This window comes from Quercus suber, unplaced genomic scaffold (genome assembly GCF_002906115.3).
Source record: "Quercus suber isolate HL8 unplaced genomic scaffold, Cork oak 2.0 scaffold_172, whole genome shotgun sequence".
NCBI classification, from domain to species: Eukaryota; Viridiplantae; Streptophyta; class Magnoliopsida; order Fagales; family Fagaceae; genus Quercus; species Quercus suber.
Window position 1 is genome coordinate 253 of NW_027069632.1, and position 69,606 is coordinate 69,858.

The window sequence follows — 69,606 nt, forward strand, 5'->3', positions numbered from 1 at the left end:
GCTGGTAATCAGGGGCTCTTCAGCAAGGATACCCAAATTCCTCCCTAGGTACTCGCCCGAGCTCGAACTAGGGACCACAAATCTAATTCACGAATCCCAACCACCAGGCCACCCCTCTCGGGGCGTACCGTTCGAGAAATGTATGTCAATATTTATTTTGCTTTCATTATCGGATAAGTTGGTAGCTTTAATAATACGGTTAGACAGCATTCGAGCTACTACTATAATTAAATGTGTTACATCAAGCTACAATCCTTCCAATCACCTTACATTTGAGTTTGTACAACATTCAAGCTACTACTGTAATTAAATGTGTTACATCAAGCTATGATCCTTCCAATCACCTTACATTTGAGTTTGTATAGTTAGAGACATTGAGGCTGTTAGTATTTATGTTGCTTTCATTAACTTTGGGAAACCAATCACTCTTTAACAGTAATTGGCTAACCCATACAGATATTGGACTTAAATCCAAGCCATCCCCATTCCTAAAAAATTGTGCTCAAAAGGACAGTTAACTATTACATTCTCTTGCCTACTAATAAAAATAGCAAAAACTCAGTAAATAGCATAAGAATCTAAAAACTTTTTCAAAATAGTATAATGGAAAATTTTAATATATGCTCTTAGAATAATGATTAGTAATCCATTTAAAGAAAGTTTTTATGGAAAAATGAAGAAAAAAAATTGACAGTTTTTTCCATTTCCCATAAAAATGATATCAAAACTTTCTTAAAATGGATTGTTAATAATCGCCCTAAGAGCACCCGTTAACATGACATTACTTTAATTTATTAACAAATGTTCTAAGGTGACATTCATTTATTTATTTAAATTTTACGGTACCCTTTTTTTTTTTTCCTACTTTTTGTTTCTGTTGGAATAGTTTGAATAGTCAAACTTAGTAGCTTGACATTAGCCTACAAACCGTTAAATGGCTTGCATGCCCATGTTAGGAAGATGCATGATATTCAAAAAGTTTCATGTGTAAAGAAATGCAAGAGCTTGCATTAAATGCTCTTCATGAATTATCAAAGAAGATAGCCAGGAACAACACCTAACTTGCAAACCAAATTCATGCTTCTTTTCTTTTGGCCGAAATGGATGACACTTTGGCCATAAATACTTGCCATTTTCTTTGACTTGACAAGTTTCATGTCGGTGTAACTATTGATATTAGTTTCTCTTTTAATATATTCAATATCAAAATAAAAAAAACACTTAAAATAGTCTGTCATCTAGCAAAACTCTGTTTGGATACAAGATATTGAACATCTTTATGTAAAACTTCTTTAGCACTTTTTTCGACCAACCGAAGACTGGAAGTCAATTGAACGAATGTGCTACTTTTTTCTTTTCCTCCCCCCTTTTTTTTTAAATATTATTTTTCTTTTAGCTTTTCCATTTTTTACTTTGTATGAATACCAACGTGATTATCATGAAGCATCGTCTTTTTGAACCCTATTGAAGTGCAGAAATTTACATGAATCTTCTGGCATGATTTTGATGTCGCGGAAGCCTGAAGAGAAACACACACGATGCTCTCTTTGATGGACAGAAACTAAACTGTTAGTTTCTGGGTAGTAAACCTCGAATCCACAAGGGGTTCCTTGAATCTACAAGGTGATAGGTCTGGAATCCACCACAGAACACAATAAACACAAGTCTGAATTTTTATTAATAATAAACTATGAAAAACGTTTACAGACTTAAGGGCCTATTTAAGGGCTCCTTAAAACTTGACTGACAAGAAAATATAATCTAAAATAACTCCTAATTGATACCTAACCATAACAGGAATCAAATTTGACCTAAAAAACACTAAATGCACCTAAAAACAAGGAAATAAATTCACCTAAACCTAAAATAACGTTTTTTACATAAAAATACCAAAAATATTAAATTACAATAATTAAATAATAAATTGTGTCCTACATCAGACCCCTCCACTTGAAACAAACTCGTCCTCGAGTTCATCTTTGAAATCTGAAATCTCTCATGCCAAGAGAACAAATACCTTGAATACTTCATCTTTTTTGTCTTCTTGCCAAACTTGAAAGTCATTAATCGGGCAACTTGAACTTCTTCTCTCTTGATCTTCATGTAATTGACAATATTCACCAAATAAGAGTGAATGATCAAAATAATATTTGGCTCTTCAAAATAATTCAAGTATGAACTTCTTGGCCAATAATAATCTTGTATTGTATGCGATAAGATTTCTTCACAATCTAAAGGATAAAATTTGATAGCAAGCATCTTTTTCATCCTTGGCCATGATCGAATTTTGTCTTTACCTTGTCGGATTCTATCAAATTGTACTCGTTCCCACCAACATAAGGCATACTTACTAAGTTTATACAAAGCAAGTCCAACTTTTCTCTCATAACAAATATTCTCATAGTCAAATAAATCCTCTTGATCAAGTAACCAATCAAGAAAATCTTCTTTTAAAAAATAACCATTAAAACTTGCAATTCTCTTGTAAGGTCTATATGAAATTTGCTTACCAATAGGTTGCCCGTGAGTTATGTCTCCGCTGCAGTTATCCCTATTATTTCCATTCTTCAACGGCGCCATCCTAGCATAGATATTTGTGAGTGCTTGTTGTACGTCACGTAATACTCGCTAAGCTATTTGTCGTTGTTGTGGTGGTGGTTACCGTCTCGCCGGTTAGCCATTAGACCAGGGCAAGTCAAGGCTCTGATACCAACTGATGTCGCGGAAGCCTGAAGAGAAAACACACACGATGCTCTCTTTGATGGACAGAAACTAAACTGTTAGTTTCTGGGTAGTAAACCTCGAATCCATGAGGGGTTCCTTGAATCCACAAGGTGATAGGTCTGGAATCCACCAGAGAACACAATAGACACAAGTTTGAATTTTTATTAATAATAAACTATGAAAAACGTTTACAGACTTAAGGGTCTATTTAAGGGCTCCTTAAAACTTGACTGACAAGAAAATATAATCTAAAATTACTCCTAATTGATACCTAACCATAACAGGAATCAAATTTGACCTAAAAAACACTAAATGCACCTAAAAACAAGGAAATAAATTCACCTAAACCTAAAATAACGTTTTTTACATAAAAATACCAAAAATATTAAATTACAATAATTAAATAGTAAATTGTGTCCTACATCAGATTTCCACGAAATCATCGTGGAAATTTCCTTTTGAATAGAAACTCATAATGCAATTGCGCCCCTGTTAGATTACTGATGGTGGAATTGCTGCGAAGTTTGCAATTTTTTATTCTTTTTTTGAAGAATCTGAATAGTGTAATCAGCAAATGGTTTAGTAGCCACGATTTATTTCTTACACTAAAATAGATTAGCATTGCCCACTCCGAAAATGGTTTCTAGGCATGGAATAAAGGCTCCTTAGGAAACTTTATCTAGTTTGATTTCAATGTACACCTTTGGTTTTCTTCTCTAAGGATTTTTCCTACAAATTACTGTTTACCGATTGAGTGAGTCTATATGGGAGCTGTAGGTGATAATATTTGTCCCTGCATTCCCATGAGTATTTCAAACTTGCCAGGAAACACACACACGAAAGAGGGGGCTGGAGAAGACTTAACTCAACATCATGAGGCACGGGTCTTCGTAGTCCAGTCATTTTTCTCTGCTAAAGTACTACACCGACATTTTTGAATCATAAAGACCAAGACTATCTTCCTCTCAAGAGAATGAGTATCAAAGACTAGAAATGGCTTGATTTAATTTCAGGCTGACTAAGAAATCCTGATTGGTTTTGCTTGCAATCGTGATTCACAAGGACCGAAACTTAAGCATTGATTAAGTCTATTCTCTCAATTTCATACTGCATATGTTAAACAGTGGGGCGCCACATTCAGGCCAGGGTGGTCGTAGGACCACCCTGACCTGAAAAAAAAAAAAAAAAAAAAGTTTATATATAATAATTTAAAATTTTTTATTTATCTATCCTTAAAAAAAATTAGGAATACTCTAAGAAAATTAGAAACACCCTCAAACTTGTCAGCACAGCATGTCATTACCTATGTCGAATGCCTAAAAAACAAATCCAACCATCGCAGAGGTCGCCCCTTCTTCTCCTTTGCTTCGTCTCAGACACTGCTAGTCTGCCTCTTCTTTCGTTTTTTACTCTAGTTTTTGCTTTCAAGTTTTTTCTTTAGTTTGCCTTTTAGGCTCTTATAGTTTGCTGACCCCACCCACTTGACAAAGCTTTGGAAATAACAAAACTCAAAATGGTGACAAAAGAGTTTGATTTTAAAATTTATTTATTGAGTCTTGCCTCTTGTGTGATCGGAATATGTATACTCTGTGAGAAATTATAGAGTGCTCTGGTGAACGACGTTATTTATCTATCATTTCACTAAAAACTTTCATTTGTTTAAAATTGTTGAATTAATAATTAATTTTTGTTTAAAAAAAAATTATAACTAACAATTTTAAACAAGTTAAAGTTTTTTAGTGAAATAGTGGACCACATCACTTGTCTACTATGTGGATATTATAATTTCTCCTAATTGTACTATTTTTGGTTGTTGTTTTTTATGTTTTAATATTCTAAAACAGTAATTGTTATGTAATAATTAAATTATTGGGGTTTCTAAAAAAAAAAAAAAACTAAGGGCTCGTTTGGTAACGTTATTTGTATTGTTTAGAAATACATGTGGATAAAAAAATATATAAAAATATGTGTAATACTGTTTAAAAACTAAAAACATGTGTTTAAACACATGTACCAAATAGGCCCTAAATGATTTGTTTTATTTGAGATTTACTTATTTGGATCAATAATTTTATATTGTATAAGAAAATATAAATATATATTATTTTTAATTTTTTTTAGAAATCCCGAAACACCCTAAAACGGTATGCCGAAATAGATTGGTACCAAAATATTTTGTTTTACTAAACAAACCGAAACAAGGTCTGAAATGATATTCATGACATTGCTTTCAGGCAAAAAGAAAAAGCTAAAAAAAAAAAAATTGTAACAGAGCAAGCCCACCCAGGAACACTCTGAGAAACAATCCTGGAGCCGTCACTGATGTTAAAACCACTAATGTCAAGCCACTAAGTTTGACTATTCAAGCCATTCCAACATGAAAAAAAAAATGTACTTGACTGTAACAGCTATAAAGAGGTACTCGATTTTACTTATATCGAGTACAACATTATATTTTTTAATTACACAAGTTTCAGGTCAGCAATGTCATGCTAGCGGCTCACTAGAAACTCGAGTTCACTAAACTCGAGTACTATTTAGAACTTGATTTTGTGGAATTCGAGTACTAAAAAAGTGGTAAATTGCTAAATATTTTCGAAACAGTGCTAGTTTGTCACAAATTTTGCCAAAACGTGATATTTGGCTACTTTCACCTTAAAATTACAACTCATTACAATACTCCACCCAAAATTCTATTGCCATAACTAATTCTATACTGATTTTCACAACTATTAGAGCTAACTGTGAGTGAGTGGTTAAAAAAGAAAAAGTGATGGGTGTATTGGGCAAGTATGTTTGTTACCAAGTGTTACCTCCCTCATTTTTTTCAAATGGTTTTTTCATCAGGACAATTTCGATTGATCCGTATGAACCTCACCCCTCCCAGTCTCTTGCCCACTGGATCTGTATTCAACTTCCCTGGGGCAATAATTCAAGCTCTCATAGATTGGGAAACATCACAGTGAAACTTGAAAAATCTTATTAGAACCCAAAAATTAGTATGCCGTGAATTTATCAATTTGTTACCAATTAACCAACTTATGCGATCACAATTTGGATGGTTTACACCAAAAAATCAAAAAGTCACCAAAATCTATAAAGCAATAATAAAAAGTAGTATACAAAGAGGATTCCATTCAGAGGCCTATATTATATCAGCTAGTCCTCAACAAAGAGGATTCGCTCTACCCTCCTTTGTGTACGATTGGTCACATTCTCTCCCTTCAATCACACTAATAAAGTTCCATGTATCCACACACAAAAGACTCCAACATTGAACACCAAAAATAAAAAAATAAAAAATAATTTAACAATATACGTTATCATTCATACAACCCATGAATGAGTAAAGAACAAAGATCTCAAAATGAATACAGGGACACTATCAGAAATAGCTATGGGGCGAAATTGATAACTTTTATCGAACAAAATATACATATTACAAGGCTGAAACAATCAACTACATACAAGGACAGTATGGAGTATGAACTCTTATGGTATATCAGTCTTGGTATTGATGTCAAGAATTAAAGAGGCATGGCAGGCTAATGAGCACTCACAAGGAACGGATGCTGGCAAACACTGCACTCGATAGTCTCAGAACCAGTGCTCGGAACCTGAACCTGAAGAAAGAATCCACATAATGGAACCACTTCAAGATTATTGTCCAAATAGAGGTGAAAACCTCGCCACACTAACTATTAAAATATTTAAAAGTAAAACAACCATTTGATGAAAGCTGTTTGACTTTCATCGAGGAAGAAGGGGAAAAAATGAAAAGAAAAGAAAAACTATTAAAGGGCAAAGGTACATGATAATAATCGGCAATAAGAAAGTGGCAAGGACAGTGAACCTTCAAATGGACAGTGCATATTGGACAGGCAACCTCGCTCATTTGCATCCCAGGTCCATCAGGCTCCAAACCTGTAAAAGTTCATATACTTTAGTGGGCAAATGAAAGATACTCCGAAAGACATAGAACTAATGATTGCATTAAGCCTGATGACCAACAAATTATGCCTCACACAACCATCTGGAATAACAATCTTTCACCAAGTAGATCTTAGGCCAAACTAGTATAGATCAGAGAGTAAAGAAATCTAGAAAACTATCAATATATCTCGTAGGCCTTGGACCATGAACCCTGCCTTGTGCCACCAACAGAGGAGTGGGGGTGCATTTTCCTAAGGTTTTGTTTGGTTGGGAAGATTGAAGTGAGAAAATAGAAAATGTAGGAATAATAGAAGAGTGAAAGGATATAAACCATTTCAGTTTTCCCTTGTGTGGTTGGGGTAATGGAAAAGTGAGCGGATAAAAAATGTAGGAATGATAAAAAGTGTAAGGATAGAAAATGTTTCGAATTTTCCCTCATATAGAGAGCATCAAAAAGTAAAATGATAGAAAATAAGATTTGAATAAATTTACAATTATACCTTATTACATCAAGAGAGGAAAGAAAAGATTGTGGTTTAAAGGGGCAAAATAGTAAAGTCCATGTAATGAACATTTTCTCCCCAACTTTTCCGAGTAATGCTAGGGACATAACTTCCACCACAACTTGCTCACGCGGCAAGTTGTGTATGGTAGAGTTATGAACCCACCACTTTTTCTCCATCACTCACAACTTGCCATGTGAGCAAGTTGTGGTGGAAGTTGTGTCCTGAGCATTATTCCACTTTTCCTCCCAAATTAGGAGGAAGGTTTCTTGGTGGGCCTAGTTGGAAAACTCCACCCGCCCCCTTTTCCATCCTCTCATTTTCACCACACCAAACAAGGGAAAACTCCCATTTTCCATCCTCTTTTACTTCATTCCCCTCCCCCACCCCCTCCTCCTTTTCTGTTTAAGTAGAACAAAGAGAAGATTGCTACCCACATTGCTACTTCTTATGAAAAAAATTTCAACAATGATGACTACCTGATTTCTTGCAATTTCTTCCCATCTCCACCTGTTACAGATCACAAACCACATGGAAAACGAGTATGCATTAGTAATCATGAATATTCAAAAGTAATGTCCCACACATTCAAAATTTGGTAATGTGACTTCTCTGCTGACATCACTTTCTCTATGCTACATAACAAATATGAGTTATCGAAGTTGATTCCTAATTTTAAAGCATAATTGATGTCAGTTGAATACAAAAATGCTAATGTGAAGACAAAGGTACATCAAGTATCTATTCAGCCCAAATCATGGTTTCATGAAAGCTTTACTCCTTGATGATTTCTGAATCACATTACATCAGCCTCATAAATTTCCACTGATTTAGCAGGCATTGCTTAGTGATCTATTAATACTGATGCACTTCCTATCATCCTCATAATTTAAGGATTATAAACAGAAACAGCCAATTTAATTATAAAACACTACTGCATTTATGGCAAGAAGACAAAAGTTTAGTTCCTACTGGCTAGAACTTATAATCCAAGTGTAAGACATGACTACTACACAATTATTATTTCTTTCTTAAAAGCAACCATTGCTTTGAAACCCAAAAGTCACCTCTACCTAGCTCTAGAGGAAACTTTGGAAGTCAACCATGCAGTTGTAAGAAAAACATCTGTAGAGAGTTGCGCAAGGCAACTTATAAAGAACCTTAAAATAAGAAGAAAACCCAACTGCTCCTAGTCTTCATGTTAAGGTTAAAAAAAAAATGCAAAATCAAAAAGGAAGCAAAGATATAGCAGCAATAATGCAATCTCATATCACCTGAAGCTTCTTTGCAAGATCTTCATGACTATGCATTTTAGCATTTCCTTCAGATGTTTCCCTCCCATAACTCAGCCTTTGAGTAACTTCAGCCTGTAAAAGAAAACCAAAAAATACAATAATTTGAAATGAGTTGAACGTGCCAATTGAGATGGAATTCATGAAATGAATTGCAGCATGAAGGGTGCATTTTTGTGATGAAGCTGGTTAGATTCAGGATTTAGGTTTAGTCCATGAGAAGCAAACAGCAATGGTTGCACCACTATTGCATGATATAACTTAAAATGGTTTTACAAGGCTGTTAGGTTCACAATTGCCACAATAATATACATAAAAGTTCAGAAAAGCAAACCTAACCCCAAAATCTGTGAGATTTGAAGGGCAGAAAATAGAACAAAAGGGTCAAACAAGATTAATATATTGTTTTTAATCTTACTACATATTTATTAAGTTTTGATACACAGTTGTTGTTATACATCCATTAATTTCTAAAATACTTCATTTGCATCTTGAGCTATGTTTATAATTTTTTCATACTGCCATATATAACATAATATGTAGAGCATAACATAATATACTATCAGCAAATTCTTAGAATTTTTTTTTTAACATCATTTTGATTTATTAAACCAACTGTTTCTCAATAAAATGATTAGGAAAATTAGATAAAACTCTATGAAAGGGAGAACCAATAATATGAGAAATTCATACCATGCATTGGTCACACACTCGAACAGGTGGAGCTTGGTCATCTGCAGTGAGAGCAATTCTTCCTTGGGTACACATATCACAAAAAATATCCCCACAATTCCTGCAGTGATGCTAAAGATGGGAAAAGGTTCTATAAGTATCATGTATAAAAAGCATGAGTACTAATCCAAGAAAATCCTGCCACTGGCAGTAAACAAATTGGTAATGACTAAAACCTTTCGCACAAAAGCTCCAAAACTTAAGCTGCATGCTGAGCACTTGTTGACTGCATCATCTGGAACCTGTTGAGAAAAGAAGGAAAAACAGAGATAATGAATTAAAATATCCACTGAGGTTGATTATTCATGCAAAATCAGAAACTATATTCAGACATGCACATTAATAGAAAAAGAAAATCATATGTAAAGAAATTCATTAAAAAGCACAAAAATGGGTACAACCTCGGTAAACAGGATATAATGACCTCAAATTTACGCGTAATAGAGAAAAAAAAATAACATACAAGCACAACAACAACAAAACACAACAAGATTTTTCCAATAATAACAAACAACAGAATAATACATCATACTCAAGCCACTTCCTGTAAATGCACTTTGATTGACAAGATAGATTTATTTTATAATAAATAAAAAATGGAGCTTAAATGTATAAATAACTTCAAACCATGTGAAAGATTCCAAATGAGTATACAAATAATATTTGTATGAGAATGTAATAGACTGGCCTCAGCATGCATACAGATTGTAAGACCATGAGTATCCTGAGCAAATTCATAAAATGTTGAAAGCAGGAGTAAATTTTTACCCAATGATCTTTCTCCTCATTCCCTGGTATTACTAAGTTCATCCAATCACCAAAGCCTTTCTTCTTCTCCAACAACTGGTCAGACGCCTTAAAAGAGTTTGAAGGTTTGTTGTTTCCACCCATCTCATTGAGCTGCTTTACAGTAAAGAGAGTGAATTTAAGCTTACATGAGTAAATCATTGCATCTCTCTCTCTCTCTTTCTTTGGTCTTATACAAACAATCACCTTGTATTTATGCCCATGTCAAACACAATGTTAAATGGTTAAAAAAAAAAAAATTACTGTCAGATCCCCTAACCTGAGCCACTGCTGCCGTCACCATGTCCAGAATGGCATTTGTAGTGTAGCTGTTTGAATACAGCCTAATACATCTTGGTTCCAAGTCAATAGAACTTTTGGCCCAAAACGCAAAGACTGATGCATCAAGAACCTATATGAGAAGGCAATTAAGTCCCAAAGAAATTCTTCAAGATATAATTTTGAAGTTAGTTAATGCCCATTGGCGCAAAAATCTCTAAAGAAACCAACTTACTTCCCATGTCGTCACCGTCTCAAGTGAGTATATTCTCAATGTCCGACTGGTGGCAGGATCAAGCATTCGGATTCCATCCAATCCAATCTATAATGGAGTCATCAAAAAAATTCAGAAGTGTAACGTGATAATCCGATTTTTAAATTGACAGTAAATGGATAAACAGAGGTTCACACAAATCCTTGCATATAATATACCAATCAAAATCCAAAATCCAACACTACGATTAGTCAATTCGAGAAATTTCTCAAGTTATAAACTTTTTGCTCAAACATTTTCCACATATAAACGCATAAATTCAAAATTTCCACACAGCTTATAAACAAACACATATTAGAGAGATTAAAATTAAATTCAAATAAAGCTGGAATTGCATTTTGATCATCACAAACCTGGCAAAGCACATCCATATCGCTCTGACCACCATTTTCAGCCAACACCTGCACGCGAAACTTCCGAACACCGCTCTTCACATCCTCCTCCTCCTCCATCTCCGTCTTCGGGATTGCTTTGATAACCTTACCCGAATGTCCCTGACCAACCCGGTCTTCCGGACCCGACATATTTATCGGCCTTCCATAATCGTCGAAAGCTAACCTACCAGAGTCCCCGGACCCGGCACTATTACCACCATCATAAGCATAAACTCCACCACCACCACCCAAAACCTCATCATAATTCGGCGTCGATGGTGCAAAATTGCTTGCGTATGGAGCCGAATACGAATTATCCGAAAACGATGGATTGGGATCAAAATTGTGGATATAGCTCGAAGGATCATAGCTTTGTGGATTTAGGGGATATGGAGGGAATGCAGAGGAAAAATCGGCATCGGAATATGGAATAGGAGGAGCAGAGGCATACGTATAAGGCATTGGATTGAGATCGTGATCAAAGCTAGGGTTAGGGTTAGGGTTTTGGAAATGGGAGTGAGGAGGTTGATAGTATTGGTAATTTGAAGCGTTGATATCGCTCTGTTGCATCTTTGAAATTCTAATCAAATCAAATCAAAGAAAAAGTAAATGAATTTTGCAAGTACAATGAGTTTTTGCGTTTTTGGTTATATTGGAGGAAAAAAAAAGGAGAGGGATTTCAAAGTTTTTGAGTTTCTGAAATTAGATTAATGGAGAGTTGAGGTTGAAGCTTCAGGGGAAGAGAAGAGAGAGAGAGACTCGGAATTGTTTTTTCTTTTTCTTTTTTTTTTTGATGGAGAGAGAGAGACACGGAATTTTTTTTTTTTTGTTAGAAAGAGAGACACGGATTTGATCGTTTATTAAATTATAAGTTAGAGATAACCGACTCATTATCCAAAAAAAAGTTATAACCGACTCGCGCCAATTTCCGTTGACTGTCCAGTCCGGGTCCACTCTGAGCTATTAGAGATTGAAGACGTGGCGATAGTCTATTGGTTTTTAGAACAATACTCTGTTTCCTTGAAATGGATACTAGAGCTAGTACTCATCCAATGGTATTGAAATTTGGTAGAGAGCAAGTGAATGGCATCTCGCTCTAAGCCCCGTGGTCTATCTAGAGAAGAGGAAGTAGAACTCGCCAGGAGCAATAAGAAGGTCAAGGATGGTCACCACGCCGGCTTCAACGACGGATTCAGTGAGAGTGGCCCCTCTCAGGACCAGCAGACTGCGTGGGTTTCCTCAAGGAAATCTTTTAGAGACAAGCTGGTAGGAGTAATACCAGGTGCCTACGCCAAAGCTTTCGACTTTACAGACTTTATGGAAGCAGAGGATGAAGCGGAGTCAGATGAAGAGGTGGAGGACCTTCGAGAAGGCCTTGCTGCCGTGACTCTGACCAGAGAAACCAAACGCCGTATCAGGGGTCCCTGGTCAAAAGCACTGATTATTAAGCTTTATGGGAAATCCATGGGTCTTCAATACCTTCATGACAAGCTAAATTTTCTCTGGAAGCCTTCTGGGAGAATAGTCTGCGTGGATTTGGGAAATGGATTTTACTCAGTCCGTTTTTCACTAAAAGAAGACATGGATGCTGTTCTAGAGAAAGGACCATGGTTCATCGGTGGGCATTTTCTGTCCATTAGGCCATGGGAGCCATTCTTTAAACCATCCACAGCGAATGTTTCATTGATAGCGGTATGGGTCAGACTCCATGAACTTCCTATGGAGCTTTATGAAACTGAGGTTCTTAAACATATTGGTACATCCATAGGCAAGGTGCTCCGGATTGACACTCACACTGCCATGGAAGCTAGAGGGAGATACGCTAGATTATGCATTCAAGTTGATATTAACAAACCACTTATCAACACCATTCTCATTGGCAAGTTTGAGCAGCCCGTTATGTATGAAGGAATACATGAGTTTTGTTTTTCCTGTGGTAGAATAGGCCACAAAAGAGACTCATGTCCGTACACCGTTAAAAACCCAGAAACACCATTGGCAGACCCTCAGGCAAGTGAAGGTGGAGCCGCTAGTAGGAAGCAGGCCACAAGCCCACACATGTTGCATGACACAGCCAGCACCACTCCTGGCAGTGGTACGAAAAAGGACAAAGGAGCAGATTTGGAGGATGATAGGTACGGCCCGTGGATGATTGTGACACGTAGAAGGCCTGGGCAGAGGAGGTACAAGAATTCCGTTAGTTCAGAGGTCCCCACGAGACAGGTGTCAGGCATGGAGTCTAAAGATAATAGACACGGTCTTACCAACAATTTTACCAAGTTGGGCCGTAATGAGGAATTGGGCACTGAACCAAAAGAGAAATTCTTATATAATGGGCCAACGAAAGTGGGTCTTGCGCTTAAAATTAATTCTGATGAGAAAACCCAAGTGGAGCACCTTACTCGGTCAAGCCCGTCTGTCAAGGGCAAAAAGGAAATTGCGAGGAGCAGGGCATCCAAGACTATCACTGGATCAGCCGCAGGGAGAGTTGAAAAACATCACCCAACCTCCTCTGTAACTGAGTCCTTGCTGATTAACAATAGTACCAGAGTTGGCTTGGATGGGTCTTTCCAATTTACTGCCTCAACCAGCGCAGATGTGGGAGACCAAGTGCAAAGAAATACTCTTGGTGCACCAGACGAAGAAGTGCGAGGAAATCGGTGCAAAGATTATGGTCGTAATGGGTTGCTTTGGAAGGAAAAGAAGGGTGATTGTGTCAATGGAGATGGGGGTTTATTGGAAGAAGGTACCTCATCTCTTAATGAGCCCACAATTGAGCGAGATCAGCATATTCTTTATGGTGAGGGGGATGATCGCCAGAGAAATGAAGCAAACCCGATCCTTATGGCTGGAGACAGGGCAGGAAAAGGGATTAATGGAGAAGAACGGATGGAAGTGGAGGAAGAAAACGGCCCCACCATCCCTGCATGATGAGTCTTCTTACTTTCTCTATCTTTTTATTTATGAATATTATTATTTGGAATAGTAGGGGTGTTTTGAAACCCAATTTTCAAACTTATGTTAGGGAGCTTACTCAGAATCATAATCCTGCTTTGTTGGTGATTACGGAAACCCGATTAGGGGGTGACAGAGCTAAAGAGATAACTGATCGTCTTCCTTTTGAGGGAGCCATCCACTCTGAGACGATTGGCCACTCTGGAGGTATCTGGTTACTGTGGAATTCTAATATGGTTGAGGTTGTGCAACTTGCTAGTACGGAGCAAGAAATTCATGTGGAAGTAAAGGTACTTTGCTCTAGTTTATCCTGGATTTTCTCCGCTATATATGCTAGCCCTAGGAATGCAGAGAGATGTGTCCTTTGGGAAAATTTAGCTAGAGTTGCGGAGTTGCATAATAAACCTTGGGTGATAGCCGGGGACTTCAATGAGCCACTCTCAGAGGGTGACAAGTTTGGGGGTAGGCCAGTGAGTTTTTCTCGATCCCTCCTATTTAAGGAGTGCCTGGACAAATGTAACATGGTGGATATGGGTTTCAATGGGCCGAAATATACCTGGTCTAACAGAAGAGATGTCACTAATCTGATTCAAGAAAGAATAGATAGGTTTTTTATGAACCCAAGTTGGTGTTTGCTATATCCAGATGCCAAAGTGTCTCACCTTACTAGATGTCATTCTGACCATTGTCCAGTTCTTTTGGAAACCAGCCCTAGGAGAGCCGTTCACTTGAGCAGACCCTTTAGGTTCCAAAGTTTCTGGCTCTCTGACCCCTCATTCCCAAATGTGGTGAATCAGGCTTGGAGACAACCAAGAAAGCTCCCAGAGGCTATTGAAAAATTCTCCAAAGAAGCTAGCTCATGGAACAAAAACCACTTCGGGAACATTTTTGGCAAGAAGAGAAGAATTATGACTCGACTTAAGGGTGTCCAATCGGCATTGGCTTCCAATCCCTCTTCCTCCCTTATTGATCTCGAAAATCACTTACTGAGAGAATTGGATGTTGTGCTTGATCAAGAAGCTGAATTATGGGCTCTTAAATCCAGGATCAACTGGATGGTGCTGGGTGATAGAAACACCTCCTTCTACCATGTTTCTGCTCTTGCTAGAAGAAAGAGAAATCTCATTTCATCAGTTAAGAATGAGGTAGGAGATTGGCTGCTAGAGGAGCGAGAGGTCATGAATCATTTTAGAGAGGGATTTATGAATCTGTACTCCACTTCTCAAGAGTTTGCTGGTTGGGGAATTGATTATCACTCGCAATGGCAACCAAAGCTCACAGACGAAGAGAAGGACAGCATTAATCATATGGTGACAGATGAGGAAATCACTACAGCCCTTTGGTCCATGAAGGCATACAAGGCCCCTGGACCGGATGGTCTCCATGCCGGCTTCTTTCAGAGGTTTTGGCTCATTGTAGGGGATTCGGTTAAGGAGGAGATAAAGCTAATTTTTGAGAATAGGAAAATCCCGGAGTACCTCAACAGAACTAACATTGTGCTTATCCCGAAGGTGCAAGGGCCAGAATCCATTAATAACTATCGCCCCATAAGCCTGTGCAACTCAGTCTACAAGATCATTACTAAAGTCATTGTCAATAGAATAAGACCTTTCTTGGATAGGCTTATCTCTCCCTGCCAATGTGCTTTCGTCCCAGGTAGAAGGGGAGTGGACAACGCGATTATCGTGCAGGAGATTATTCACACTATTGGCAAAACAAAAGGGAGAGTGGGATACATGGCTGTGAAGATTGATTTGGAAAAGGCCTATGACAGGCTCGAATGGAGTTTTATAAGGGGAATGTTAAGAAGATACAATCTGCCCAGTAATCTTATTGAGCTAATTATGAGTTGTATTTCAACAATCTCAACTTCTATTCTCTTTAATGGGGGTAATTTAGACTCCTTCTGCCCATCTAGAGGTATAAGACAAGGTGATCCTATCTCTCCTTATATCTTTATCCTCTGTATGGACTTCCTTGGTCAGCTGATCCAAGAAAAATGCGAGGCTAAGAAATGGTGTCCAGTGAAAGCTTCAAGGAGCGGCCCTTCCTTCTCTCACCTATTCTTCGCCGACGATCTTGTTCTTTTTGCCAAGGCCAACTCCGACAACTGTTTAGCCATCAGGGAGGTCCTAGATACGTTCTGCAATCTTTCAGGACAATCCTTGAGTGTAACTAAATCTAGAGTATTCTTCTCCCCAAATGTCAGCCAAGATAACAGAGAGGTCTTAAGCGACATACTCGGATTCCAACAGACATCTTGTTTAGGGAGGTACCTTGGATTTCCCATTAAGCACCAAGGAAGGGCGAACCAGGATTTCAGTTTTGTCTTGGATAGGGTGAAGAGGAAGCTTGCGGGTTGGAAGGCAAATCTGCTGTCCATGGCGGGTAGAGCAGTCCTTATTCAAGCATCATCCTCAACCATCCCCGCCTACGTCATGCAAAGCAATTTACTACCTGAGAAGGTTCTGGAAGGAATTGATAGAGTTAACAGAAACTTTTTGTGGGGATCTACGGAGAATAGCAAAAAGATGCATTGGGTAGGATGGAAGAAGGTAACCAGACCGAAGGAGGATGGTGGACTGGGGCTTCAAACAGCAAAAGGGAGGAACACAGCACTCCTTGCTAAATTAAATTGGAGATTCCACACAGAAAGTAATGCTTCTTGGGCAAAGGTCTTGAAACTGAAATATTGCAACCGCCAACGTCTCAATGCCAGGAATGAGAACATGCTGCCTAGCTCCAGAACTTGGAAAAGCTTAAAAAAGGGAGAAGTCATCTTTAAGAAAGGGGTTAAATGGACTCCGGGTTATGAAAGCAATCTTGATTTCTGGAATGATAACTGGTCCAATTTTGGTCCATTGAGGAATGTCATTCAAGGCCCCCTAACCTGTAGTTCCTCCAAGTTAAAAGTTAAGGATGTGAGAGTCTCAGGAAGCTGGAATTGGCCAATCATTCAAATGGACCTCCCTGTTGATATCATAAGGGAGCTTCAAGCCACTCCGATTCCCATTACTGCCAGGATAGAGGATAGACTAGCCTGGAAATTTTCTACCAAAGGAGATTTTGATCTTAAAAGTGCCTACCATTTATCCTTAGAGCCCACAGTGGAAGTGCCCTTCAAGGGGAAGTGGGTTTGGAAGCTGAAGACCTTGCCGAGAATCCAAGCCTTTGTGTGGAGATGTATGCACCAAAGTATTGGGGTCAATCTGTGTCTCTTGGCAAGAGGAATTCTAACTGATCCCAGGTGTCCCTGCTGCCAAGGTGAACCTGAGACTATCTTACATGCCCTCCGTGACTGTCCAATAAGTAAGAGTGCCTGGGTCAAGCTGGGAAAGCAGTCTACAGACTCTTCCTTCTTCTCTGCTAATCTACATGATTGGCTTATAACTAATGCCAACTCTCAAGCTATGCATCACCAAGGCCCAGGTCAGTGCCCGTGGTATCAAGTTTTCCTTTTTGCAATCTGGCTTATTTGGAAAAGTAGAAATCAATGCTTGTTCAATAACAAAAACCCAAATCCCAATATTGTCAATGAGATTTTAGACCGTGCCTTTGAATTCACTCATTGTGCTTGTACTACTCTGGAAAAGAAAAGGAGGATTATGATGAGCATCCGATGGGAGAAACCATGTAGTGGATGGGTTAAACTTAATACAGATGGTTCGTCTTTAGGAAACCCAGGCTTAGCTGGTGGAGGGGGCCTGATTAGAGATGAAAATGGTGATTGGGTAGTTGGTTTTGCTAGGAGAATTGGGGTTGCTAGCAGCTTTATGGCTGAACTGTGGGCCCTTCGTGATGGTCTTCTCCTATGTATTCAATCCCATGCCCAAGCTGTCATAGTTGAGATGGATTCCAAAGATATTGTTGATAATCTCACTACTCATGCTGCAGCTAGCACTATCATGTCTGCTATTATGGAAGATTGCAAGCAGCTAGTTGCTCAAATCCCCCAAGTAAGGTTCAACCATGTCTACAGAGAAGGGAATAAGTGTGCAGATTTTCTTGCTAAACTAGGTGCCTCCCTTGAGGTTGATTTTAATGTGTTTTCAAGTCCACCTGTGGACCTTTTGAGCTTGTGGGAGGCAGATGCCCGTGGTCTGTATTGTAACAGACTCTGCCCTGCCCCTGCTTTTGCTGTTTAGTTTCTTGTGTTTTAATTCCTTTCTAACAAAAAAAAAAAAAAAAAAAAAAAAAGATACTAGAGCTCACTGAACTTGAACGTTGTGGATTATTCCTCATCTTGCTTACGCCGTAAGCATTTCAATTCGTCAATGCCAAGAATTAAAAAATATATATATGTATGCATATAATTATTTTACACCACTTAATATTATTTAATTAAATATAAATTTTAACAAATTTATCGTTAGATTATATTATTTTCGTATATTTTTTATACTTACAAAATTTAAAAATGATCAAAAATCAATGACAATATCATCTATCAATTGTTTAAATTCGAGTTTTTGTAATTTAAATAATGCATAAAATATGAGTTTATGAATCAAATGGTAAATTACATCCGATTGGCATGAAAATTGACATGTATGCTAAAAACATATAAAACATGCAATTCAACAGTGAGATTCTCAACATATGAATTCTATAACAAGTTATTAATTGATGTAACATTATTAAGAATTACACTAAGTATAACTTGATCCAACTCATTTTTAATATATATATATATATATATATGTATAATATAATATGATAGTATATAATACGAGTTTTGTAACTTAATTCTATTATCTTGTCTCTTTTAAGATCCTTTTGTATTTTTTGAAACAATAAAACATTTAAAAAGAAATTAGAACAAACATATTTTAAACCCTATAGTTTAGTGCTGTTTTAAATTAAACCATGAACCTCAAAAGTTTTTATCTAGCATCTATTTTGTCTTAACAAAAAATAAATAGAATAGGAAAAATAATTTTTAATACACTAGCTATAAGTCTATAACTTAATTATCTATCAGGATGTAACCCGATCGACTTATTTTTAAACTCTGAAAATCACCTAAGATTTACTCCATACTAGATATTACAATTATTTCTCTTGATTTTAAAATCAGAGGTTGCCACAAGTTCTCTTAAATAAGCAAAATTGTATTGTCATGCAAGAGTCCAAATCTTCTGTCCCACTTTTCCTGCTCCACTCTATACTCTACCAATAAATACTTGCTACGTGTTCACCTAATTAATTAAATATTATCATTATTGACTTATTAATACTACAGTTATTAATTAATAGTAGTATTTAATTAATTAGGTGAATACGTGGTAAGTATTTATTGATGGAGTATAGAGTGGAGTTAGAAAAGTTGGACAGAAGATTTGGACTCATCATGCAATGATGTTGAAGGACCCGTAGGCCTTTTTGTTGTGTCCATACTGTTTAGACGTATGTGTAACTGATGTGGAGCTCTTGGTTTAGGTGATTTTCTTTTCCTTTCCCCATAATTTGTTTAGTTTCTTTCTTTCTTTGTGATACTTGATTTCAGTCACTCCAAACACTAAATGGGAAAAATATTTTTCAAAAATCTATTTACGTTATGTTTGTTTCAATGGAAAACCTTGCGTAAAAATAGATTTTCATGTTCTCCAGTATTTGGTAACATTAGAAAAAATGAGTTAAAAGAAAATTATCTTTAGTCAACATAAAAAGTATGGCTTATTTTTAAAAAAAATTTTCATCTTTTTTTTTTTAAAAAAAATAACTGTATCTCACAGCAAGCTAAATAAGGAAAGGAAATTGTTTTTTTTTTAACTCATTTAAAGTTACTACTAAAAATAGAAAAATGAGATAGTTTTATAAAAATAAAATTTTAAAAAAGACTAATTTTCTAGAAAACCTTATTGCCGAAACAAACAATTTTATTAATTTTCTAGAAACCATTATTGCTTAAACAAACAGTTTTAATAAAACAAATGCAGTTTTATTAATTGTCTTCTTTCTTGTATAAAAAATAAATATTATCTCGGTACAAAATCCCTTTCATCAGTAATTTAACACTAATAAATCCCATTAGATTGCTGTGATCATCCGACCTTGAATGTTTCTTATAAAAAATAAAAGGAAAAAAAGATTATGAAAAATTATAAATTTCACTTCTCTTTTGGGCCGCAACTCTTCACCATTACTTTATTCTTATTCTTTTTATATATAGTCATTGCTCAGCATGCAATTTAGACCTATTTCTTTTTTCTTTTTTTTATACAACCTGTTCATTTATTAATTGTAATTGAAACACAACACATTTTAGTGATGAATTTTTCAGCTAGGAAGGTTTTATGGAATTAAACTTGGAAATTTTATTTGCCGATTCTATGCAAAGTGCAAACTTATTCTTGGCTTAAAGGTCAATAAAAGCCAACCCCGTTTGTTATTAATTGCAAGTACTAGAAATGGCTAGTCTGAAATGGTCGTCAAAATCAGAGAACATGCATGGGAACTTTCTTGTTGTTTTCCTTGGTAATCCTAATAATCATTATCTTATCTAATGAAAAGATTCAAAAGACGTGGCAACAATCCATTATGGCTACTGCTACTAGAAAATTCCAGCTGGTAATAAAATGAAGTTTTTTATTTTTTTAATGGGAGAGAGCAAGAGTGATAATAAGCCAAAACTTCTGGGGAGATGATAACGTGTAAGTTTCGGAGTCGCCCACGTGCACGAATGATAAACACACGTGTGTCTCCATGAAGATTTATACACGTACACAAATATTAGAATTGCCGCATTGTCTCATGTGGTTTATTTATGGGATATACAAACCTCACTCACTTTCCTAAAAACTCATTTGAAGTCCTCTCTGTTGGAATCATCTTTGAATCACTTTGAACCCTTTAGGCGTTATTTTTTTTTTCTTTTGACAGTAACCCTTTTGGCGTTTTAAGCTGTCTCAGTGATGGGTTTTCTGGATTATGTCTCCGAACTCTGTGACTGTGACTGGCACCTGTGGTACAGTAGCAAAAAGCTCAAAAAACACAAGCAACTTCAGGTATATACATACACCTATAAACACCATTCCAATATTTGCTTCATCTTCACCATATATTTCTTGTTTTCAGTACTTTTAGCTTGTTAATTTGGATACTATAACTAATCTTATTCTTTAAAAAAAAAAAAAAACCACCTGCTTTAGTGTTAAGGATAGAACAAAGTAACTAACACAGTTTCTTTCACAATGGCTAAGGTAATCCACCATTAATAGTGGACACTGACACTAACAAACCTATCATTTATTCTTTATATAACTCTAACATTAGTAATTGTAAAATTTATTGTAAAAAAAACTATATTATTAGCATGATTATAATGATATTAATACAATCATAAACTTATAATTACTAATCTCTCCGTCTTTTTTTTTTTTTTAATTTTAAATGTCTCAAAATATTATCTTATTTTTAAAAATAAAAATTATTAATTTATTAATATTTTATTATATTTTTATTAATTTAATTTTTTAATAAATTTGTTTGAAAACTTATACATTTTTAAAAAGATAAATAAAATAATAAAGGATATTTCTTTAAAAAATTTGATTTTTCGGATAAAAAAATTGAAAGGGAGGGAACCCTCACACTCGACTATTTCAGCAAATTTCAGCAAGTGTAAAGTGAAATCTGTTGTATAACATGATTGTAATGATAGTAGTGCAAAACCTTTTGTTGATGATTTTAGACGGTGGAGATAAAGGTGAAAATGGACTGCGAAGGTTGCGAAAGGAGTGTGAAAAAATCAGTGAAAGGTATGAAAGGTGTTACACAGGTGGAAGTGGATCGGAAGATGAGCAAGCTGACGGTGATTGGGTACGTAAACCCCAAGAAGGTGTTGGAACGTGTCAGATATCGAACGGGGAAGAAGGCTGAGTTCTGGCCCTACGTGCCTTACGATGTTGTCCCGCACCCCTATGCGCCAGGTGCGTATGATAGGAAGGCCCCACCTGGGTACGTGCGGAATGTGCTGGATGATCCACAGTATTCCTCTCTCGCACGTGCCAGTTCTTTGGAGGTCAAGTACACGACGGCGTTTAGCGATGAAAACCCCGATGCCTGTGTAGTCATGTGAAACATTTAGAGATTTTTATCGTTGTTTATATATTGTAGAAATATGGCTGGGTTAAAAAGTATTGTGAAAATGATTGTATAAACACTCCTACTAAACTCCTCCTTTGTTGCTGTGTACCTGTGTATATGTGTACTATTTATCAAAGGAGGTGCTTGTAATTTTTTTTTTTTTTGGGGATTATGGATATGGATGTATATAGATTGCCATGGACGCTGGGACTATGAAATTTTATGAAAGTCTCATGTTTGATTATTATCAATGGAAATGCTTGCGAAACTAATTAAGAAAGGTCCTTTGAATTGAAATTGTATTTTACTATAAGTGATGTTATCGCATGCTGGCATGTTTATTAAGTATTATTTTGGTTTTGAATCACAAATGTATTTGTGATTTTGAGAAAGAAACAAGAAAAAGCTATGAAGCATGGGTGCGTTTTGGGACTCGGGTGCGGGTGCGAGTGCGGGACTCGGCAATTTTTAAAAAAAGTGGGTGCGGGTGCGGCAGGACTCGGTGATTAAAAAATTATTAAAAATATTTTTATTTATATTTTTAATATATTGCTAAGCCAAGTTCGCAGATTCACTTACAAATCACATATTCACAAATTACTAAAAGTTAAAACTATTAACTAAATAAAAGTATAAAACTATAGCAGTGGCACTGATTTATGTCTAGATGTTTGCTTGATATTGGACCATGGACCAGATGGTAGGTGGGAAGTTAAGTGGTCTAAGTCTAGGAAGTGGGCCAAAATGTTAAGCCCACAGAAGATTATTTTAAGTCTATAACCCTATTCAACCCAGTCAAAGCCAAACAAGTCCACACTTTTAAACCCAAGCCCATCTTTGTCTGGTGGCCCAAAACAACAGCTCACTTCCTCCTCTTCTTTTCCAGCACACGAAACCAAAATCCCAGGGATATCTTTGGCATCAGTCAGTCGATGCTTCCTGAAGCTGTTCTCGGTTGCTGTCCGACACTAGCCCACTTGACAAAGGTCGCCGATGAAGCCGATAATGAGATTATCGGCTCCGATGAGACCAGGAATGCATCGGCAAAGACCTCCGATGGTGAAGAGAATTTGCAACGAGACATCCAATTGATTCTTCAGCGCGAATCGGCACGAGTCCTCGCCGCGTCGGCGCGAGTCGGCGAAAAAAAAAAAAACCACGTGGCAGACGCGGCCCGACACGGGGTCAGCGGCGTCCCTCGCGCGTCGCCGCGTCGCACCGCGTCTGACGCGGGTGCGGCGCCTCTGGCGCCGCGTCCGTGCTTCCTAGAGAAAAAGTAGTCTTTTGATCTACTGCAGAATAAAGTTTGTCATGGCTAAGATCATCTCTTGAAGACTTACATATCTTAGAAAAACAGAACATATAATTAATTACATAACTGCATGTTGTCTACTCTATATATATATATATATATGTGTGTGTGTGTGCGCCTTTGCTCTTGCCTCCTGATTGCTTTTTTTGCCTTCTCTTTATTCTGGCGGTTGAACCTCCAAAGAGAAGGAGAGAAGGCCAAGAAAGAAAAGAAGAAAGAGAAACAGTGGGAGAAGAAAGAAAAGGAGAAGGCCTGGAAAAATGGACAAATTGATAATAAGAAGCATAGACATAAAAAAAGGCAAAAGGAGAAAAGGAGCCAGGAAAGTCAGAAAGGAGGAGACCAACAAAAGGGAGGAGAAAATGAAGCATAAACTCTTGAGAAGATTAGCCTTACAGAAGAAGAACATGGCAATCTTGTTGATTCCAAGAATGAAAGCTCAGTCCCTAATGGCAGAGCATATATAATTCTGATGATTACATGCTTCTTCCTTATTAGTTAGAGAGGCTTTTTAATACTTCCTTATTAGTTAGAGAGGCTTTTTAATACTTGGGTTTGTTAACTTGCACGGCAGTGATAGTCTTTCTTCAAATTTTTAAAAGAGTATTCTTAAGAGAACATTCTTGTTCTTCCCGAAATATGGGTTGAATTATTCTCGGTGCTAAAAGTGTGAAAAGGTTTGTTACAAGAATTTTGGCCATTCCCTTGCTTTCATGCTTTTGGGGCAACTCTTGCTTCACTTGGTGGAGTTTAATTTTGTTCCAGAGATTACTTTACAAAGAAGAATTTTCTTTATGTTGGAGGATAATAATGTATTAATATTGTACCACAGATTCAATTCTCTCCCTCTCGACTAAAAGATTAGAAATCTATTAATGAAATTGAATATTTGTTACATCAGCCAATAGAATGGCATTATAAGTTTATAACACGAGTGTATTTTTTTCATTTGCTCAATAGAAATTTAAATAATTCACATATCTTGTTAAGAATGTAATTGAAGTAATTCTTTGTGTATCACTTGAAAGTGGTTATTCTTAACTTAATAATGGTCACTTTATATAATTTATTGAAAATCTAATTCGGTAAATTCTTTGTCATTATTTATGATTTAACAATTAACATTTGACAATATATCTTTACATTTGAGAAAAATGAAAAAGGAAATAGGCCACATAGAGTTCCACTTAGAGTAATCATAAATTTGCTTTTACCTATGACACAATTAGCAATCATATTCACTAGGATTTATAATGAGAATACCACTTAAACCTTATCTCTGTCTTCTCTCAATTTCCATTTCTAAGTGATTAAAGTATTGAACTCCACAAATGTTCATCTTAATGTTTAAATTCAAGACCTCATTTTTAAAAAACGGATAGAGTCAATCTTATGGTAGAGATTTAAACTTTCATGAATTTACACATTGTGTCATGCTATTTAAAGAATGTGACACTATCTATATCATTAGAGTCATGATGAAAAGATACTCCATTTAAGCAAATGGAAAGGATCTTAATATCATTAAAAGAAAACAATTAGTACATAAATTACTTTTTTAAAAACAATTATTTATCATTGAGTATATGACCAAAAAAATAGGAACTTCACATCTCTTTTTTTTTTTTTTAAATGAAAAAATAATTATTAATATCTCTTTCCCCCTGTTATATGGATAATAAGCTCTATTTGTTTGTGTAAAAAATATTTATTTAATTTGATGAAAAAATTTAATTAATAGATAATCTTTTATTTGTTTGAATTAAATGGAAAATAATCCAAAAGATACTAAAATGATTTTATAATTTTGAGAAGTTGAAACATTTTCCATATATTCTTTTATTTCTTTTTTTTTTTGACATTGCAATCACTATTTGCAACAATGCTATTTTCATCATTGTTGTTGCCATTACCATCACCATCACCATCTTCAATGTCACCACCACTCTTACCAGAACCTAGGAGTGGCTATAGACCATGATTGGGTTAGGTAAATCCAAACTTGATAGAAAATTTTACCTGTAGATACTCAATCCCACTACCAGACTGATACCTGAGCCCTATTTTTTGTAGTTTTATTTATTTATTTTTAGATTTGAAATTTAAAATTTTTAAGTTTAAAAAAAAAAAAAAAAAACTTGTCCTCATGTCCTGTAGAATTATTATTATTTTAATAGGAACAAAATCTTTAATTTTACTGTTTGTACTTTGTAGTCACCAAACAATTGTGTATGTAAATTATGTCTACAATATTTTCACAATAAATTTTAAGTGGCAGATTGTTACTGTGGGGTCCGTGGGCCTGATAGCCTCAGTCCTTCATATAGCAGGCCCAAGGCCCATGCCGAGGAGCGCAAGCTATTTCTGAGGAGAAAGGGGGGAAGCCTGTTCTCTTGAATCCACGCCAAGGACACCTTGTCCTCGGCCTGACAAGAGTGATTTCGGGGAGTGGCTAACCCCAAGGTAAGCTGTCACTCTCGCATTTAATGCACTCAACTAACCCCCCTGGCCGCATTAATGGAGAGGTAACCCCTTGGCAGGATAACGTTGGTCAGAGTGAGCCACTTGAGTATTGATAAAGCTTCTGATGGATGACGACCAGAAAAAAGGCGAATAGACAATCAACAGATGGAAGCAAAAGATAGGAAGATTAAAACTATAAAAGAAGAGCAGTAAAGTCAAAAAAGGGGGGGGGGGAAAAGAAGGGCCTCCTCGGCCACAGGCCGAGGAGCATTCCCTCATTTGTAAGAAAACACTCAGCCATTTTTAAAGATAAGTTTGGGCATGGTGATCAACGGCCAGCACCTAAGCCTGTCAGCCCACTCTCTATAAATGTATTGTTTGGGCTTGTTGGGCTGAAAACCCAACACTCAATTCAAATTGAGTCCCTACAATTGGCGCCGTCTGTGGGAAGGATTAGGGTGCTGGCCGGTGCACCAGGTAAACGTTCCAAGTTATAAGTATTTGTTTTACAGTAGGTTGAGTAAGATAAGGTTCTAAGTTCTAAGTGTTTGTTTTACGGTAGACTGAAAAAGATAACGTTCCAAGTTATAAGTATTTGTTTTACAGTAGATTGAGTAAGATAAGGTTCTAAGTTCTAAGTGTTTGTTTTACAGTAGATTGAGTAAGATAAGTTCTAAGTTCTAAGTGTTTGTTTTACGGTAGATTGAAAAAGATAACGTTCCAAGTTATAAGTATTTGTTTTACAGCAGATTGAATAAGATAAGAGTTCTAAATTTTAAGTATTTATTGTAAAAAAAAAAAAAAAAAAAAAAAAAAAAAAAAAAAAAAACGAAAACGAAAGAGAAAACAAAAGATCTTGATATTATTAGTTCAAACGTAGAAAAATTACATATTACAATCAGAGGCTCAGGTAGGCCTGTATTACAAGTAAATTTACAAGCTAATAGCCACCTGCTATTCCTAGCTACTCCTACAATCAGAGGCCCAGGTGAAGCCGCCCCAAGGGAGAACTAGCCGGAGGGAAGTGTCAACTCGTGCTTTTATTTGGCACCAAGAGAATGGGAGAGCTTGACACATGGTGGAGGAGGTGAAGGACAATCATGCCCTCAGGCCCCAACCACTCCCTCCTCGGCTGGGCAGAGCTGGAACAGAGAGAGGAGCAGACGCAGGGGCTCGGGGGACCCTCCCCCGTGATGTTCCCTCGATTCTCTCCATTCCGCTCGAGTGTTGGCCATTGGAGACGGCAACACTCGAGCACCGCCCATGAGGTGAATTCATGCGCCTTCCTCGTCGGGGTGTGCTCCGAGGAAAGACGTGAGGTTCTTTAACAACACCCCTCTGGGATACCTCGAAGGGCACCATCAGGATTACGCCTAGACTCTGCCGCACCGAAAGCCCAGTGGGGGCTGCGGTCATACCGGTTCTTTTCAGTCCCGGCAACAATTCCGGCGGGGTTGTTAAAAGGGCATGTGAAGTTGGAAGGAGATGTTTTGCTCTGGTTGCGTTGAGAGGTTCATGGGTTGTGGGTAACCATCTACTTACTTTATATAGGGGATGGAAGTTTGGTGAGAATTAATTCATGCAGAATTCGAGAAGGGTATTATCAGCTGGATCAGTAATGAAGTCCCCAATTTCCAAGGAGGCCACGGACGGTTGGACTCGTGTCAATTTACGAGGGCATTAATGAAGGCGCGTTTCGTGCACCGGAGCGTCAAGCGCGGAATACGAACAGGCAAAGGGCGCTTCATAAATGAAAAAGATGGGGCCTTGAGTTAGAGATGAGATCAATGCCACGTGTAAAGATCCTAATCTGACGTAAAGAGTAATCATCTCCAATAAAGCGATCTGAGGGCAAATCCCTAATTACAAAAAATTGAAGTGGTAGACAGAGCCAAGGTATTGCATGGTCCTCGGACCCAAACCTATGGTAAAACTACACACACCGATTATATTCAATATTTACAGAAAAAATTGAAGTGGTAGACAGAGCCAAGGTATTGCATGGTCCTCGGACCCAAACCTATGGTAAAACTACACACACCGATTATATTCAATATTTACAGAAAAAATTGAAGTGGTAGACAGAGCCAAGGTATTGCATGGTCCTCGGACCCAAACCTATGGTAAAACTACACACACCGGTTATATTCAATATTTATAGAAAAAATTGAAGTGGTAGACAGAGCCAAGGTATTGCATGGTCCTCGGACCCAAACCTATGGTAAAACTACACACACCGATTATATTCAATATTTACAGAAAAAATTGAAGTGGTAGACAGAGCCAAGGTATTGCATGGTCCTCGGACCCAAACCTATGGTAAAACTACACACACCGATTATATTCAATATTTACAGAAAAAATTGAAGTGGTAGACAGAGCCAAGGTATTGCATGGTCCTCGGACCCAAACCTATGGTAAAACTACATACACCGATTATATTCAATATTTACAGAAAAAATTGAAGTGGTAGACAGAGCCAAGGTATGGCATGGTCCTCGGACCCAAACCTATGGTAAAACTACACACACCGATTATATTCAATATTTACAGAAAAAAATTGAAGTGGTAGACAGAGCCAAAGTGTTGCATGGTCCTCGGACCCAAACCTATAGAAAACTAAATAAGTAGTATGCATTACTAGGGTAGTATATGGTCTTCGGACTCGAACCCACAAAGAAAATAACTGCTCTGAGAAAAGCCAAAGCGTTACTCAATGTCAGGCGATAATACAACCTTTCGGTTTATATTTGGACGATAACAGATGGTCCCGTGATGCCAACTCCAGAATGGAATACAAATATTGAGTAGAATACAATAGCAAAACGAGCAAAATAAAGTATCATTAAATGAAAGCAAAATCTCAAGTATTCGATTCAAAAAGAAAGTACACGACTCCCTTACAATGCCACTGAGGCAGGAAACGAGATAGTATCAAAGAAAAATAAACAAAGCTATCCTAGGCCGTATACTAGTTCTTCAACTCAGTAGGAAAATCAAAAAGCTAGGGCCAAAGCTCAACAGCTAGGTCTCTAAAAGTCCGTCGGAGGACTGGCCACGTCTTGAGGTCTTTCCTGACCCTCGGTTACGACTTCCCCCAACGCTATCCGGGGTTCGACTTCCTCGGATGGTTGACCAATTAACGGAGCATCCTCGGCGGTCTTGTCTTGACTTTCAACCGATGGTAAGGAAGACTCCCCCTCAGGAGCAGCAGGCGTAACCTCGCGAATGGCAGTAGGGTAATATACCCTATCTTCCCTTCTAAGATCAGACGAGGCATCAATCCCTGCTTGGTTGAGGGCTTCATGCCAAGTTTGAGAGCAATAATGCCTGCACACAGCAGGAACTTGAGCCCGAAGGGTGGCTTCAGTCTTAGCCACCCCTTCGGTGAAAGCCTCTTCTTTTGCCTCGTCCACAGAGCGCTCAGCGTCTGTTTTTGCAAAAATTGCTCGTCTCTGGCTCTCACAGCCTCGTCCCTGGCGTACTCGGCAACACCTTTGTCGTGGATTGCTTTGGTCAAACTTCCCTTCATGTAGGAAATGTCCTCTTTGGCTTTCTGTAATTGACTTTCAACCTCTTGCAAGTGGACAGTTTGATCCTCAACTTGCTTCCTGACCACGGCTAGGTCAGAAACAGCAGTATCCCTAGCCTTCGCCATTTCTGCCAGATCCTCGGTCGCCTTTTTCAGGTCGGCCTCAGATCTCTTAAGAGTTTTAGCCGCTTCTAGGAACTTATCGCGCTCTTGCGCCAAGGCGTGACTATGGTCGCCAACCTCTTCGCCCAACCTAAAAAGGGCCTGGATAGCCTGCCAGCAAAAACAAGCAGTTTTATAAAGAGAAACAAAAGTACTAAGCAACAAAATTTTCTAGTAAAAAGAATGGTTGCCAAAGGACCTACCATGCCTAGATATTTCTTAAGGTCGAAGACAACCTCTACCCCACTCATTTTCTCCAACTCAGCCATGTCAATGGGAAGAAGAAGAGATTTCTCTAGGGCCTCGGCTACGAGAGCCCCCTCGTCTCCTTGAGACTCTCGTATTGACGCGTTATCCATTAGGGGCTGGTCATGGAGCATAGCAGCAGCAGCCATGCTTGGGCCTGGGGCTGCTGGGTGACCTTCTTGCCTTTCTTTTGATCACCAAGCTTCAACTGCTTTGGGGTCTACGAGTCTTACCCTCCTCGGGCGAAGAATGAGATTTGCTCCCATCCATTGATCCTTACCCTTAGAAAGTCTTTTCCTTTTCGGATCAGGAGACTCAGTAGAAGGGGCAGCTATTATAGGGGTGGATGATGACCTGGTTTGCACGATTGGAACCTGGGACTGAGGTGCTGGGGGCTGGGATTGTAACTCCCCTGGCACATCTTTCTTGGAACCACCTTCGAGTAGGTCAAGAAGATTGGTCCGGGGCTGCCTCTTTAAACCCATCTCGGCTTGGGTACCAACACTTAAAGACTGAAGATCGGCTTCGGATAAGTGAGGATCCCCTAGGTCACCGGGAGGATCCTCGGCTGATCAGCTAAGTCGAATACACTATACTCGTCCTCGGAGGAGCTCAATTCGACCACCTCCCTTGCTTTCTTAGGCGGTCCTTTCTCGGCCACCGTTACTTGCTGGGATGAAGAGGGACCTGATAGCGGAATACCTTCAGGTATGTAAGACCCCCAGTAAAAGAGAACCGCTCTCCACCACGGTAATCTGTGTAAGCCGAGGATCACGAGCTCTAATTACGTGCTGCGGAACAGGGAATGACGTTTGAGCTGGGTCACACCCGAGGATTTTATGAGCAGCTCTGACTTGGTTGTCAGATTCGTTCAAGAAAAGTTCCGACCTGAGAACGGTCTCCAAATCCGCTTTGTTGACCAGGTGGAAGTGACGTGCAAAGGCGTGTGGATCTGTGAAAAGAAAAGTGAAATTATTATGATTAGTCAACCAAGTTGAGTATGTAGGTATAAAACGCAAAGGCACTGAAACCTAAATTATCTTGTACTTCGGACGCCCTACCTGGCTTCCCCTCTACGGTTGGGCAATGAAAGCCGTCGTGCCATTCTCCCGACACTATGAGGAAATCTTGGTTCAACCCCTTATTGGAGTCAGGAAGACACTGGATAAGACGAACCCTATCGTCCCTTGTCTTCATGTAATACGTCTTACCCCTCAGGTGATGAAGATTATAACACCAATTCACATCATGGTGAGTCAGTCTCAGCCCCATTTTCTCATTCAGGGTATCTACACACCCTAGTATCCTAAACACATTCACAGCACACTGAGTGGGGACAGGCGGAAATGCCTGAGGTAATTGAGGGTCACCGGCCTCATAGGGATTCTCATCCCTCCTTCTACAAAAGCAACTATTGGAATTACGACCTCACCCTCTCTCCTCTTAAGGTACCACTCTCCTTCTTCGCAGTATTTCAAGTTCACATTACCGGGTATTCCATAGTCAACAATGAATTTGTTCATCATTTCCTCGGACTCAACCAACTCCTTAAACTTACCCATTCCCCAAAGATAACTAAAAGCTCTAAAAAAGAAAAAGAAGAGTGAAATCAAGGAAATTTGGGGTCACTAGAAAAAGAAAACTTACAGAGGTATGACGATACTCTTCAGCTAATGTGCCAGTCGAACAAGTTCAAACTATGTGCGTCAATAATGATAATCGCGAAAATGATGAAACCAGGCAAGTCAAACAAGTATTTATACTCTCCCTTAATTTTCCCAAATGAAACCGCTTTCTCATAAAGGCAGGAGATCATGCCGTTTAAAGTGGGGAACGTGGTGCCGTCAAAAATTTAATGTGGGCACCCATTAATTCTCGAAACGCTAAAAACGCGCATCGGGCAGTCAAGAAGCCGCCAGCATCAGTATAAACTAAAGTGAGGCCATTCGTCCAGTGGATCCGCATGTATCAAAACCCTCCTCCCCGTTCGAGGGAACGTGCAGCAGAGTTTTGAGGGGCTATTGTGGGTCCGTGGGCCTGATAGCCTAGTCCTTCATATAGCAGGCCAAGCCCATGCCGAGGAGCGCAAGCTATTTCTGAGGAGAAAGGGGAAGCCTTTTCTTGAATCCACGCCGAGGACACCTTGTCCTCGGCCTGACAAGAGTGATTTCGGGGAGTGGCTAACCCCAAGGTAAGCTGTCACTCTCGCATTTAATGCACTCAACTAACCCCCCTGGCCGCATTAATGGAGAGGTAACCCCTTGGCAGGATAACGTTGGTCAGAGTGAGCCACTTGAGTATTGATAAAGCTTCTGATGGGATGGACGACCAGAAAAAAAGGCGAATAGACAATCAACAGATGGAAGCAAAAGATAGGAAGATTAAAACTATAAAAGAAGAGCAGGTAAAGCCAAAAAAGGGGGGGGGAAAAAAAGAAGGGCCTCCTCGGCCTGTGGCCGAGGAGCATTCCCTCATTTGTAAGAAAACACTCAGCCATTTTTAAAGATAAGTTTGGGCATGGTGATCAACGGCCAGCACCTAAGCCTGTCAGCCCACTCTCTATAAATGTATTGTTTGGGCTTGTTGGGCTGAAAACCCAACACTCAATTCAAATTGAGTCCCTACAGTTACTAATTATTATTGTTGGAGCAAAAAAATAACTCAATGATAGGTTCAAATTTAATCCAATAACAACTAATCCACCTGTAATTCCTTGTGAACATAACATTTCTCAATTATTTTTACCCATGCAGAGAAACACATGGTTAGCTTTAACGTTGGAACTCAATATGCCAAATATCTATACTTTTCTGTAAGGAGAAATCTTATATGCCTTGATGACAAGTTACTCGAGTCCTGTCTGATATAACGAATAAAGTATAACTACTTTTACTGATACTTGTTCTGAATTCTATTTTTAGTAGATTCACCATGATTAATTCTTCCATGTAAAACATTAAGATTTGAGTGGCAAGCATCTAATTCATTCTGCACGGCAGCTGGGCATTTGTAACTTATGAAAAATCTATATATCTTTATATATTTTATATATATAATAATAGATGAAGCTAAAATAAATTCAAATTAGAATTTCAAATTAAAGTTTCAATTTTGCACCATGTGTCCTAAATTATTTATTCTTAAAGAGTTTTATTTCTTAATTTTAGAATTAAACGTAGGACCACATCAAAAATATTTATTCAAGTGAGTTATTAAGTACAAAAATCAAAGAGTCTAGAATAAATGAATCGTAAAAAAATAAAAAAAAATGCTTCCCAATAATTTAAAAAAAATATATGAACAATTTACATTTTATACCTAATAATATTCTTACAAAATTTTTTAAAGAGTTAACAAAATATAAAAATAACTATCAATAGTATTTAAATTATATATATATATATATATGAATTATATTATGTATCTTATTGTATATCTTTAAGTGTATCTATGAAACAACAAATATTCAATTACAAGCAGCACTAGCTGCAAACCTGCCTTATGAGGCAACAAACTGCTTCTATACATTCAAGATTCAACACACAGAGAAGGTAATTCTCCACAAGGAACATAAAACTCAGCTTCAAATGGATTCGTTTTATGTTCCTTCACATCTTGAACTACAATCCTCAAAATTTCAGAGTTAGTTTTGCAATTTACACTACGAATTCTAAAGTCCTTCAATCCCCACATGGTAAACTGCTTCCCATGCTTACTTGCAGATAACTTTCTGTAGATTTTTGCCTTTCAGCCTTTTCACTTAAACTCCTTATTTAATGTGACAATCTATCTGGTTGTAAGGCATCTATTCAAACACTGTCATGTTCTTTTGGAGATAGGAGAATCATATAGATGTGATCCAAAGACACTATCCCTGTACATAAATACATAATTGACCTCTTTGATATCCCCGCTTAGCCAATCTTTAATTTTAATTTTTTATTTTTATAAATAGTATAGGTCGAGTTTCAGGTAATATCCAAATCGACCAGAGAATTTTGGGTTTAGGTAAAATCCAACCCGATTCTCTTTTACCCGTGATAAACTAGGTAATACCTAGAACTTTCGGATCAGGGTACCCATTACCCAATTGATTTGGCCATCCCCATGACACAACCCACATAATAATAATAATAAATAAATAAATAAATAATTACACTCTTTAACTTTAACTAAAATTCAATTTAATTATGTAACTTCACTTTCTTTCAATTTAGTCTTATAATTTTATTTTCGCTTAATTCAGTTCTCTAACTTTAACTTTGTTCAATTCAATCATTTCATCTACTTTTGTAAGAGGATTTTCGTTTAAGTTTCCCAAACCAGACCTGAAAACAACATCATTTTAGAGATTATTGACGGCACAATTCAAATAAGAGACTAAAGAGAAGACTGGATAAAATAAGATTGAAACATAGAGGACTAAATTGAATAAAAGTAAAATTAAGAAACTGAATTGAATTTTGGTCAAAATTAGATGATGCAATTTGTAATTCAGCCTTGTAATATTTTGTGCAAGTCAAACAATAAAAAGTATTTCTGTGATCATTTTTATGAATGCAATCAAATATGGATATTAAAGCAGACGAAAATAGTTATAAGTAAACAACCTTTATTAGGAAGGCTTTTATTGAAAATAAAAATATTTTTTCGTCTGAAAATATTTTTCGTGCAAACAAATACAACCTTAATTTATACAATAATTTTTTATGGGAAGTTTGTAATCTTTATTCAAGATTTTTTTTTTCATATCTAATGCAATAATAGTTGGTAAATTAATTTGTTTGCAATAAAAGTTTAAAATACTAGTATTTTGTCTCTAAACTTTTTAGAAAGTTTGTTTTTCGTCCTTAAATTTTAAAAAATTCTTTTTTTATCCATAAATTTTGTAAATAGTATTCTTAATAGTTTAGAGTCAAAATTAGGGATGAAAAAAAATTTCAATAATTTAGGGACCAAAAAAAAAATGTTCGGAAAAGTTTAAGAACTGAAATAGTTTTTTGAAAAAAAATATTGATGTTTTAAGAGAACTGCTACATCCACAATATTCTTATAATAAATTTTAAATATTAAGTTATTATTACTATAATTTGAACCAAAATAAAATTATAAAAAATTGTTACATTCGTAATATTCTTACAATAAATTCTAAATGATAAGTTATTATTGCCTTAATTTGAATCAGAACAAATTTGTCCACTAATAATAATTAATAACATTCTAATATTTGTTACAAAATATTAGGAGGAAGCCATTTTCATGTCATGAAAGGGAATCTAATTGGATTGTTCTAAATTCCAATGGACACGGGGTCCATCTCACATAGTTTGTTGACACACGCTAAAGCTTCTAAGCAAATCCGCAAAACGAAAGTTGGTCACGGCGTTGATTCAATCACCCAATGGTCCAGGCATAGCATAACATAGCATAGCATAACCAAAAACCTCGAATCGATTTTGTGAATATATCATATCAAAATCAAAATCCAGTATATCATTTGCACCCGATCCAAGTTAGTCTTTCTTGAACTGGCCAGTTGAGGACCCCAGAGCCAAGTCAAAACGCAACCTGAAAAAGAGAGAGTGAGAGAGAGAGAGAGAAAATGATATCAGACGTAGCTCAAGACGAAGAGAAATGGTTGGCCGCTGGGATCGCCGGTCTCCAACAGAACGCTTTCTACATGCACCGCGCTCTGGTAATCCTTCCTAGCCTTTGTTTGTTTCTCGAGAAAAAAAAAACAAGAACAATTTGCATATCAAAGCCCTAATTTCTCCGATTCTGACAATTTTTTGTTTAGGACTCGAACAATCTTCGAGATGCCTTGAAATACTCGGCACAGATGCTCTCCGAGCTTCGGACTTCGAAGCTTTCCCCTCACAAATACTACGAACTCTGTGAGTTTCTCTCTCTATTCGATCCGTTCTCTTTGATCAAAACGCAATTGATTTTATTATGGCTTTGTTGATTGGTGGTTTTTTTTGTAATGCTTGACTTATTAGATATGCGTGCATTCGATGAATTGAGGAAGTTGGAGATGTTCTTCAAGGAAGAGGCTCGTCGTGGCTGCTCCATTATCGATCTGTACGAGCTTGTTCAACACGCCGGTAACATTTTGCCCAGATTGTAAGTGATATTTACACTCTAACCTCTTCCTTTATCCATTTCCATAATTAAAGTGAGCATTTATTTTTTTATTTATTTTTTAATAATTACTTGTGATCTCGATCAGGTATTTACTTTGTACAGTAGGATCCGTATACATTAAATCTAAGGAAGCTCCTGCTAAGGATGTTCTTAAAGATCTAGTCGAAATGTGCCGCGGCATTCAGCATCCTCTACGTGGCCTCTTTCTAAGGAGTTACCTTTCTCAAGTCAGTAGGGATAAATTACCTGATATTGGTTCTGAGTATGAAGGGTAAGGGAACTGGATTGTTATTTTGTTCTAGTTCTTAGTTGAAAGCATTCTTATATGTGATTGAGTGGAGGAAGATTTGGTGGGTCGGTTTTGATTCAAGGTTTCGTGGATATGGTTGAGACTCGAGGCACATGCCAGAATCACTTGTGTCTGCAGTTATATACCAGTGGCTGTCCAGTTTCTTATTATGTGGCAGTAACTTCTATTTTTTGCTTAGTTAAGATGACCAGAATGAATGCCTTCTGAACATATCTTAACATAGATTTAGTTAAGTTATTAGTACCAAGTTTATCTAATTAATGTGTCATAATGTAACCCGTTTGAGTTATTCCATTTGTATCGTGTTTGTACTGGGTGTAAAATAGACCTTTTGATACTCTGTGCTTGTGAATTCAATGGCTTACTTTATCCCTGCAGAGATGCTGACACTGTTACAGATGCTGTAGAGTTTGTACTCCAAAACTTCACAGAAATGAACAAACTTTGGGTGCGGATGCAACATCAGGTTGGTTGAGATACCTGTGAATTGTTACCTTTTCTCATGTTTGGACATGCATGGGACCACAATTAATGTTATTGAAAGCATGCTTGATCATGCTTTAGGTTTGAAGTTCAGTATGGTTTCTATGTAGCACCTTTTGATGGTCAACAAGGAGCATTATGGCTTAGCCTAAGGACAAAAGCTTATGTTTATTTAATTTTTTTTTTTGGTGAACCTCAAGCTACTATTTTGTCTATACCAAGTGAAGCTCATGGCACTTCAATTCAGCTTATGGAACCTTCTATTTTTCAAATTTTGATAGTCACTCTTTTTCCTATTTTTTATGATTGTTGGTGGCAATTTGCCATATTACCTTGGTGTTGATTTTTATTTTTGGGTATTTCATGTGCTTATCGATTTTCATCCTTTTGATGCCAAATGTGTAAAGTTAGAACATTAAAGTAAATGGAAGGAACTTTGTCTCCACAAATCCTAGTTCTGCTGATTGCTTTTAGTTACGTTTACTAGGTTTGATGCTCAAATATTAGAAATTTTTTTATAATTACTATTGGACAAATGCATTTTGGTCTAAAATGTATTTGATAAAGCCATATGCTTGGTGGAAGCTAAAATAATGTATAAATTGACTTCATCATTGCACGTTGCAGTTGCAATATCACCCAATTTTCATTTTAACTAGGCTTGCTTTGTGTCTTGAAAACGTGCACTTTGCTTCACTAGGCTCATGCCTTCCTTTGTGGTTTGGCTCTAAGAGACATTAGCACTTAAGTGTGCCTTGAGCCTTAAATAGCAATGACACAATGCTGCATGTCTGGAAGGTAAAAATTATCATGAGGGCATGATTTCTGGTCATGCAGGTGTTATAGTGCTTGTGAATCATTCATACTCTTAGCTGATCCTGTGTTGAGGCTTGCTATCGGGCTTTCTGGTCTGCAGGGACCTGCCCGGGATAAGGAGAAACGGGAGAAAGAAAGGAGCGAGCTGCGTGATCTTGTAATATCAGTAACCCGTATCTGGTAATTTCACTGCAATAAATTGTGTACATACTCAGTGTACACTTACAGAATGCTTCTTTTCGCACCCTTGTATATTCATTAGGTGGGGAAGAACCTGCATGTCCTCAGTCAGATTGAGGGTATTGACCTTGATATGTACAAAGACGGTGTCCTTCCTAGAGTCCTGGAGCAGGTCTGATCTGTTCTGCTTTATCTTGATTACTTTTTGGAGGCTTATGGATATTTGATTTCTATTTTATAACTATCATGTGAGGGATTTTTCATTTGAATTGTTTTTTGCCAGGTTGTAAATTGTAAAGATGAGCTTGCTCAATTCTATTTGATGGATTGCATAATTCAAGTCTTTCCTGATGAGTATCACTTGCAAACACTTGATGTACTTTTGGGTGCTTGCCCTCTGCTTGAGGTAGGTTCCATATTATGCATTGTTTAGTCTCACGGACCTTTCGTTTTTACACAACTTGTGAATAATATTGTTTCAGAAAATATGAAACATGAGCGTACATGGTTATTGTAGTTTATGTTGTTTCTTCATTTTTTTTTTTTTTTCTCTATTACTCTTCAAAAGTCATACTTAAATCTTTTCATCAGACTTAAAAACAAATTCCTTTATGGTTAAAGTTAGCGTGTGTGGATGTAGCTTTTTTTTTTTTTGAAAGCTTTTTTTCCTATTTTCTAAAAGTTGGTTAAAGTATAGTTGTACATAGAAGAAGTGAGGCTTGAAAGGGCTGTACATAAGCTAAAAGGCTATAAGAAAAGGCTGTTGCCAAATATAAACGTTACAATCGTTAAATGTGATAGCAAAATTGAAGTAGGGAGTAGCAATGAAGGATATTGAGGCTAGTTTCTTGAAAGGCTTTTGGTGACTCATGATTAAAAATCTATATGGGATTGGGCTTTTTGGTTGCAAAGATCAATTTAAGCTAGGGAAGGCTGAATATTGACTGGTCCAAATCACTAGAAGACAATAAGAGCTGCTGGATGTTATTTGGCAGTCAGGCTTTGTTGGATTTGAGCTCTCTTTTAATTTTTTTTTTTTTTTGTCTGGGATGTGTGTGGAAAAGATCTGGAGCATAATAGTGAATATATGATTTCAATGGTGAATGGGAAGGGTAGGATTTGGGGATGAAACAGCGTAGAAAACTTAGCATTTGGATGGCTGCCCCCGGGCTGCAAACTGTAACTCGGGAATGGTGTTTTGGCTTATGTGAGTATTTGCTAATTTTGAAGCTGTTTGAGAGATCAATTTTTTATATTTATTCTTGGTTGTGATAGGTAAGAATAATTTTATTGAAATGAGACTACATGGAAAAAGTCATGAAGTAGCCTCAAGAATTACAAACGGAAGAAATATCTCCATATGAAATGGTTCTATGAAAGGTTGACATAATTACTATCTGTAAGACCCAAAGAAAAGGACCACTCATAAAGAGAATTAGTGAAGGATGCTAGCAGTTGAGTTGGCGTGCAGCACTCCACTTTAAAAGTACTTCGATTTCTTTCCCTCTACAATTAGACCCCCCTATTCTCCATCCACATACTAAATCAAGAACCTTCTCTGGTAATACCCACTGAATCCCAAACATCCTAAAAACTAACTCCACAACTCAAAGCCAGACTGCAATGTATCAAAAGGTGGTCTACAGTCTCCCCACCATAGCGGCACATACAACACCAACTCACCATTGAATAACCCCTCTTGAGAAGGTTATTAGAAGTAAGAATTTCCCCCTAAGCCACTGTCCGCACTAAAAAGGAAACTCTTTGAGGAGCTTTAACCCTTCATATGGCTTTTTAGGGGATTTTAGTGAAAGAATAGCTAAAAATTATGTAGTTAAAGTATAGTGGATGCATTAGGGTTTTAAAGGTTGCGATTTTTGTTAGGAGACCCACATGTTAGGATAGAGTTAGTTAGATCTATTGGTACATGTAACTCTATAATCACATGGGTTAATTGGTGAGAGCACATGCTTAATTAATAAGCTAATAGGATTGAGCCATGTGAGGCAATTGGAAGAAAGCCTGAGTTCTATAAATAATGCGTGTAACCATCATTTGATTTTTCTTGAAGAATAAACCAATTCCTTTCTTAGTGCATTTCCTTTCTCTCTTAATATTTTTCTATGGAGAGTGACTACCTCAAATTAAGTTAATTCACATACGGTTTACATCCATTTCCATACATTTCCCATCTATCCCCCTTGGGAACCACTGGGTTGCTAACAATTTTAGTGAAATAATAGCTATAAATTCAGATATAGCCTTGGCTGGAAATTGATGGGAAAATGTAGAAAATTCCTTTTTTTGATAAGTAAGAAACTTTATTAAAATAATAGTTTAGTCAAGCTCACAATGATGAACACACTATAACCTAAAAGAATTACAAAAAGAATGGACAATTGATAAGTAAAATTTTTATTGGAAAAAAAAAAGGAGAATGACACATAAATGGATGTGTACAAACCCTTTTCAAAGAGAAACTGCTAGAAAATTCAAAGAAAAATTGAAAGTGAAAAGGATTGATTATTGATAAATCTAAGCATCACACAAACCCTTAAATGAAGCTTCATAGCTTCTGAAATTTCTAGAGACCAAATTCTGTATCAAATAAAAAGCGTTACATCCGTATAAATAGACAACTAATATGTGAGCCTTATAGGATATAAACTCCATAAACTTTGATGACTGAGTGTCTGTTTGGCTAGAGTTTATAAGCTCAGCTTTTAGCTTTTATGTACAACTTTTTAAAACTTCACTTTTTCTTATTTTTCTCCCTTTTTCAAAGTACAAGTATACTTTAGCACACTTTCAGCAAAAAGTTAAAAAAAAAAAAAAAAAACACTAAATAAGTTGTTCCTAAACGAACACCAAGTCCAAACTAGATAAGTATTAAAAACCCTTATTAAAAATCCAACAACACTAGAGACCTAAAATACATCCCAATAGACCAAAACTATTCCCATGTCCAGAAATCTAAGATTACAATAATACACATACATGTTACAATAATACACCTTATTCTAAAATAAAAATAAAGTTCAAATAAAGCCAGCTTTTTGCTGCCTGCATCATAAGCTCTTTCCCTTTTTTTCGACCCATCTTATAGGAAAGGTACTTTGTTGAATTCAGAGATTTGAAATGATGGTGGCATTGGGATATCTAGATTTTAATTTGTTAGAATTATGGTTAAGTTATTAAATTAACCATATTCTAATAGTTTAAACTTTTGAGATAGTTGGTAATTAAACATAGCATCAAAGCAGGAGATCTTAAGTTCAATCCCTGTCTTTTCTCTACCTTTCATTTAAAATGTTAAATTCTCACTGTTGGACCTCTATTTATTAAGGGGAAGTTCAGGCCCACAAGTGAGGGCGAGTGTTAAAATTATGGTTAAGTGATTAAATTTACCATATCCTAATAACTTAAACTTTTGGGACAATTGTTAATTTAACAAAATTGATATGAATTCAGAGATTTGAAATGTGCTGGGCATCAGTCAGGACCTGTGTGAACCCTTGTCATCTATCAATAGAAGTGCTATTGCACTGCAATGGGTTAGATTTACTGTAATTTAATGAATGCACATAATATTGCTCTCCATTCATGATAAAGAATAAACATAACTTAATAATAATGCTAAAATTTGATGCCCTTGATCAATGAAATATAAAGTAGATTGGAAATTTCCTTGTTTGGAACCATCCCATCAACATATTTAGTCATTTTTATGATATAACCACAGTAGTATGCATCCCACTAAGTTCTCATGTTTCTCCCCTTCGTGTCATTCTGTGTTTCTCAGCCATCTGTTGACATCAAGACAGTGCTATCCCAGTTAATGGAAAGGCTTTCCAATTATGCTGCTTCAAGTACAGAAGTGTTGCCTGAGTTCTTGCAAGTAGAAGCTTTTTCCAAATTGAGCAATGCCATAGGGAAGGTAATTGTTGCATATTCCCATTTAACATTTCTAAAGAGTAAAGAATATGGCAATTAAATAATGGAACTATTCTTTTTTTATTAGGAAAAATACATTTGGTTTCTAAATTTTGGCCCATGAGTGATTTTAGTGTTTGAAGTTTAAAGTAACCACTTTTTAGTCCTTGAAGTTTAAAGTGACGTTCTAAAATCTGACATGTCATCATTCTACTGAAAGCGATCACTTTAAATGCAGGGACTAAAGCAATCATGGGCTAAAGTTTAGGGACTAACAATGTATTTTATCTTTTTTATTTGGAAAAAAGTTTTGCTGGGAATCTCTTCCATCCCATTATTTTGCGATTCATGAAACCATCATTTGTATTATATCACATGACTTATTAAATTATTTAAACAAGTTACATGACTCATTAAATAGGTCATGTGACTAGAAATACACATGGATGGTCATTCAAATTGCCATATGGGTGGATGGAATTTTTCTCCAAACCGGTTTGGAGATAAAATCTGTCCTTTTTATTTTTAGTATGAGTAATTACTTCTACTTAGATGGACCAAGGTTGACCTGCACTTAAAACTTTCTTAATGCACAATTGTAACATTTTTATTTCCGTCTCCCCAACCCCTCCAAAAAAGGTCTCTCTCCCATCCTCACTCTCTCTCTCTCTCTCTCTGTCCATATATATATTTACAATGTTAATGTTTATGTGTTGATGCAGGTGATAGAAGCACAAGTTGACATGCCTACTGTTGGAGTTGTAACTCTATATTCTTCTCTTCTTACGTTCACTCTTCATGTCCACCCTGATCGACTCGATTATGCAGATCAAGTGTTGGTATGCTTCCTTTTCAAGCTGATTTAACATAAGCATGTTTCACTTTCCTTGTCCTATCTTTTCTTCCCAGAAAACAGTTAGGATCTACAGCACCCAAGTAAATTGGTTCATTTTTGGATTTTCAAACTTCAGGGACAATCTAAGTGAGAGGTTAAAATCAACTTGTGGCTTTATATAATTGCATAGATGGCAAGGCTAATCTTCACTTGCTATTTGAGTTGTTAAAAGGTTTAACATTGATGACAAATATAAGGCTCTTCCCTTGTAGCTTGTGCCATTGATGTATCACAACAATTGCTTATTACAAAATTTTGAATAATCCATATGAATGGCCCCAAAAGACTAAATCCTAGATTTTTTTTTTTCCCTGTGAAATAAAACCTTATAAATTTAATTTTAAACATGCTATATGCTGTGATGCAGTTGTTTATACATTTTTTTTAAATAAAACATAGTATTCCCTATGGAAGAAATACAATGAACTAACTTGTCAGAGCGTAGCTTAGTGGTTGGAGGCTTGGGATGAGCTGTAGTGTAGACCTAGACATTGTGAGTTCAATCCCCAATAGGAGTTCCCCTAGATTACCTGATACACAGTTTTGGCAAGTGGGATCATGCATTTGTGGTTTACTCCCCATGGGTGGGTCCAAAGGGCCGTTGCCTTGGTGAGGTTCCATGTCATCAAAAAAAAAAAAAACAATGAGCTCACACTTTGGATTTTTTTCAAGTTATTACTCCTCAGGCTCCTATTTAGCTTTCATTAATACTCTTAATTTTTGGGATTTGATTGTAATTTTTCTTCTTGTGTTCTGATCGTGAACTTGGATTGCATCCCCCGTGATGCCTTGTTATATATTTTTACTTAAGAAAGAAAAAGGCATACGGCATCCACATGGGGCGTCCTACCCCATCCATTCAGATTCACACACAAACACCTACTCATACACAAAACCATAGGAGATTGAACCTTTGCCTTTGTGAGAGGTAGCACATGGTGACAAACGGATAAATGTAGAGTGTAATATGCCACAATGAGTGCATTGAGATTATTAAGGTTGATAAGGTTTGAAAAAAAAAATATTGTAATCTGTGTCCATGTACTGATGTCTCATTTAGTTGTTACAAACTTATTTGCTAACGCTGCTTTATGTTATGGTGGAAGTTGTTGAATGGATTGTTTCTAATTGGGACATGCTAAGATATTGGACCAAGGGAAGTTATGCCTGGAAGACATCCCTTATTTCCTTTCTCTCTCTTTTCTTTTTGTTTTTCCAGGGTTCATGTGTCAAGAAGCTCTCTGGCAAAGGAAAGATTACCGATAGCAAAGCAACAAAACAGATTGTTGCACTTTTAAGTGCTCCACTTGAGAAATATAATGATATTGTCACTGCCTTGAAGCTTTCAAACTATCCCCATGTCATGGAATACCTGGACAACGAAACAAACAAAGTCATGTCAACTGTTATAATTCAAAGCATAATGAAAAATAAAACTTGTATTTCTACTTCTGATAAGGTATGTCTTTAATTTATTGTTTATGATGTCTTTTTTAATTGTATTTTGTAATAATGTGGCTTGTTTGGTGTTTATAGGTTGAGGCATTGTTTGAATTAGTGAAGGGGCTTGTTAAGGATTTAGATGGGACTCTTCATGACGAGGTCATTTGTAATTCACTTACTAAGTCATATATATCTTAATGATATTCATTTTTTAATGCTTCTTGTGAAATATTCCACCAGTAAATGCTTTATGTTCTTATTACCTATAAAAAATTATATATGTTCTTAGTTTTAGCTATTTTTCATTTGTTCTCTTATTGATTTTAATATGTTTTTTTTGGAAAATGAGCATTACTGTAATGCTCCTGAAAGTTTGTGTTTATTTAAGTATTTTAAAAAAATGTATTTACTCCTTAGATTGATGAGGATGATTTCAAGGAGGAGCAGAATTCTGTTTCACGTCTTATTCAGATGCTTTACAATGAAGATCCTGTAGAAATGTTCAAGGTATTTTTCTTGTAAAATGTTCCTGCAAGCTTCTCATATTTTTGTAAACAATGTACCAGATTTTTAATCTATCATCTCAAGTGCAACAGCTGGGGTTTTCCAAATGAAAGAGGCTTTAATCCATGCGAGTGTTGGAGAAATGAAAAAGTTGCTAAGTATATAGGATTTTCTCTCCCTTCAGATTATTCATTCCTGTGCTTGATTTTCTTGTGAATATCAACTTGTCATATCTCAGAAGCTGGGCTTGAAGTCTGGTGGCTATTTTCATTTCTTACTTTAAAAAGTTCACTTTTGTTTGGAATGACTGATAAGTCCCTCGAATGGAATAGCGTTTCTTCTGTTGAGCTTGATTCTACTTCCACCCCTTGGAGCTTTATATACAAGTTTCTATTGCCATCATGATATAATTGTCTTGCTCTTGTTCATTTCAATGTATTACTTCCTTCTTTTTGAAGGGCTCCTGCATGAATTTGAGTACTTTTTTATTGTAATTCATGTGCTGAATTGCAGGTTATTTGTACTGTGAAGAAGCATATTTTGACTGGAGGACCAAAGCGGCTACCATTTACTGTACCTCCTCTTGTTTTCTCTTGTCTTAAGGTCTGCATCTGCCTATCTAACTCATTCAACAAATGTAAAATGTTTTTCTGTTACATTTGATACTAACATGTTGTAAGTTGTCAAAACTGCTGCTTATCAAAAAAAAAAAAAATTTGTCAAAACTGCTGTTATGATTCCTGGGATAACCATCGTGTAATTATCCAAGGTCCATGGTGGTATGTGGAATGGCTTATCCTATTTTGTGGCTTGCATCACTAATAGTTGAAACATTGTAGAAATATTAGTGTATGTTGGAACAAGTAGTAAGCACCAGGAGGTGTGCATTACAGTTGATTTTGTGAAAAGAAAAACCAGATTTTTGCACTTATGTGCTTTGTGTTTTCTGTAATGTGCAGTTGGTTAGGCAGTTACAAGGCCAAGAAGAAAATCCTTTTGGAGATGAGACATCAACTACACCAAAGAAAATTTTTCAACTTTTGAATCAGGTGAATTTTCACTGAAATAAGTTGGATTTTTTATTTTTTATTTTTTTTAATTTTCAATTGTCGAATGTGTATCCATTTCTGTTTTCATTTGTTCTATGTTGTATGTATACAATTTTTTGGATGCACTGATCTCATGTCTATCTGTGCAGTTTGAGTTATTTTATTAATCTATTTTTGTGTTTTTAGTAAGTTTCCACTTTATTGTTTCAGACTATTGAGGCTCTGTCAATTGTTCCAGCACCTGAACTGTCGTTACAGTTATATCTGCAATGTGCTGAGGTACATGGAACCGTTCGGTTTATAAACATATAAAACTAGTCAGTGACTCACTTGTCTTATCAAAAAAAAAAAAAAAAAAACTAATCAGTAACTCATGTGATGCACTAAAAAGTTCAACAAAGTATGAACTCTCCCTTTTTTTTTTTTTTTTTTTTTTTTTTTTCTGAAATATAAAATTGGACAACTATGGTAGTTATTAATAGGCCTTTATTATAATTGTGTTTCTATATAGAACTAGTTATTCTACTTATTAAGAAAATATGTTATAGAACTATTTATTCTACCATTTAAAGAAAATATGATATTGCAATATTCTAATGGAGGGTACAAATATCGGTGGTTTTATAGGGAATCCTTATAGAATTTAAGCTTAATTAAAAGAAAAAAAAGTTCAAATTTGATGTGGAAAAATGTGGGCTTTCAAAAGTTTGTGTTAGTGTCATAAGAAGTCAACAAAAAATTGAAGGGTTTAGTTTTATATATTATTATAGATACCATTGGATTAAGACATTTGCTAACTTGCATTTCTCTTTTGTTTTCTGTTAGGCTGCAAATGACTGTGATTTAGAACCTGTTGCTTATGAGTTTTTCACCCAAGCATATATTCTGTATGAAGAAGAAATTTCAGTAAGTTGACTGACAACTTGGGATCTAGTCCTATTACACTTTTAATTCCTCTCAATATTTTTTCCTTGCATGTGTTTGCCATTATAGGATTCCAAAGCACAGGTGACTGCAATACATTTAATAATAGGGACTCTTCAGAGGATGCATGTCTTCGGCGTTGAGAACAGGGATACTTTAACACACAAGGCCACGGGGGTAGATTCTAGAGTTTCAATATTTTTGCATAACTCATATTAGTCTCTCTTTTTAAATAAATAAATAAATAAATAAAAACTTAAATCCTGCATTTGATGCCTTTCTTTTTACAGTATTCTGCGAAGCTTTTAAAGAAACCTGATCAGTGTAGAGCTGTTTATGCATGCTCGCATCTCTTCTGGGTTGATGATCAGGAGAATATGAAAGATGGAGAGAGGTGTGTTACTGCCCCCACCCCAAAATACACACACACACGCACACACATACTTATGGCTGTGCAGCCTTATATACACTTGTCAGTGATATTCCACTTCAAGTGTGATCATGCTGACAGATCTGCTGTATATATGCTTTTTCTTTGGGCACTATGAGTTCTGTTAGCTAAATTTAAATAATTTGTTGGATTTTAAACCTCGTATCGATGTCATGAAATTGACTGTAGATTTTTTTAATTCCTAAATTAATTTTGGCATTCTCATGGTAAATATTGTCATTTAGAAGAATTTCATAGTTTTGTACTAAAAAAGAAGGGAAGCAGTGGCGGGTGGGAGGAGGGTTGATTTCCCAAATTTTTGTAGGGAAGATGTGAATTTTCTAGTTCTGAACTTACTAAATTTATTATTAATATTCTTCTTCTTATCATTAATTTGTTTTAAATGATACAATTTTTTCTTCCCCTAGAGTTCTGCTTTGCCTAAAGCGCGCATTAAGAATTGCAAATGCTGCTCAACAAATGACCAATGCAACACGAGGTAGCACTGGATCGGTGACACTATTTGTTGAGATACTAAACAAGTAAAAGCTCTGCCCTGACTTCACAAAACGTCAGTTCTTCAGTTTCTTCAATTATTTGTCTAAGGGTGGGACAGTGTTACCCTTATTGCAGGTACCTTTATTTCTTTGAGAAAGGGAATCCCCAGATCACTATTTCTACAATCCAGGGCCTGATTGAATTAATTACAACTGAAATGCAAAGTGACTCCACCACACCAGATCCAGCTGCAGATGCTTTCTTTGCCAGCACACTACGGTACATTCAGTTCCAGAAACAGAAAGGCGGTGCAGTGGGAGAGAAATATGAGCCCATCAAGGTGTGACTAGCTGGAGGACTAGATGCATTGTCTATCTTGTTGGAGCAGCAGATGAGTTTTAATTGGTGCGTGGTTCAGAACTGCCTTTAACTTCCATATTTAACCAACAAATCAGGTGTATGTTACATGCGCGATGTTCAAGTTGCTTTGTGTTTCCTAGTCAGATGCAATGTTGAATTTAGGTTAGCATTCATTTGTACTAGGCATTCTGTATGCTAATTGTGCCACATTGAGCACTTGGACCTTATTAGTTCTATTTAAAAAAATTATGTTGGTCAAGGAATTCATTCCCGAACACAAATCCTGCATATCTTTTTGTTTTCTATTTCTTTTTCTTTCTTTTTTTATTGTTGGGGGTTTGGGGGAGCTTCTGTTGATGTAAAAAATAAACTCAACGTATCTTTACATTAAATTTTGAGATTTTCTACAATTCTGTATGCTAAGGTGGGATGCCCTGTTCTTTTTGAAGGGAGGTACATATGGTTGATTTTGGCATCTGATAGCTTATATATTTGTTAAAGGCGAGACAAAAAGATATAAATTACTTCATTTCTTAAGAAATAAAAAAAGAAGAAGCTAGTTTTTTTATTATTTGGTAAACAAGAAGCAAAAAATTTGAAAGTTATACAGGGGAAAAATATCCATAACAAGGAATTTATTACTCTTTTTTCCTCCTCTTCTGCCAGAGTTTATTGTACTACCAAGTTCTACCAGCACCATCCTACTCATCATATTGACTGCTCATTGGACATGAGTATTAGCAAATATAATGCTCTCGAGCTGGTGATGTCTTGTTCAAGCTACCAATATTTCATTTCAATTTCAATCAGATTTTTCAGTCTTCTTTGCGGCTAACTCTACTCTACTGCTCTCTCTCTCAATTCAAACTGGCCCTATGGAAGCCTTTTATTTTGGCACAGACATTGGTAATGCTAGACTAGCAAAGTTATAAATTAAAGCTCGAGCAGTTGTTTTTGAACTTCATGGCTCATGTAATGAGGGAGTAGTTCATCTCATCTCATTTATAAAAAAGAAGCGTAATTATTAAACAGGGTCTGAATTAAATCAAACTTTTTGTTGGTCAGTAAAGTAAAACCAAACTTGCTTTAGTCGGTTTGCCTCAGTACTAGGGACTTTGACTAAACTTCTTTTATTAGTGGGAGCGTCTAAGCTGTAAGCAGTCCTTTTATCATATAGAAACAAGGCAAATAATTCACTGGATGAGACCAGATAACAAGGTAAGAAGAAAATAACGTTATGTATTCAGTAGTTCCTCTTAGAATCCATTTGCGGATGCTATGCTAAGTTCTCATACAGAGAGAGTTCATCTAGCACGCTGACCCTCTCTTACAGGTTCACATTGCATTGAAGAATCTAAGAACTCACCGCTAGATGCTGCAGAGAGTCCAAGCAAAGCTTACATTTTCAATAATCATTTAGCTGATTGGCAAAGCCCTTCCTGAAGTAAAGGAAAATCCTGTGGTGATTAACCTAACTTAACAGAAAGCCTGATTTTTAAGCCTTTTATTATAAGCTTTAGTGTGCGTTTGGGTTAGAATGAAAAATAAAAATTATTTCACTATTTAACTAATTTTTGCAACCATTCATAAGTTTCATTGCACTTTTTGGCATTATTCATAGACCCCACTATACTATTTTAATTAACTTTTACCTTTATTTACAATATTTTCAACAATTATTTTTCAGTTTCAACAAAATAAGCAATATTCAAACACACTCTAACCCCATTTGGAGAGCAGTTTTATTCCAGAGCCAGGCATTTGATAAGGCTTGACAAAAATGATCACATCACAGATAATTGAATAATTTTAGGAAATCCATAATTTGCACCAGAATCTAGTTTTGTTAAAAATGATACACGGGCTGCACGAATCACACAAATAGAAAGCATTTAAGCAAAATACTAAGTAATAAATATAACTGTGCTCATGCAAAGCAAGGTTGTTTTCCTAACTGGGGCAATCCAGTCTATTAATACATAAAACAAATCAAAACCGGTAATTAAGTAAAGGTGGACAACCATGTAATGCGATTCAACAATTAGAGATCAAAACAATTCCAAGGGAGCAACACCAAGCCACCTGATAATTCCAGAGATCCAAGTATTGTTTGTTAAATATCTCAGGGCCCGCAGCTTCTTCAAGAGCAAAGGGAAGAGAAACAAAGAGGGAGGAGAAAGGTAAAACAGATAGCTGTTTATCTCTTTACAACTATTCAATCACAAGATAGCGCAAGCCTTCTGTGCTTTGCTTTTCTTTTTCTTCTGCTTGGGTGGCTGAAGAACAACTCTTATGGCGGCATCAAAGACTCCCTTCACATTCTGCAGTAACAAGTCCACAAATGAATAAAGGCCTTTGACATCATACAAAAGAACATCAAATTGTTATTAAAAAAAAAAATTAAAAAAAAATTATGCCTGTTGTGTTTTTGAACTGCACTCGATATAGGCAGGTGCACCAATCAGCTTCCTCAGCTCCTCTCCCTTGAAATAGAAAAATGATTTTAATAATTTAGAAACAAAAAAGAACAGAATTTTGAGGGAATGAACTGAAGACAACAATTGAGCAATCTGTCAGAAGATATGAAGTAATAGTCTTTACTTGAGCAGTAGTAATTGGCACAGCACCAGGATGGTCAATAAAAAACTGCTTATCATCCCGAAGATCTGGCTCATAAGAAGTTACAAAACAGTAAGGAAATATTCTCAATTGTAAAAAGCATTATTAAAAAATCAAGGCATTGTTGAATGATCAAACAAGTACAATAAGATTAGCAATTTTATACCATAGCTAAATCCCATCATAGAATAACCCATTAATCATTTATTAAAAAAAATTCATACCTAATCACTAAAACTACTAACAGTCCTACTTAGGTTTATGATAGATCAAAATCACACCAGCGATATTTCACAACAGTGGTGAGTTAAATTAAAAACTGACAAATAGGTGAACAAATATCTTATGAAGAGATTGCACAAGCAGGGTACAGCAGTTGATACAGTTATATCAATTATTTATTTATTTATTGGTAAGTTACACACACAGAGTGGGTCTTGAACCCATGAACCTCACCCACCAATACCATCCTGTTATTATGGAAAAAGCAAGTTATTGGAGCTAGAGCTCATTGGCTTAATATGGTTATATCAATCACATTAGATGAAAGAAAAATCTTACCAAGCTTTGTTCCAACAAGAACTATAGGAACACCAGGTGCATAATGCTTCAACTCTGGAATCCACTGCAAGAAAGGGAAATATATGCACAGTTCCTCAACAAATTATAAATTATACATTGGAAGTGGCATTTCTTTCCTTGAAAGAAGAAGAAGAGCCAGCATATCATGTAGTCCAACAAAATCCTCACCTTCTTGGAAACATTTTCATAACTGGCCTTGCTAATGAGAGAGAAGGCCAGTATGAAAACATCTGCTCCACGATAACTCAAAGGTCGTAATCTGTTATAGTCCTCTTGTCCTGAAATAATAAATTCAGACCCAGTAAAAATAAGGACAAAAGAAATCAAAAAAGATCTATGATAGAGCTACTTATAGAAAGAAAACAGGTGACTTTGATAACCTACCGGCAGTATCCCACAAACCCAGGTTAACAGTGCTCCCATTGACAACCACATTAGCGCTAAAATTGTCGAAAACAGTTGGCACATAATCCTGTTCCGCACAAAATGCAAGAAGAAACTGATTATGGGTACCACATTCTATACAATCATCTTAGAGAACTTTTAAAATGCACAAGAAACAACATCAGCATTCATCAAAATGGGATCACAGATGTCCTTCAGTTTGTTTGGCAGGAGAACACTAAACCAGGAAAAAATATATCAAAATTTAAAAATCTTCTTACTTGTATCTTTTGAAATGGATACATAGATTCCAAATATTCTTAATCTTAAAAACCAGACAGATCATCTTGCTTCCCATTATTAATCCACCACGATAAATTAAACATTACATCAACATAAATTCTAAACCCAGATCAAAAACCATGTAAGCCGAATTTTGAAAAACATTCATTAACCCTTCAAACTCACAAGCCATACAAAACAAAAAACAACCATCTTTGAGTAATTTAACCTCGAAACATAACACACATGATTCCAGCATTTATTATCACAAAAATCAGACAACAAACATGCCAATCTTTTCAATGCCATCACCTAATTCAGCTGAAGATTCATAATACACAAACCCCAAGCTCTCATTTTGAACCAAATTTTCAAAAAAAAATAAACCAATCAAAATTTTTCTGTGATCACATTTTCCAGAATGGTAAACAAAACCCAGAAAAGAAAACATTATCAATCACAAAATGAAACACAAAAAAGGCAGAAATTTTAGAAAGAAAAGGACTAACCGTAGGGAAAGTGTTGCTGGTGTAGGAAATCAACAAGCAAGTTTTACCCACAGCTCCATCACCCACCGTCACGCATTTAATAAACCTCGAAGCGCTCATTTTTTTTTTTTTTTTTTTGTTCTCTAATTATTCTTTATGTTGTTACAAATTATTGCTGTAAATTGTAAAAATATTCAAGCCCCAGATCTTTCACCTGAGGTCCTAATCACACAAACCCACCTTCAAACTTCAACCTCTCCTCCTTCTTCTTCTTCTTGTTCAGTCACATATCTGTATGGAAAAAGAAAAAAAAAAAAAAAAAACCCAGAATTTTTTTTTCAAAAAAAAAAAAGAAATTCCTATTTTAGAAATGTAAAAAAGAAATAGAAATTGTGAAAAAAACTACAATAAAGGTTGTGCAATCGACCTAACCCTAGAGAAAGGGAATGTAGGATTTCTTTTTTTCTTTTTCTTTTTTTTTTTCTTTTTTTTTGGGTTGAAGAAGCTAGAGAGAGATCAAAGACACAGACACAGAGACAGAAACAGAAACAGAAACAGAGAGAGAGAGAGAGAAAAAAAAACACAAAAACAAGAAAAACAAAATAAAACAAACAAACCCTTAATGGCCGGGAATTAATGCCGTTGAAGCGTTCGTTGAGCGAGCCAATCTTTCGGCAACAAACGCCTTCTCTTTTTTTTTTTTTCGTTTTAATATAACGCGTCTGTGCTTGTTTGGGGGGAGCTTGTGAGTTTGGTACCAAATTAAAAAAGCAAACTTTTTTGCTTAAATTATCTATTGTATTTTTTAAAAATAATTTAAATGGTATTTTTTTTTTAAGTTCACTTTTATCTTTTTATTTTGCATTATCCATATAAGTTACTGAAAATAAGCAACTTTTAAACCGAAACAGACACGCATATATCCATCCAATACATTTAAATTTTACCATCTTTTCTTTCTCAAAAAAAAAAAAAAAAAAAAAGTACCATCGTTTTCTCTACTTGGGGTTTCCACTTTCAAGTTTGTATCTAACCCAAATAGAGATTGGGTTCAATCCAGGACCTAGACCCCATGAAACCCATGAATTTATTTGAACATTACAATGTTACATCTACTCATCAAGTACTGCTCCTTTTTTATTCTTAAAAAAAAATAATAATAAAATACTTCTTTTAAGTCTTTTATAACCTAAACTTACATGTGATCCTATAAAAAACTTAGAAATATATATATACACTATTTTTGTGATAATTATAATTAAGGAATATGATTCTCTAGTTTAGTTCTTTTGTGTTTTTTTAGCACGACATTTCTTTTAGTAAATGTGTATCTTGAACATTGGTTGGTATGACGATTAGAGTTTTTCAAAAAAAAAAAAAAAAAAAAAAAAAAAAAAAAATTTTTTGCGTTGATTTCGATATGATGATTAAAATTGTGATAAGAGATTTTTAAAATTTTAAGATGATTACTATTGTGATAAGAGATTCTTTTAATTTTAAAATAAAATTTGGAAAAGATAACATGCAAGTGATAGTCTCTTATATAAAAGATTAAATATAATAAAAGAAAAGTGATGGTCTGCAAGAGATAAATAGTTGGGAGTTAATCTATTTCTAGATAGACTACAGATTTCGAGTGAAAATAACTTATGAAATGATATTCTAACAACTTTGATAATACTTATCTTATTATTAGTATTATTTTGGCCATATCCAAGAGAAATGTGGATTTCCTGTTCCTGATTCGGTTATTTCATTTTAAAAAATGGAATTGTTGAATTTAAGGACTGATTGGTAAGGGTATTCAAATATAGTTTTTTATTTTGCAATCTATAAATGGTGGACTCTACACTTGAATTTATTATTTGGCTAATATTCTTTAAATATTGTTTTTAAAAAAATGTATCATATTTTCCTTATTCAAATTAGGATTTTGAAAACAGCTCAAGGGACGTTTTCAAGATACAGAAAATGTTTTTAATGGTATAATTGTAAATAAATTGAAAACACTCAAAATGGTGGACCTCACAGATTTGTCCAAACTCTTCTATTTCTTAAATTAAGGAGCTTATCTTTATCACAAAAAAATTTTCATCCTTCAAATTTGAAATTTATCATTATAATAATAATTTAGAAAAAAGGTATATTGAAATTTATTACCTTATCATTATCAAAAAAAAAAAAAAAAAAGTAATCTACATATTACTTTTTAAAAAAAGTTTTTAAAGAAATCTCAAAAATAGAAATAGTTTCCCAAATTTTTATTTCCTAGTATTTTGAAAATTGTTCTTATTAAATAAAAATTATTATATGAAAATTAGTTTCAATTTCAATTTTTTGAAAATTATTTTCACACTGTTTTGAAAATAAAAACAAAAATCTTCCTACTAAATAGGCCCTAGAATTTCATTTTGTAGTAAGAAAGAGAAAGAGCATGAACTTTAACACTTGGAGAGAAAATTCACCCACCATTTTCGAATTCTAGTTCGCGACTGGGTCAGCATTTAATTCCAACCAGTATTCTTTTGCCCCTAAAGTGTATGTGAGTTTGCTCATACGTGTGAATGTGTGTGAGACAGATTGAAAATGATTAATAAATACTCTCAGATTAATGGTGACATGGTGTTCTTTCATCTTACAACACAATAAATTTAATTTGTGAGATTTACGTTGAATACGAGAGCAAGGAATACCACATTATTGTACTCCAAAAGTATCTAATAATTTCTTTTTATTTATTATTATTATTTTTTAAGTAGCAAGGAAACAACATCAAGGCAACAAATAAGTGGACTAACTTTGAGCTAGAACTCTTTTACAAATGCTTTTACAATATTAACCAATCGTAAATCATGCAATGTACAAAGAAATTTGTTTGATGCTTTTGAGCATATAAGGGGACATGATAGTAATATGCATCTTAAAATGAATACATGTCAATCTTGTGCTTTTGTTTATAGGAGTGATGTAATATATTAAATAATTTTAAGGCATGTCAATAATTTCATATCTTAAAATGGACACATATCAATAATTTTTTATTAAATTAATGTGTTTTTTCAACAAATTTATTATTAAATTATATTATTTCTGTGGGGCCTAAAGAATCTGGCAACCTCGGCCCACTTTGTACCAGGCCCAAGGCCTAGGTCGAGGAGGAAGAGACACCCGAGGACGAAGTGAGAAAGCCCAAATTGCCCAGAGATGTTACCAAGGATAATCCTGTCCTCGGCCAATCAAGACCATGGGAGGAGAAAGCAGAGAGCCATCAAAAGTAGCCTCCCGGAGCATCCTAGGAGAAAGAGCAAGTACAACATGTCAGCCATAGAAACATGGTGGAAGAACAATTCTAGGATGAACTGTTACTTTTACATTAAATGCCCACAACTAACGTTCTGGCCACATTAATGAGGAAATTATCCCTAAACAGTGCAGCCTTGGTTGCTGCAACCCAGAGAAAGAATAGGAATGCGGTTGATGGGACAGACACTCAAGTAGCAACCTACATGATCAACAAATAGAGGGCCAAGATCAACTGAAAGGAGATATATAACATAAGAAATTCCTTTGAGAGAGGGGATAAGCAATTAGAAGTAGGAAAGACCATAATGACTGAAATCATCTAAGAGATCTTTGTAACCAAGCATTGAAGAAATAACAAGAATTACACGTTCCTCAGGAGAGTGCCAAGGAGCAGAATTTCATGCTTTAGTTTATATTCTTGTAATCAAACCCCTCCACAACTATGTTTGTTTGTTGCAATCCTCACTGAGGCCTAGTTCTAAAACCCATTCTCTACAAATTAATTGTATTAGGCTAGTTGGGCTTGAGTTCACTCATCCAATAGTGGAGGTGCTCAAACCTAGTCCCTACAATTTCTTTATTAAATATTAAGATGATTAATAATTATAGAGACCTCATATATAAATGGATGAAAAATGATAAGTGAGGTACATACCTCAAGCTCAACTGTCCTCGGGTGGTAATGAAATTGTGAATCACGGAGTACCTACCAAGCATAGTTAGTAAAAATCAGTATACATTTAATACGGTAAGTATATGGATATAATTTGAAATTTTGAAAAAAAAAACATTTTAAAAGTTTGGCATAAAAATACAGAAATGGAAAAAAGAAAAGTATGTGTATAATACGGGTATATTACATTTATCTTTTAAAAAAATGTAACAAAAATATAGATATATTTACCATATACCTTTTTGAGATAAATACAATAATTTTTGTGTGGTAAACTTTTAGCTTTGGTCAAGTATGATTTAATCTTTAGAACATTCATGAGTGATATTAGGGATTTACAAATATTATTACATAGGTCTTACAAACTGATATGTCATTAAAAATATTTAACAAAATGCTAAAAGTACTATAAGTTTTATAAATGCTAAAAGTACTATAAATTTCATTGCATAAAACTTATAAACTAATGTGACAATGAATGTAATTAGTAGACTTTAGTTACCTCGTAATTAAATATTTGAATTACCTCTTTGTGATAGTGACAAATCAATTTTTAAGTTAATGTAGTAAAATTTGTAATACCCTAACACTTATAGATTAATTCAAACTCTCAGATTATGAGTTTTTTATAGTAAGATTTATAATAGTTATAGCCTGTTTTTAATAAGTAAGTTATTCACAGTGATTATTTTGGTAGGAACATGAGCCATAGACTTACAACAATAAAAAAAAAATTTTGGAATTTGTGTTTTGGCGAATTTTATTTTTATGCTTAATTGGATTTACAATTTTAATAAAATAAATATATTAGATATGAATCTTTGACTTCAATAGGAATGAATACCTTCTATTCAGATTTTTTAGATAATATTTATTCTCTTCTCTATTCTTTTCTTTTTTGAGAAAACTATTTATATCCCCTTCTAGCGCCAAAGAGGCAACATATTTGATATTGTTGTTATGATAAATTTTTACTTGATTTTCATCTAGACTTATCACTGACATCATTTTTTTACTTACTAATTATAACTACTTATAACATCAGTAATTTATAAAAAAATTTGTAACTTTAGTACTTCTCTTTGACATTTGTTTCACTAAGCTTTATCTTTAAGGAGTCGTATTTAACATGACAAAAGGGGCATTGATAACAATGTTCTCATCTGACAAATGGAACTTTGGAAGTTGAGTAGGTCTGCTGCCTCACAAGAAGGAAAAAGAATTGAAGCAATAGTTTTGGATAGTCGAGATTTTTGGCTGCATGTTGCTGATTGTCTAAGGGCTGCAATACCCATTTTAAAGGTGTTTCGAATGGTAGACTCCTATACATCACCTCCAAGGGGATTCATCCGTAAAGCTATGGATCAAGCTAAAGAAAAAATAGGAAGTAATTTCAATAATGTTCAAAAAAGTTAAATTTTATATCTATCTTTGATTTACTTTTTGAATTGATTAGTGTAAGAATGTTATAGTTTTTTATTTGCAGTATAAGAATAGTGATATATATGACTTTTTATGTATTATAGATACCAACCTGTATGGGATATTATTGATCAAAGATATCAACTCCAGTTTCATAGTCACTTGCATGCTGCAGCATACTATTTGAATCCTCACTACCACCATAGTGATGATTTTAATCCGGATGTCGACATTAAATTGGGGCTATACACTTCTCTCTTTAGATTGATAACTGATGCTAAAGAGAGAGCCGAAATAGATTCACAATTCGAATCATTCAAGGATGCAAAAGGCCACTTTGTTATAGAGTTTGCAATCTCATCTAGATAGAGCAAAACTCCAGGTTTCTAAATTTGCTATCTCATTTGAAATTTCATTTGTTTTTTTAAGAATTCCTAAATTTGTAACCCTTTCACTAAGCCTTAGGTTAATAAGTGCAGCTGGCTGGTGGAGTGCATATGGAGATGAGTGTCCGGAGTTGATGAGGTTTGCTATTAGAATATTAAGCTTAACATGTAGCTCTTCAGATTGTGAAAAGAATAAGAGTGCATTCGAGATGGTAAGTTATTTTTTATATTAAAATAAATTGATAAATTGTTTCTTATACAAATTTTGTTAGTTATTTCAAGAGTTTTTCATTATAAAAACTTTTAAATATCTTTAGGTACACTCAAAAAGAAGAAATTATTTACACCAGAAAAGGTTGGATGACATGGTGTTTGTCGTGCAAAACTTAAAATTGAAAGAAAAAAGAGAAAATACAAGTCAACCTACGAAAATTTGTTTTGATGATATGCCTTCAGATGATGAGTGGATAACAGAAAATGAGAGACAATTTCCTCTACAAAAAGAAAGTTTCCTTGATGTTCTTGACAAGCCTGCTCGAAGGGAGGCATATAATAGTGATGAAAATGAGTTGGAGGAAGAAGCCACTACGAGGAATGCAAGAGAAGGTTTTAATTTACAACTTTTATGCTTACTTATAAGTATTATTAATATAAAATAAATAATAAAAAAAATTAAAAAGAGTAATGTAAGGTCCGTTTTTGTAACCCAAAAAATATGGGTTCCCAAGGCCCAATGAACCCAGAACAATGAATTTGTAGAGAGTGGATCGAAAGTTTAGGCACTCGCCGGCCTTCACCAGGCATGAACTCCTTTTTTTATTGAAAGACACTAAAACCAATTTACAATTGGGGGATGCTCCTCGGCCCGTGGCCGAGGAGCTTGTTCTTTCCCCCCCCATTTTACTTTACTCGCTCCTCTAATATAGTCTTCATCGTCCTATCTTGTTCTTCCATCTGTTGATCATCCATTTGCCTTCCTTCTGACCGTCCGTCCCATCAGATGCCTTATCAGCACTCAAGTGATTCACCCTGATCAACGTCGCCCTGCTAAGGGGTTACATCCCCATTAATGCGGCCAGAGGAGTTAGGTGAATGCATTAAGTGTGGAGGTGACAACTTGCTCTGGGCTTGTCCCCACCTAAAATTATCCTCAGTATGCCGAGGACGACTAGGTCCTCGGCGTGGATCCAAAAAAGAGTTTCTCCCTAAATTAGCCTCAGATGGTCATCCTTCTTCGGCGTGGGCCTTGGGCCTACTACAAGATGGGCTGAGGCTATCAGGCCCACGGGCCCCACAATAGCCCCTCAAAATCCTGCTACACGTTCTCTCGGACGGGAAGGAGGGTTTTGATATCTACGGGCCCTCTAGACGAATTGCCCCACTTCGGCCCGCATTAATGCTGGCGACTGCCTGGTTTGAACTGCCTGGTTTCCTCATTTTCGCGCTTACGACCATTGATGTGTATACTTTGAATTTGGTTTAACTTACACACTGGCCGAAGAGAATCTTCATATTTCTGTAAGTCTTCTTCTCCCGGTAACACCAAATTTTCTTTGATTCTACTCTTTCTTTTCTTCTTTTGGATTCTTTAGTCGTCCTTGGGGATGGGTAAGTTTAAGAAGTTGGTTGAGTCCGACGAGATGATGAAGAAATTCATTGTTGATTATGGGATACCCAATAATGTGAGTTTGAGGTACTGTGAAGAAGGGGAGTGGTACATTAAGAGGAACAAGGGTGAAGTCGTGATCCCTATAGTCACTTTTGTAGAGGGAGGGATGAGAATCCCTTTGAGGTCAGTGACTAGCGGTTACCTTAGGCATTTCCGTCTGGCTCCTACCCAGTGTGCCGTGAATGTATTTAGGATATTAGGGTGTGTAGACACCTTGAATGAGAAAATTGGGCTGAGATTGACGCACCACGATGTAAACTGGTGCTACAATCTTCAGCACCTGAGGGGTAAGACGTACTATATGAAGACGAGGGACGACAAGGTCTGACTTATCCAGTGCCTTCCTGATTCTAATAAGGGGTTGACTCAAGATTTCCTCATAGTGTTGGGGGAGTGGCACAACGGTTTTCATTGCCTAACAGTAGAGGGAGAACCAGGTAGGGTATCCGAAGTAGGGGATGGTCCAGGTTTTAGTATTTTTATTTTTTTCTTATAGTTGCATACATGCTTTGATTGATTAACCACAAGAGTTTTACTTTTCTTTTCGCAGATCCGCACGCCTTTGCATGTCATTTCCACCTGGTCAACAAGGCGGATTTGGAGGCCATTCTTAGGACGGAACTTTTCCTGAACGAAACTGATAACCAGGTTAGAGCTGCTCACAAAATCCTCGGATGCGACCCAGCCCAGAAGTCATTCCCGGTCCCGAAGCACGTAATTAGAGCTCGTGACCCTCAGCTTAGGCAGATTACCGTGGTGGAGGACGATTTTGCATTTTTCGAGGGATCTCACATACCTGAAGACATTTCGCTAGCAGGTTCCTCCTTATCCCACCAAGTAACGAAGACCGAGGAAGGGCAATCTAAGAAGACAGGGGAGGTGGCTGAACTGAGCTCTTTTGAGGACGAATATAGTGTGTTCAACCTAGCTGATCAGTCCGAGGATCCTTCTGGTGATCTAGGAGACCCTCATCTGTCCGAAGCCGATCTTCGGTCCCTAAGAGTTGGTACTCAGGCCGAGATGGGTTTAAAAAGACAGCCCCAAACCATTCTTCTTGACTTGCTTGAAGGCGGCTCCAAGAAGGGTGCACCGAAAGAGTCGCAGCCCAAGCCCTCAACATCTCTGCCCCAATTTTTAACTGTGCACACCAGGTCGTCCCCTACCCCTCCAGTATCAGACCCTCAGACCGAGTCTTATGACCCAAAAAGGAAGAGACCTTCCAAGGTTAAGGACCCAATGGATGAGAGCAAATCCCACTCCCCGCCCGAGGAGGGTGGACTCCGCAGGCCTCCGAAGCAACTGAAGCTTGGTAGTCAACGCAAAGGTAAGGAGATCGTCCAGCAGTCTGGGGCCCAAGCCTGGCTGCCCGCTGCCATGCTCCATGATCAACCCCTGATGGATAACGCATCGATACGGGAATCCCGAGGAGTTGAGGGGGCTCTCGTAGCCGACACCTTGGAGAAGTCTCTTCTCCTTCCTATCGACATGGCCGAGCTAGGAAATATGAGAGGGCCAGAGGTTGTTCTTAACCTTAAGAGATATCTAGGCATGGTGGGTCCCCTGGTACCTATTTACTTTATTTGAACTTTGTTACTTAGCACCTTTCCTTCTCTTTACGGAGTTACTTGTTTTTATTGGCAGGCTATCCAGGCCCTTTTCAGGTTGGACGAGGAGGTCGATGACCAGAGCAGCGCCTTAGCGCAAGAGCGTGACAAGTTCTTGAAAGCTGCCAGTACCCTTAAGAGATCTGAGGCCGACCTAAAAAAGGCGACCGAGAATCTGGAGGAGATGACAAAGGCCAGGGACAATGCTGCCTCCGACTTAGCCGCGGCTAGGAAGCGAGCTGAGGATCAGACCAAGCGCTTGCAAGATGTTGAGGGCCACCTACAAGCTGCCAAAGAGGATGTGCCGACCTGAAGAAAAAGTTGGCCGAGGCAGTCAATGAGAAAGGTATTGTCGAGACAGACCGCCTTGGACCATGCAATACCTCGGTTCTGTCTAGTACCCAGATATAATGGTGTAATTAGTTTTCTTATAGGCTTGAGTCCGAGAACCATGCAATGCCTTGGTTCTGTCTATCACTTCTATTTTTTTGTAAGTATCTAGTTTCCCCATAGGTTTGAGTCCTTGGACCATGCAATACCTTGATTCTGTCTAGTACCCAGATATAATGGTGTGATTAGTTTTCCCATAGGCTTGAGTCCGAGGACCATGCAATGCCTTGGTTCTGTCTATCACTTTTATTTTTCTGTAAGTATCTAGTTTCCCCATAGGTTTGAGTCCTTGGACCATGCAATACCTTGGTTCTGTCTAGTACCTAGATATAATGGTGTGATTAGTTTTCCCATAGGCTTGAGTCCGAGAACCATGCAATGCCTTGGTTCTGTCTATCCCTTCTATTTTTCTGTAAGTATCTAGTTTCCCCATAGGTTTGAGTCCTTGGACCATGCAATACCTTGGTTCTGTCTAGTACTCAGATATAATGGTGTGATTAGTTTTCCCATAGGCTTGAGTCCGAGGACCATGCAATGCTTTGTTTCTGTCTATCACTTCTATTTTTCTGTAAGTATCTAGTTTCCCCATAGGTTTGAGTCCGAGGACCATGCAATACCTTGGTTCTATCTAGTACCCAGATATAATGGTGTGATTAGTTTTCCCATAGGCTTGAGTCCGAGGACCATGCAACGCCTTGGTTCTGTCTATCACTTCTATTTTTCTGTAAGTATCTAGTTTCCCCATAGGTTTGAGTCCGAGGACCATGCAATACCTTGGTTCTGTCTAGTACCTAGATATAATGATGTGATTAGTTTTCCCATAAGCTTGAGTCCGAGGACTATGCAATGCCTTGGTTCTGTCTATCACTTCTATTTTTCTGGTGGAAGGAGCTTGTCTTCGGCTCTGAGAGCCTTACTTTTGGTATAATGATATCCTCGGACCGCTTTACTGGAAGCGGTTTCTCCTCGGGTCGGACTGTTAGCTTTACAGTGCTCTGGGCAGGGATTGTTTGAACTCTGATCTTACATGTGGCATTGACCTCGCCTTTAACTCAAGTTCCCCTCCTCTTCAATTACAAGGCGTCCCTTGACTATTCATTTTTCGCGCTTGACGTTTCGATGCCCAAGACGCGCCTTCATCACTGTCCTCGTGAATTGATAAAATCCAGCGGTCCATGGTTTCCTTGGGATTTGGTCAGGATTAATACCGCTGATAATTCTCTTCTCGAACTCTGTGTGGATCAATTCCCACCAGTTCTCACCCTCTATATAAGGCTTTCTGGGGGAAACGTTTCTCCACACTCCATGAACTTTCCAACCCAACTAGAAACACGTCCTTTCACCTCCCCGAGCCCCTTCACCAACCCTGCTAGGATTGTGACCAGAGTTGGGAGCTATGCAGCTAAGAGCCGTCGTGGCCGCAACCCCCGCCAGACTTCCGGCGCGGCAGAGCCTGGGCGTAACCCTGATAGTACCCTGCATGGTATTCAGGAGGGATGTCTTTGGAGTACCTAACGCTCCTCCCCAAGGTGCACCCCTGCCGGAGGAAACGTGCAAGATCACGTCACGGCCGGTGCCCGAGTGTTGCCGTCTCCAGCGGCCAACCCTAGTGAGGACTGGAGAGAATCAAGGGAACATCATGGGAAGGGCCTCCCGGTGCCCCTGCATCTGCTCCTCGCTTTGTTCAAGCTCCACCGCACTGAGAAAGGAGTTGTTGGTGGCCTTGAAGCAAGCTAGCCTCAGCCCCCTTCCCCCATCTCATTGTCAAGTTCTCCCATTCTCTTGATGCCAATAAGAGCACGGGCTGACACTTCCCTCCAGCTAGTTTTAGGACGGTCCACCTGGGCCTCTGATTGTAGAATTAGCTTGTAAATTTGTTTGTAAAACATGCCTGCCTGAGCCTCTGATTGTATTTTGTACTTCTCTTTTTATGAAATAATATCAAGCTTCCTTTCTTTGCTGTTAAATCTTCTGTCTCGAACTTTTATCTTTCTGCAATGTTTGTTTGGTAGTTCTTTTTTTTTTTTTTGCATCACCACCGATCTTCCGTAGAATGATTATTTAGAACAATCGCCTGTTGCGCCGGCCAGCGCACTAATCCTCCCCACAGACGGCGCCAATTGTAAGGTCCGTTTTTGTAACCCAAAAAATATGGGTTCCCAAGGCCCAACGAACCTAGAACAATGAATTTGTAGAGAGTGGATCGAAGGTTTAGGCGCTCGTCGGCCTTCACCAGGCATGAACTCCTTTTTTTATTGAAAGATACTAAGATCAATTTACAACTGGGAGATGCTCCTCGGCCCGTGGCCGAGGAGCTTGTTCTTTTCCCCCCCTTATTTTACTTTACTCGCTCCTCTTATATAGTCTTCATCGTCCTATCTTGTGTCTTCCATCTGTTGATCATCCATTTGCCTTCCTTATGACCGTCCGTCCCATCAAAGGCCTTATCAGCACTCAAGTGGTTCACCCTGATCAACGTCGCCCTCTTAAGGGGTTACATCCCCATTAATGCGGCTAGAGGAGTTAGGTGAATGCATTAAGTGTGGAGGTGACAACTTGCTCTGGGCTTGTCCCCACCTAAAATTATCCTCAGTATGCCGAGGATGAATAGGTCCTCGGCGTGGATCCAAAAAAAAGTCTCTCCCTAAATTAGCCTCGGATGGTCATCCTTCCTCGGCGTGGGCCTTGGGCCTACTACAAGATGGGCTGAGGCTATCAAGCCCACGGGCCCCACAAGTAACATTTTTTCTTATTTGCAATCTTCTTCTTCTTCCTTTTATCTTTTTTTTTTTGGCTATCCCAGGTGGTGAGTACTTTGGAAGTTTCAATGAAAAAACTTACAGAAGTTGATGATGGTAGTGCAAGCAATGACATTGATGTTGGTGCAAGCAATGGCATTGATGAAGATGTTGATGACCACAATGAAAGCATTGAACAAAATGAAGAATGTGGCATGGATGATTGAATGTTTTTTTTATTTCCATTTTGTGTTTTTGCTTCCCTAGTTAAAGGTGGAAATATAGACTATCTACTTTATTTGAATTGTTTTGTTATTGTGGTGCTAGCTAGAACTTAGAAAACATTCTCCCTTGTTCATGTATGGATACTCAGTGCGTTTAGATATCGCTTATTTTGCTGAAAACTAAAAACTAAAAACTATAAAAAAATATTTTTCAATTGCTATTTATTAATGAAATTACTGTGCATTTGCCTAATTGTACTGGATTTAACAGTGCAAGAGGCACTGGATAATATATATATATATATATATATAAATAATTTCTATCCAAACGTACGATATGATGACATGATTAATTTTTGAAAAATTGTAACATGATATGACAGATAGGACACTGTTATGACTCGGTATTGCACCCCAAATGAAGTGTTTGTGCATCCTTGATAAAAACTATCAAAATATTTAAAAGCATGTCTAAGATTGAAGGAATTATTTTCAAAATAAAGTATTTTATTTTCTCCCTACATAATGAGAATACGCATTCAGAGTTTTTCAAGTTTCCGTGCTTCTTACGTACTTATAGACATGCTTGTGGTTTTCTTTATCAGATTGGTCAATAATAAGTTGATTGTTATGTGGTAGGCATGTTCACGGGAAGAGAGTACTTGTGGTCACTAATAGCACAGTTGCACCACTCTACCTGGATAAAGTTGTTGAAGCTTTAACTAAGGGGAACCCTGATGTTTCTGTGGAGAGTGTGATTTTACCGGATGGTGAGAAGTACAAGGACATGGTGGGTATCTTTTAAGGTCTAAAATTAACTTTTTTGTGTTTGAGGTATAATTGACTTTGCATTAAAAGTTAGTGCGTGTTTGATCTGATAGGATACACTTGTGAAAGTCTTTGACAAGGCCATTGAGTCGCGGTTGGATAGGCGTTGTACATTTGTTGCCCTAGGAGGTGGTGTGATTGGTGACTTGTGTGGCTATGCTGCTGCCTCTTTCCTCCGTGGCGTTAATTTCATTCAGATTCCTACAACGGTGATGGCACAGGTCTGCTAATTTCTTTTAAATCCATTACACACTTATGACAACGTTTCTCATTTCTAACTTTTATTTGACTATTTCTCTGTTCAGTCCCCTTATTTGGACTAAACCCTTCCCCCCACACGCATTCCTTTGATGTTTTGATTTTTTTGCCTCAGGTGGATTCCTCTGTTGGTGGCAAAACTGGGGTAAACCACCGCCTTGGGAAGAACTTGATTGGTGCTTTTTACCAACCTCAATGTGTACTTATAGACACAGACACGTTAAACACATTACCAGATAGGGAATTGGGATCAGGGCTTGCAGAGGTTATAAAATATGGGCTTATCAGGGATGCTGAATTTTTTGAGTGGCAGGAGAAGAATATGGAGGCATTAATGGCTAGGTATAAAAACCATAGAAGAAATTTTTTTGAGTAAATTTCTGACCTAGTGCACTGCATTGACTTGTTGATTATTTTCATGAAAATGAAGATGAAACATATCTTGGGACACGGAACATTTATATAACTTGTTATAAATATTGGTTGTTTTTGGGCCTTTTGGAATATTTATCAAAAACTTCCACATCTAAATGTAGCTTTATAGCACTTTTTGGCTTATTATGTCTTTTCTCTGTGTATTACTGGCTATTTTTATATACTTGGCCATGCTAACTCAGTCATGCAATTATTATGTTTTTTTTTTTTTCTCAATTTGGATGGAACATCATGCATGAGTATAATTGGTTGGTCCATTGCAGGGATCCAAGTGCACTCACTTATGCTATAAAGCGGTCATGTGAAAACAAGGCTGAGGTTGTGTCCTTGGATGAGAAGGAAGGTGGACTGAGGGCAACACTGAACTTGGGTCATACATTTGGCCACGTGAGTTTTGAGTTTTTATGCAGTTAATTTCATTCATTATAGCTTGGATAACTACAAATTTTGTGCTTTGCAAATCTTGTGTAGGTGAAGTGATTTTTCTAATTGATAGTTTATGGCAACATTTAAATCCTACTAAATATGAGTTATGCAACTGCAATTCACTGCAGTGAATGTGAAGAAGTATAAAACATAAAGTGGTATATGTTTTGTAGTGGATTTTTATCAAGTCTGACCTCTTAGAAGTTCTCATGAGTATTCCATGCTTTATTAGGATCCATGACTCTAAAGTTAGTACTTGTTTTAGGTCAATACTTCTGTACTCTGTTGGTGCAGTTTCCTGAATTGGTAGAACTTGATGCACTAGCGCAAAGCATGTATGTGTCTGTAGATGTTGGTTATTAGTTGGTGCAGTTCGCCTTTGCCTCATGCTCTCATCATGATCCATCCTAACCATTGTAGGTAGCAAATTTGTCCAACAACTTTACCTGTAATGAATCTGATCTTAATGGCATTGCTGCCAAAGAACAAATAAATAAAAGACCTTAGAGGAGGAAATGCCCATGATACAGTATGTTTAAATATGATGGGTTTTGGCTTGGACTGAACAAATGTCTTCCATGACTGAGCCTCCATCTTAGTTAACCCCTCCTCACCTGCACACCCCCCCCCCCACCACCCCCCACCACCACCACCACCACCCCCCAAAAAAAAAAACATTTGTTAGTGAAAAGATAGATGGACATTAATGTTCATTCCACCGACATTTATATAAACTTTCTAGAGTATGATTTTAAATCTTTCTCAATATCGAATTAATGATGATAATCTTTTTAACATTTACCTCTGTCCTGTTATTGAAGTTTCATAAGTTAATTACTATTTATTTACTACTTTTGTCCATGTCAGTTTTTCTGGATGATGCTGGCTCAATTATTTATCCTGGGGAAGTAGAGTGAATGGTTCTCAGTTATTATAGATATATGTGGTTAGGCTGTTGTTTCTTGTGCTAATTATTGACCACAATTTATGTTGAATACTTGCTTAGGTGAAATCTTATCTAAGAGGTATTTTTATTATTATTTCTTTAGTAGTTTGTATTAAGCTTTGCTTGGAGTTATCCAACTGACATGCCAGGGTTGCCCTCATGGTAGACTGTCTCTCCTTTGTGTAATTTGTGTAAATGTACAACTATTGTTAAGATGTGAATTCCAGCATGTAAAGTTTATCATTTTACTTTATTAAGTTTGAAGTTTGAACACACAAAAATTATTTTCTTTTTTAAATTGTTTGAAATTTATATTTAATAGTACTGTTATAAAGAGACTCATTATACAATTTCCCTGCCAGAAATATCCCTTTTGATTAACTCCTCCTCATGTTGTGGCATGTCTTTTCAGGCAATAGAAACTTCGTTTGGCTATGGGCAATGGCTCCATGGAGAAGCTGTTGCAGTTGGCATGGTATTGCTATTTAGCCTCTTTTCTTACCAGTAATTCCTCTTTCATATGTCACAATTATGTTAAAGGAGGTTGTGTGGCAATTTTCAGGTCATGGCTGTTGACATGTCACATCGCCTTGGTTGGATTGATGATTCTATTGTGAAGCGAGTTCACAACATTCTGCAACGGGCTAAGTTGCCTACTAGCCCTCCTGAAATGATGACTGCGGAGATGTTCAAGTCTGTTATGGCTGTAAGATAATGAGGCTGCCCTTATACATTGAAGTTCGAACAAATTTTTTTTTTTCACTCATTCTTAATGTCTCTGTATTCTTCTGGTTGGCAGGTTGACAAGAAGGTAGCTGATGGACTACTAAGGCTCATCCTTCTTAAAGGTCCTCTAGGCAATTGTGTTTTTACAGGTGACTATGATAGAAAGGCCCTGGATGAGACACTCCGTGCATTTGTTAAGTCCTGATGTGAGATCTGAAGCTGACTTTTCTCCGCAGCATGCAAATTTTGTGTCACATCTCTCTGTGTATTATGCCTATTGTTTTCCTTGTACTCTGGATGACTTGGCCCTTGGTCTGCCAAATTCTATTGGCAAGTGCTCTTACCAAGATGTAATTTTAAAAATTGTGGCATGCTCAATAATTCATCCCTAGGTATTTATATAATTTTTTTATGTAGTTTTCTGATTTACTCCTTTCATGTCACAGTTTCAATTCTAGTTATCTTGTCTAGCATTTGTTTTTGATGGTGTGTATGAAATTGATATGAAAAATTCATGGCTGTGAATTAGATTGCTTTCCTTTGTAGATTTGATGGACTTGAATGCAATTTTCAAGGGTTCAAGTTATTTTCAGGGTAACTTGCTTTTAGTATATCAATGGAATATGTCCGTACATTAGGAGGTATGAGTTTATAGCAACCAGTTATTGGATAAGCAAAAGGGGTAAATTTGAAGGTTAAGAGACAAGAAAGAAAAAAGAAATTCCCCATTTCTGGTTATGGTTATGGTAATGGTTATGGTTATGGTATTTTTGATCAAATCATTTGGGTTGGTTCTACACTTCTACTTCCCAACATCAAGACATCCTTTACCATGCACCTATCTTGAAATTCAGATTGAGATCATAAGATCCTACTTTTGTTATTATTATTATTGTTATTTAAAAAGGACAAAAAATATATAAAAGATAGTAGCAATTTTTACATTTTTAAGAATTATTAAAATCATTAATGAAAAATGACAACTTCTATAATCTACAGGAATAATCTTGACTAACTACAGGAGTAATTTTTTTTTTCAAACTCTACTAACTAATTAAAGGATTTTTTTTTTTTTCAAACACAAGTTACCTAAAAAGTTAAATAATAAGCACTTAATTAGCAATGAAGAAGGCGTTTGGATAGAAATTATTTATATATATATATATATATATATTATCCAGTGCCTCTTGCACTGTTAAATCCAGTACAATTAGGCAAATGCACAGTAATTTCATTAATAAATAGCAATTGAAAAATATTTTTTTATAGTTTTTAGTTTTTAGTTTTCAGCAAAATAAGCGATATCTAAACGCACTGAGTATCCATACATGAACAAGGGAGAATGTTTTCTAAGTTCTAGCTAGCACCACAATAACAAAACAATTCAAATAAAGTAGATAGTCTATATTTCCACCTTTAACTAGGGAAGCAAAAACANGGAAGACAATAGCATTACTTAAATAATAAAATGCAATATATATTTTTCATTGTTTGATGTAATTCTATCATCCGTGTGATAAACCCAAAAAACAAAAACAAAACAAAAACAAAAAAATTGACCAATAGCATCATTACAATTAACCAGTCTCGTGCGGTAGC

General features: G+C 36.6%; 7 protein-coding genes across 8 annotated transcripts; 4 read left to right on the forward strand and 3 right to left on the reverse strand.

Moving 5' to 3' along the window:
- Nucleotides 1-6,012: 6,012 nt before the first annotated feature.
- LOC111991751 (protein FREE1) lies at nucleotides 6,013-11,739 on the reverse strand. 2 transcript variants are annotated; one of them, XM_065778033.1, is made up of 10 exons: nucleotides 10,877-11,739; nucleotides 10,485-10,571; nucleotides 10,251-10,382; nucleotides 9,953-10,087; nucleotides 9,361-9,426; nucleotides 9,146-9,256; nucleotides 8,435-8,527; nucleotides 7,640-7,670; nucleotides 6,578-6,648; nucleotides 6,013-6,347 (listed from the first exon to the last, which is right to left on the reverse strand). In XM_065778033.1, exons 1-10 carry the CDS (start codon nucleotides 11,465-11,467, stop codon nucleotides 6,270-6,272), a joined length of 1,395 nt encoding a protein of 464 aa, XP_065634105.1. In that variant the 5' UTR covers nucleotides 11,468-11,739; the 3' UTR covers nucleotides 6,013-6,269. The 2 variants fall into 2 exon arrangements, with proteins under 2 accessions (XP_065634105.1, XP_023879319.1); XM_024023551.2 differs by having other exon boundaries at nucleotides 9,953-10,084; nucleotides 10,877-11,737.
- Nucleotides 11,740-11,980: 241 nt separating this feature from the next.
- Nucleotides 11,981-13,828, forward strand: LOC136069468 (uncharacterized). Its single transcript, XM_065778021.1, has one exon. The coding sequence runs from the start codon at nucleotides 11,981-11,983 to the stop codon at nucleotides 13,826-13,828; it is 1,848 nt and encodes a 615-aa protein (XP_065634093.1).
- Nucleotides 13,829-20,638: 6,810 nt separating this feature from the next.
- On the forward strand, nucleotides 20,639-22,220 carry LOC112008221 (heavy metal-associated isoprenylated plant protein 27). Its single transcript, XM_024040555.2, has 2 exons — nucleotides 20,639-20,859; nucleotides 21,546-22,220. The coding sequence occupies exons 1-2, from the start codon at nucleotides 20,767-20,769 to the stop codon at nucleotides 21,930-21,932; spliced, it is 480 nt and encodes a 159-aa protein (XP_023896323.1). The 5' UTR covers nucleotides 20,639-20,766; the 3' UTR covers nucleotides 21,933-22,220.
- Nucleotides 22,221-28,747: 6,527 nt separating this feature from the next.
- Nucleotides 28,748-29,804, reverse strand: LOC136069469 (uncharacterized). Its single transcript, XM_065778022.1, has 3 exons — nucleotides 29,613-29,804; nucleotides 29,132-29,520; nucleotides 28,748-29,045 (listed from the first exon to the last, which is right to left on the reverse strand). The coding sequence occupies exons 1-3, from the start codon at nucleotides 29,802-29,804 to the stop codon at nucleotides 28,748-28,750; spliced, it is 879 nt and encodes a 292-aa protein (XP_065634094.1).
- Nucleotides 29,805-34,984: 5,180 nt separating this feature from the next.
- Nucleotides 34,985-48,034, forward strand: LOC112038762 (vacuolar protein sorting-associated protein 35A). Its single transcript, XM_024071603.2, has 21 exons — nucleotides 34,985-35,350; nucleotides 35,453-35,549; nucleotides 35,655-35,778; nucleotides 35,885-36,070; nucleotides 36,488-36,575; nucleotides 37,509-37,565; nucleotides 37,671-37,760; nucleotides 37,872-37,994; nucleotides 41,391-41,525; nucleotides 42,244-42,360; nucleotides 43,636-43,875; nucleotides 43,953-44,018; nucleotides 44,277-44,366; nucleotides 44,877-44,966; nucleotides 45,323-45,412; nucleotides 45,623-45,691; nucleotides 46,238-46,318; nucleotides 46,406-46,513; nucleotides 46,627-46,730; nucleotides 47,195-47,308; nucleotides 47,400-48,034. Exons 1-21 carry the CDS (start codon nucleotides 35,258-35,260, stop codon nucleotides 47,608-47,610), a joined length of 2,373 nt encoding a protein of 790 aa, XP_023927371.1. The 5' UTR covers nucleotides 34,985-35,257; the 3' UTR covers nucleotides 47,611-48,034.
- Nucleotides 48,035-49,515: 1,481 nt separating this feature from the next.
- LOC112038767 (rac-like GTP-binding protein ARAC1) lies at nucleotides 49,516-52,732 on the reverse strand. Its single transcript, XM_024071608.2, has 8 exons — nucleotides 52,597-52,732; nucleotides 52,001-52,270; nucleotides 51,210-51,297; nucleotides 50,994-51,103; nucleotides 50,805-50,868; nucleotides 50,226-50,290; nucleotides 50,042-50,107; nucleotides 49,516-49,945 (listed from the first exon to the last, which is right to left on the reverse strand). The coding sequence occupies exons 2-8, from the start codon at nucleotides 52,097-52,099 to the stop codon at nucleotides 49,844-49,846; spliced, it is 594 nt and encodes a 197-aa protein (XP_023927376.1). The 5' UTR covers nucleotides 52,100-52,270; nucleotides 52,597-52,732; the 3' UTR covers nucleotides 49,516-49,843.
- Nucleotides 52,733-65,002: 12,270 nt separating this feature from the next.
- On the forward strand, nucleotides 65,003-68,436 carry LOC112038770 (3-dehydroquinate synthase, chloroplastic). Its single transcript, XM_065778036.1, has 7 exons — nucleotides 65,003-65,178; nucleotides 65,270-65,437; nucleotides 65,590-65,816; nucleotides 66,173-66,296; nucleotides 67,694-67,756; nucleotides 67,844-67,987; nucleotides 68,081-68,436. The coding sequence occupies exons 1-7, from the start codon at nucleotides 65,176-65,178 to the stop codon at nucleotides 68,210-68,212; spliced, it is 861 nt and encodes a 286-aa protein (XP_065634108.1). The 5' UTR covers nucleotides 65,003-65,175; the 3' UTR covers nucleotides 68,213-68,436.
- Nucleotides 68,437-69,606: the final 1,170 nt, after the last annotated feature.

Coding starts and splice junctions, on each gene's coding strand:
- LOC112038762 (XM_024071603.2), top strand. CDS start 35,258: ATGATATCAGACGTAGCTCAAGACGAAGAGAAATGGTTGGCCGCTGGG. Junction 35,779..35,884: donor GGTAACATTTTGCCCAGATT/GTAAGTGATATT, acceptor GATCTCGATCAG/GTATTTACTTTGTACAGTAG. Junction 36,576..37,508: donor GGGTGCGGATGCAACATCAG/GTTGGTTGAGAT, acceptor TCTGGTCTGCAG/GGACCTGCCCGGGATAAGGA.
- LOC136069469 (XM_065778022.1), bottom strand. CDS start 29,804: ATGGCTGCTGCTGCTATGCTCCATGACCAGCCCCTAATGGATAACGCG. Junction 29,521..29,612: donor TTAAGAAATATCTAGGCATG/GTAGGTCCTTTG, acceptor TTTTGCTGGCAG/GCTATCCAGGCCCTTTTTAG. Junction 29,046..29,131: donor AAACAGACGCTGAGCGCTCT/GTGGACGAGGCA, acceptor TGCTGTGTGCAG/GCATTATTGCTCTCAAACTT.
- LOC112038770 (XM_065778036.1), top strand. Junction 67,757..67,843: donor AAGCTGTTGCAGTTGGCATG/GTATTGCTATTT, acceptor GGCAATTTTCAG/GTCATGGCTGTTGACATGTC. Junction 67,988..68,080: donor TGTTCAAGTCTGTTATGGCT/GTAAGATAATGA, acceptor TCTGGTTGGCAG/GTTGACAAGAAGGTAGCTGA.
- LOC112038767 (XM_024071608.2), bottom strand. CDS start 52,099: ATGAGCGCTTCGAGGTTTATTAAATGCGTGACGGTGGGTGATGGAGCT. Junction 50,291..50,804: donor TCTTGTTGGAACAAAGCTTG/GTAAGATTTTTC, acceptor CTTATGAGCCAG/ATCTTCGGGATGATAAGCAG. Junction 49,946..50,041: donor GCAGTTCAAAAACACAACAG/GCATAATTTTTT, acceptor TTGTTACTGCAG/AATGTGAAGGGAGTCTTTGA.
- LOC111991751 (XM_065778033.1), bottom strand. CDS start 11,467: ATGCAACAGAGCGATATCAACGCTTCAAATTACCAATACTATCAACCT. Junction 9,427..9,952: donor ATGAGGAGAAAGATCATTGG/GTAAAAATTTAC, acceptor TTTTCTCAACAG/GTTCCAGATGATGCAGTCAA. Junction 8,528..9,145: donor GAGTGTGTGACCAATGCATG/GTATGAATTTCT, acceptor TTTCTTTTACAG/GCTGAAGTTACTCAAAGGCT.
- LOC112008221 (XM_024040555.2), top strand. CDS start 20,767: ATGGGTTTTCTGGATTATGTCTCCGAACTCTGTGACTGTGACTGGCAC. Junction 20,860..21,545: donor AAAAACACAAGCAACTTCAG/GTATATACATAC, acceptor TGATGATTTTAG/ACGGTGGAGATAAAGGTGAA.
- LOC136069468 (XM_065778021.1), top strand. CDS start 11,981: ATGGCATCTCGCTCTAAGCCCCGTGGTCTATCTAGAGAAGAGGAAGTA.